The 72,089-nt window shown below is 34.8% G+C and overlaps 1 protein-coding gene across 11 annotated transcripts; it reads right to left on the reverse strand.

Annotated features, from left to right (window-relative positions):
• Positions 1 to 28,224: 28,224 nt before the first annotated feature.
• Positions 28,225 to 44,235, reverse strand: LOC101250171 (pterin-4-alpha-carbinolamine dehydratase 2, mitochondrial). 11 transcript variants are annotated; one of them, XM_026029142.2, is made up of 8 exons: positions 44,042 to 44,235; positions 43,827 to 43,880; positions 43,703 to 43,749; positions 42,931 to 43,034; positions 30,971 to 31,056; positions 30,782 to 30,905; positions 29,231 to 29,299; positions 28,225 to 28,573 (listed from the first exon to the last, which is right to left on the reverse strand). In XM_026029142.2, exons 2-8 carry the CDS (start codon positions 43,851 to 43,853, stop codon positions 28,467 to 28,469), a joined length of 564 nt encoding a protein of 187 aa, XP_025884927.1. In that variant the 5' UTR covers positions 43,854 to 43,880; positions 44,042 to 44,235; the 3' UTR covers positions 28,225 to 28,466. The 11 variants fall into 11 exon arrangements, with proteins under 11 accessions (XP_025884927.1, XP_025884932.1, XP_069149328.1 ...); XM_026029147.2 differs by having other exon boundaries at positions 43,832 to 43,880; positions 44,042 to 44,216; XM_069293227.1 differs by adding an exon at positions 29,038 to 29,084 and having other exon boundaries at positions 42,931 to 42,984; positions 43,703 to 43,880; positions 44,042 to 44,211.
• Between the last annotated feature and the right edge of the window lie 27,854 nt (positions 44,236 to 72,089).

Here is a 72,089-nt window from a genome sequence, read left to right on the forward strand (position 1 = left end):
AGCATGATCATAATCAAAGACTTATTATCATAGAGTCATGTTAACACTTTACATTCAATAGATTATATAAACATAACATACAAAACACTTATCAATGATCTCATCGCCAACCTACAGGTGCAATGGTCATGTGAAGCCCCATAACCCCCACAAAACCAAGTAGATAAGATGGGAGGCCATAAGTAAGGCTTTGCTTCATAATACTTGTAACATAAGTAGTCATCACCTCATAAAGCAATAGAGACCAATAACATATTCATTAACATAACCAACTTCATATAAGTGTAACAACATGTATCATAACAATCATGCCTAATCATATTACATAAGAACAATCTCCTAGGACTTACCTCAGAGTCAACTTGTGCTATGTCTAGGTAGAGTCTCATACCCCAACCTAGACTAAGTAGACTCTTCAAGTCACCCTAGTCAACATTTGTTTACTTGTCTTTCATTTTTACTTGAGGGAACATTTGCCTTAACTAACATTAGACCATGTGAGCTAAACATGGAATTCGATATCAGGAAACCCCATACCGAAAGAAGGCGGTGTACCGGCCAAAGTAGAACCAAACATGACATAGCTTTCTAGGTGGATACACTAGCTAGTATCCTATGGTGGCAACATAGTTCAAGAGTTAGGAGATATATTAGAGACTCATAGTTCTACATTACATGGCAAACTCTATCTCATAAGAGTTATTGTGACCTACCTTCCAACTAGGGAAGGGAAACCTCCCATATCTAATCCATCAATGCTAAGCTAAAGTCCCTTTTTTATCAACCTTTAAGTCATCATTTATTCATAATTCATAGGAGATTAACTCCTCGTATAAACATGATCATGATATCTTTAGGATTAGATGAGAATTTTCTTTCATCGTAACCCTTTGTTTGTGAGATTTAAATATCATAAATCATCTTGTGTAAAGCATACAAGAGAATATCATAAACTTGAATTATCATATTCTTATCATGATCTAACAAATTGGCATATTCATAGACCAAAATATATGCATAGCATCATCATACATACTTCATTAGCATTGTAACATCCTTTATATGCTAACATAACCATCATAGAGTAATCACGACTTTATAAGACTTACCTCTTACTTCCAAGGTCCTTATTCAAGAACTTATACTCAATAGACAACAACCATCCAAAAAAACAGTGAAATCCTCAATAGCATAATCAATACTAACTCTTAAACTCATGAACAAGACTAATTTGTAAAGTAGAATAAAGGAAAAGGTCATTTAGGAGTTCATTCAAGTCATAGTCCAAATCCCAACAATTTCATGTTATCAAGTAGTAGATATAATCCAATCAAAACCATAAATTTAATAAGAAACATGCTCCACACAGAAATCTAACGTTACAAGTCAAACATTCAACAATATACACTTCATCAACCATAAAAAACCATAATTTTAAATCGATAACTCATTCTGTAGAGTAAAAACCCTAGAAGTTGAATTCTTGTAAATCATCTTTGAAAGGATATCTTGGGGAAAGGAACCCCAAGAGTCAAAAAATCATACCTTATTGAGGAACAATCCACAAATTTTGGAAGAAAATCTTGAAGTCTTCATCTTCTTCCTTAAGCTCTTCTTGTTCTTCAATGGAGTTTGGAAAAGAGAGCGTTCTTGAGAAAGATGAGAGAAATTCATTTGATTTTGTTTAAGTGTGTAAAAAGTTATCTAAAACTGACCTAAATTTAGTATACAGTCGTCCCAAAAAATACCAAAAAGACCCTTCACTTAAATGGGTTGTGAAGTTAAATTACCAAAAATACAACTTTAAAAAATCTGGAAAGTGGATGAGCATCGTGGGGCCAATTCCATTCTTTTTCTGAAATTTTGGGTCGAGGCAGTGTGCCTTGTGACAGCCTCGCGTGGCGAGTCTGCCTCCCAAATATTGAGGCAGTAAACCTCGTGTGGGCTGCGGTCGTGCAGCAGCCCCTCCGTTCTTGCTCACGCAGGCTGCTTTAACAGCCTACTTGCCCATGTTTGGGTCCTACCCAAGGACCCTTCAGGTGGTTCTTGTGGTGTCGTTATTGGAAATTTGGACCCTTTGTACTACATATTACCTGTTTGAAGTATTTTTACAAGTTTTGGATTTCATTTGACACTTCGAAACCTTCACCAAACATAGGCACGTCAACTAGTTCAAATTAGCTATTTTCGGACGTCAAGGTCTTTCCTTGTCGTTTTGGCTCTAACCTTTTTTAAATGAGTTAATTACATTAATATAGGTCTGGAAAACATTTCAACTATTATTCAATAGATTAAGCTCTAGTCTAAGTCATGGAATTTCCAGAGTGTTACATCCTTGGATAGGAGGTTATTCAAGAATGAAGGATTACATACCTTTATATTGATAAGCCCATGAAATTTGAAGAAGGAATCACTTGAAATCCCTCTCCTATCTTGAATTTGAACTAGACCTCCAATTGTGTTCTTAAGAGAGTATATTTGGGAGGGAAGGGTTTGATTTTTAAAGAATGAAGTCCAATTCAAGGTTTTAGTGTTTTAAGAAACTTAAAATACCTAAATACACTAAAATAACAATCCACTATTTAATTAGAATGTGTGGTGAATTTACCAATGCACCCCTCAAGTGGCCTAAACTTAGATGAATTGCAGGTCCTATCGACGAGCACCATTAACGGACCATCAATGGATGACGGACCATCCTGGTCATATGTCAATGGTGACTGAGACCCCTCAAGTTGGGGCTAAGCTCCTGTCATGACCGGGGAGAACCCCCTAGAAGTAACACGGCGTACTTGACCTCTAAGAGGTCTTGTACAAGCCATTAGACATCTTTCGTTGCATAGACATACAAATTTGGCGGAAAATTTAAAACTTATCATAGCACATCATATGCTAGAAAATCACTTCATAATTATGTAAAATCTCATAAGTACATTGTTAAACTCTAAGTCTCGTTTGCCAACTTAAGACACAACTCAATAGAATAGGATAGGGACATGGACCTTAACAACATAAAATAATATCTAATCTATTACATAATTAGAGTAAGAATTTGACATAGGGAAATCCTTGAATCATAAGGATTGCTTTTTCCTTACACTTGGGAGATCTATCCAGGCTCTTCTCCTAGCAGACATCTCTTCACTTAGGAGACATCCTCTATCCATCACCACCTACACTTTGTGTAAAAAGATGAAGAAGAATGGAATTAGTAGAAAAATGCACTAAGTATGGCAACCATGCAAAAATATGCATTTAAAGAGGACATGTAGTTAGAAATCATGCATCATGTCTTTTAGTAAACTTCATGAACATTGATACAGTAAGTACAATATAGTTCACTTACATCATATAGACATGTATACTATTCATAACAACACATAAATCCATGTATCACATTTTGAGGCACATTCAACACATACAACACATTACTTCTGTTTTACCTCAACTTCTTTCATTAAGCAACCCTCAAGTGTAGTTAGTACACTGTATCACCTTAAGGTCACCCAAGATGGTCTTTAATAAATATGCTTCATCAATACTACCACATATATTCATAAGGTCATAGGAATATCATAAGACATAAGCTTCACATAAGAACTACCACCTAAGACAACCCCCAAGTCACACTAGTGCAATGTGTAGGTAGCATCCCATAATACTAATTACACTAAGTGTTCCTAAGAAGCCACCCTAGACTACGAATATCATATTCAACAAATCACATCACCTTCATTTATCAATAGACATGAGACCACATACTATGTGAAGCTTGGCTTGCTAGAGGTTTCCATCTCATGAGACAACATCTATGTTGAGAACCCGTACTTGCTAAACGTAAAGGTTCTCTTGTGGGAAGCCGTACTTGCTAGACGTGAAGCCCCCACTCTCATTTTTCATGTTCACTAGGTTCTAATATCATACTCCCTTTTTTTAAACATCTTTAAGCCTTTATTTGCATTAATTCAAAAAGTAGGCTTCAGGGACTTGCTCCCTCATACATCATATGGCGCAAAGGTTCCGAAGATGAGAATTTACTTTCATAAAAGAACCAATATTATTTGAGAATGTATTTTTACATAATTCTACCATTCATACATTCATGTGTGTGCACATTCATATGTGATAAATACCTTTACATAAACACATCTAGGCACACATGTTCATAACTTCATTAATAATATACTTACATGCATAGAAATAGGTAACGATACAAGGATAACTCTTATTCCTTAGTAATCATGAATATACCTTACTCATAGATATGCATGAAGTGTCTGTGTACATTCGTCAACATGATTACATAATGGCTATCACATAACATTGAGGAGCCACTCTCTAATAATCAAAACTCATGTACAACATTCCTCTAAGTATCAATTCATACACATCTAGAGTATTAAGGACTATATACTACACACGCTCACATTATATCATAGGGGGCAAGAACAAATTCAAAATTAGAATAGAAAAGTCCTAGCATACTTTGATCACACATTCATATAGGGATTTAATAGGTATAGGTCATGCTACAAATGTATTCATCATCATTAGCCATATAGACAACACCTAACCCTAACATGATCATCCACATATATAGAACACTATCCACGCACCTAGATTATGCAACTAGTTTGGAAGACTATACATATAACTTCCCATAACATCAATTCACTTAAAACATGATACTCGAATCAAGGGTTACACTCATCAACTTCATAAACATGAAATCATCATATCAATTCATCTTGCATCTAATGACTTCAAGGTCATGATCATAACATATAAAGATATAGATGAATCTGAACACCGCCACCATAAGTGGACCATACCAATAAACACAATTCAATATATATTCTAAGCTATTTAGAGAAAATAGGTCAACTTACCAAATATCCAAGCTAATTATCATCATTGATCAATTCTTCCACAATTCATAATCAGTTGACATAAAGGACTATAGAACTAAGCAATTCATTACAATCTAAACAATAAAGATACTCTAATCATCATCTAATTGAAATCACAAGACCTATATAATATCATGATTTGAGAGGCTAGGATATCATGGGTTCTTTATGGAATTGGATTAAAAATCATGTTAAAACCATTAGTTAATCACATATTCAATATTAGAATGCTTTTGTAATCACTTTAACAGTGAAGGAGTTTTTACTTTAGAATCATGTTTGAAAAAACTTTGAAAGAACTCCTTAAATGGAAGATTAAATAAGGATAAAAATCATGTTAAAAAACCATTTATTAATCATATATTCACTATTAAAATGCTTTTGAAATCACTTTAACAATGAACACATGGCTAGATAGAAAGATAGGATTTTTTACTTTAGAATCATGTCTGGAAAACCTTTGAGAGAACTCCTTAGATGAAAGATTAACTAAGGATGAAGGATTACCATACCTTAATAGAAGAAAAACCCACACATTTGGAGAAGAAACCACTCCAAAATTCATCTTCTAGCTTGAGCTTGAGTTTTCCTCCAATGGAGGTTTGAGAGAATTTGGAAGAGAAGGTTTTGGGATTTTTGATTTCTTAATAGGTGATTGGGTTTTGAATTGAGAAAAGGGTTAAATAGGACCTAAAAATTTCATAACCGACTCGCAAAGTTACCAAAACACCCCATACTTATTGGACCTTTTAGACATGTCAAACTTGACTTTAAAATGACGCAACCAAATCTGAAAACTACCTGCGCGTCGTGGAGGCAGCTCCTAATTTTACCTCATGAGATTTTGAGGAAGTGAGCCTTGTGTAAGGAGAATGACGCACATTCAGTCTATGTTCCAAAAGTGCGACGCATGAGTGGCTCCATATATTGGTTCTCCACGTTGTCATTTGGAAGCTTCCTTGTCCAACGTTTGGATCCCTTCTCAGGGGCTCTTAGGGTGGTCTTCGGGGAGTCTTACCTGGAGGTTTTGACCCTTAACATGTCTATTAAGATACTAGGGTCACCTCTACTGTTTTTAGACTCCAAATACCACATAAAAACAATGCAACATATAAGGACACACTAGCACGCCTAAAGACTAATTTTCGAACGTCTTGATCGCTCTTGGATGTTTGAGTCTCAAACTGTTTAAAACGACTATAACACCTCTTGGACACTTTATTAACATATTAATAACCATTTTAGGAACATGTGAGGCTCTATACATCTTAATTTATTTTGAGGGTCTTGACAGCTCCCACAACTAAGTTATATGCCACTCTTCCTCCATACGAGGCCTTAATAAGGGTCGTTGGTCAAGGTTGTCTTTACATTTTTTTGCCAACACTTGGGTACTATTCAAGGACCATTTAGGTTTTTCCTTGGGGATTCATACCTAGAAATTTTTACCCTAAACATGGACATCTAGATGCTAGGTTCACCTCCCATCATTTGACTCCAAACGACACACCAAAACATAAACAACACACAAGAACACATTAGCACACCAAAAGACTAGTTTCCGAACGTCTCGATCGTCCCTTAACGTTTTACCTCAAAAAACTCAAACCAACTATTGAAAGTTAGTTCTCATTATTTCATCAAGAATTAACTCACAACTGATGTGAGACTCTAGTTTATCTTATATCATTTTGAGGGTGTTACATTAGACCACACAAGGCATGAGTAAGTAGAAATTCTCAAAATTATTTAAAATAAGTTATTCTTGACTAACTATACCATCAAAAAGTCAAAAAAATAATATACATCAATGACAACAGACTACTTTCTATTGCATTTTTCCCTTTTTCAAAATTTTAAAAATCATTTACCAATCAAAATTTTTGTGTTCCCCCATTATAAAAAGTGTATTATGGACTCAAAATAAAACTAAAACTTGGCTTTTTTCTATAAAAAATCACTTCTAAACCTATCATAGAAAAATGTCAATTCAAATGCAAAAAGTAAAAAATGATTTTATCCTTGTGAAAGAATCTTGGTATAAAGAAAAATTGACAGATATATAACCAGTTACTATTATCAATGGTAGCATTGAATATGTAACATCTCGTGTAGTAGAACCCCGAAATGTGAAAAATTTTATAAGTTGCAGGTGCGACCCACTGTTTCCACCCACGGATCATATGGTTACCCATGGTCCGTGTTGCTGGTCCTGTGGGAGGCCACCTGCAACCCTATCCAGAAAGTCCTGGAAAATTTCATCAAGGCATGACCCACAGCCGGACATGCGATTTGTGGGCCAGGTCACAGTCCGTGGTTTTGGTCCATGGATCGATGCCCAAAACTCAAATCCCATTCATGACTGACCGTTGACCAGGGCGGAGCGTCGATCGATTGAAGTTCCATTGGTCTCGTCCATCGATGACTCTGATAGCAATTGATTCTAGGGTTTTTTGGTATTTTCCTTATATATTGGACCCCTAAACTACACCATTTTAACCTTAAACTACATGGGTTTTGTTAGTTTTAGCATAGAAACGTAACTAGAACTTACCTAAGTCAAATCATTCATCAAAACTTAGAAACACTTAGAGCGTAAGAGGAGAAAGAAGTCAAGAACCCTAGTTCAAGAACGCAACAAGACTCAATCAGTTCCATCCCTAAAATTGAAATATTTCTCCATGGAATCCATCACCAAGTATGTGGGATTTCACTACTGGGCTCCTTTCACCCATTAGGCCCCTAGATTTCAATAAGAATTTTGATTCCCTTACTATTATCTAGACTTAAGGTTTCTACAACCTCAGTAGATTATTATGAATTAGTTACTTTAATGATCCAAATTAGATTACCATGTTATTTCTTAGTTTCTCGTATCATATTCAAAATCCTATGTATAAATTTATTAGTTCATGTATTATGCATGCCAGGTCAGATTATTCTTTTATTTAAGATATACACATGTTTCAATTTATGAATGTCACGTTATCAGTCATAATTTTTTTCTTCTCAGAATTTACATGTTAGTATTTGACCTATCAAGTATTACAAGACTTCATCTTATAAATGTGGTCATTGCATTCAGTTAGTCGTGTTCATCATTTTCAAAATCCTTATCATGTTCAGATTATATCATTTCTTTATTGATTTTTAAGTTATGTTATTATTTAACTTTATACTACCCTACATGTTCAATACCTTTCAAGTACTGACGCATACTCTGTGCTAAATCTTCTCATGATGTAGATCCTGGTTCTCAGCTTTCAAATTCCACAAAGATCAGTTCCTTATCTTTAGATTAGTAGCATCATTGGTGATTCCTTATTCTTCGACGACTAGTGACATGTTATCTTTTATGCATTTAGTCTTTAGTTTCAGTTTTGTTAGATTCAGTTGGGGCATGTCCCATCATTTCTCATCAGTTAGAATCTTCTTTCATATATAGTTTAGATTCAGCTTAGCATTTGATTTCGTTATTAAACTGTCAAATTATCTATATTAAATTTAGATTGGGTATGCCCGATCACTATTTTCCTTCCATGATATTTAAGCTTCCGCATCAGTATTGTTATCATAGTATGCTTATGTTATGCTTGCAGGGTTTACCTGGGAACACTCGTGATCCTAGGTCTCGTATCCACTCCCAAGGGGTATCCTTGAGGCGTAACATTATTTATCTCTTGTGGTTTATTTAAAAGAATAACCAGCGAGGGATCTAAGCATATTTTGTTAGTGGGGTGTAAAATAGTTGATGTATAAGACCAACCTGGTATCAAAGAAACACACAATCATCATAAGATTTCAAGCCCTACAAAGGTTCAAATTAAGTATCAAATATAACTGATGAGGGCCAACTTATATATAATTCATAACATTACCCTAATCAAGTTCGACAAAGGCATAAAAAGAAAAGCAAAATCCAAAACATTCAACCACCCTCAACTAAGAAACAAGAATTGTACCCCTAGAAAAGAAAGATAAATGGGTAAACAAACAAACATTATGTGCCGGCTACTCAGATTCATCTCCCATGATCATCATGCAAGTTATCCTTATCATCCCTCTCAAGAGAGATGTTGCCAATGAATCCTTTATCACCTCCTAGAGTTCCTCATCCTTTGCATCAAAAACTTGGTCTACATTAATGTCCAAGTTGCCTAGTAAATCATCCACCGGAACTAGCATATCTCTTTGAGCAACCAATAATTCATCAAGGAAGTTAATTTCCATTAATATCATGAAGGCTTACCCTTTAATTGAATGAATGTCATATCATAGAGAAGCCACTACACCCTCTTATACATTAGTACTTCCACACACATTTTTCACACTATTGACAACTTATTTCATCACATTTTTTATTGCTTTGTTAATGAGAGATGAGAGGTCTTTTTCAACCCTAGTTATTTGATTCTTGAGGGGATATGTCATATTTGTGAGCTTCTGAGAGACATTTGTTCTAAGGGTAGTGGTAGGCGGAGAAGGCCTATAGAGTCATTCCTCTATGTAAGAGGCATGTCCTGTTTGTGCGAAAATAAGTACATGTTGATTCAGCTTTAACGGGCAGGGGAAATATCAAACACACCCATAGTTCTCATTCTCTTTTTAATCCTGGGAGCCTTGACATCCTAGTTTATCTCAATATCAATTACCTCGATAGTAGGAAAAATTTGAGTACATCCAAAATATATATATATTCTCTTGAGCACACAATTATTTCCGAAGAAAGATTAAAATCAATTCAAAAAAGTTTGTTGATCTATTGAACAAGTTGTACATCAACATACTATTGGCTAATGCTCTCTTGCAAATGTACGAGTATTGAAAATTTATGAAAGAGTTGTTAAAGAAGAAAAGAGTGAGTGATCTAGGTACAATTGAAGTTTTCAATTATGGTAGTCATGTGATGTCCATCAATTTGGTCTCAAAAATAAAAGATTCGAGAGTGTTACTATTATGTGCACCATTGGGGTTTCACAAGTTCGTCAATATAAACTTGATGTCCTTTGTGATTTTCAAGAAATTGGGTCTCAAAAATCCTAAGCTCACTCTAATGAAGTTCCAGATGCGGGATCACTCTACTAAGAAGTCGGTGGGTATATTATTTGACATGTTAGTCAAAGTTGATCAATTCATTATTTTGGACAATTTTTAAAATATTGGATTGCAACATGGATATTAAGGTGCCTATAATTTTAGGCCATCCATTTCTCGCACGGGTAGCACACTAGTGGATTTTGATCTAGGAGAGCTCAAACTTTATGTTCAAGAAGATGAGGTTACATTTAGTCTATGCACTCTTATGAAGCCACTTGATGAATGTAGAGTGCTGTTTGTGATTGAATTCGTCGACAAGTTTGTTGAAGGTCAATGGGAAAAAGAAGTGTGAATGAATATCTATTGAGGTTGAGGTATATGTATCATGCAACGACATTAAATCAAGTACTTCATAAAGGCAATCCCAAAAGTGTATTTTTTTTTGTTACCTTACTCTTTCTTTTTGGTTAGTGTAAGGGTTGCGAAAGGATGTCCATGGAAAATCATGAAATTATCGTTATAACCATCAACGCTAGATTGGTGAAAAACCAGTTGAGAATTGTACAATGTCGGTCAAATTCTGATATGAAATAGTTACACGATAAGAAAAAAAATAGAAACTTATGCCATATTGGGGGATCATTCCAAATTGTACACTATCAATCATATAATCAGTGTAACAAAGTGCACTGGAAAGAAATTTCAGCATATGCATTGAACCTACATCTCAGAGGTGGGTGGAGTGAACCAATTATCAATGAATTTCAAATTTCTTTAAGAGCTTTAAATTTTGAATTATGGAAGAACAAATTGGATTTTGATCTCTCTTTCCCAAAACCTCAAAGGTCTTAAACCCTTCTTCTTCCTCTTCATTCATTCACCACACTCTCCACTTCTCCATATCACTCTCCCCACTTATCCATACAACACTCCAACTTCCAACTCCATTTCCTTCTAAAGTACCAACCATCCCCCAATTTTCTTTCTCTCTCAAACCCCTTTTTATTTCTCTAAATCCAAAATTTTTAAGGTCCTATCTCTCTTTTAGTTTAAAAATTTTAAGAACTACATTGAAGCTCTCAATTTTAGTCACTAATCTCTTAAATCTTCTGTCTGTTGTTATATTTTTCAAGTTGTAAGCTTTCATAATATTGAAATGAATAGAACTCATTTCACCATAACCCATGTGTTATTGCACTCAAGTTTTGTTGTTAAGAAAAGGGTTCGGTGTTTTAAATGAGTGGATAGAAATGGGTGGTTTGAACTTGAATGGTAGAAATGCATATGATATTTTGTTTAGATACCAAAATTTTAGTTGGGGTGATGTATGAGTAATCCATTTGAGTTTATTTAGTGCATGATTATCCTAATGATGGGTTGGGTGTCGTCATTCCTTAGGGTAAACTTGTCATTATGTAAATTATTTAATTTTTGGTTGTGAAAATTTCTTGAGAAACATCTATGATTATTATAGAAAAGCTTTAGAATGAATGATTACTTGTCGTGGGGTTGAAATTGTGAATGAGAGGTGTGAATATGTTGAATGTCTTTTCTGTATTGCTTAATGGTTCCCAATAATAGATGGGGTGACATCCTTGCTAAGGGAAATCATCGAGATTAGTTTAAATTGAATTGTGAATTATTTTGGGAAGTTTAAGGACCTGTTGGACTTATCCGTTGAATTTTTAGAGAGAAAAGAACAATTTTTTTGGTTTAGATGGCCTCTATGATACATTGGGTTTAGGCAAATGGTTTCTGCATTTCGTGGGTGAAACATCAGTTTAGTTAGGAATCTAAATATTTCACTAAATTGGACCAATGTTTCACCTTCGAGCCACAAGTCTTCATTGGTAAAATACTGAGCAGCTAACTGTGAATAACTGAATACCTTTTGCCAATTCTCCATGAGAAATATTCCCAAAAGTTGTCATAGAGTTTTATAACCATATCAGGCATGAAAAAAGACGATAGGCATTCATGGTCCAGTGGATAAATACCCCCAACTCATATTATGTTCTTATGCACAATATGAAGGTTGCCATCACACCAACAATTATCAACTCCCTACTCTAGGTTGAGCTAATTTAAAATGGTATGTGTTCGATGTGTTCGTAGATAAAGTTGCCTCCAACAGGAATCACCTCTAATGGTTTGCAAATACTATAGCAAGGGACCAGCAAACTTAGGAGGCTATAGGTGAATAGATCTTTCATCATGACTTGAAGTTTGAACCCAAATTGGAGCTCAGCTTTTACCATGATTGTAGACTCCTAAGTGGAAGTACAGCGCGATGGGGTTCCAACAAAATATTAAAAAATAACTAATTCCAAATCGGTCGTCATATGGATAATATTTGGTCTAGTCTGCATTCAATATTCTCTCAAACTATCAAATTTATGTACCTTGGATTCTCTTGAACTTGAAGACTCTTATCAATGAAACACCAAACACATCTTGAGTGGATAGACTATCCGTAATTTCAATTAGTTGTATTATACAATCTCTAGTTCTAATCTAATGAATAGTTTTGTCAAATCCACACTAATTAGTCTCACTCAACTTCATTTTGCTTTCTAAAGACAATAGTCTTAGATATCCTAATCAATGTCTGCAACCATTGATTTTTTAACACATCATATTAGTAAAGGTGGAAAATTGTAGGTTTCTTGGAACTGGTGCCAGTACCAACAGAACCACAGATGGTCCATGGACTGACAAATGGACCGTAGGGTGAGACCATGGTTGGAAAGTACAAAGTTTTCTTAAAATATCAAAGTCCCAGTAATTTTTCACGGTTCACTAGTATGGTTCATCATCCAATGCACGAGTCATAAGTAGGTCTCGTAGGTGAGCCCCAAACTTAGAGAAATTTTAGGATCAAAAGTTAGGACCTACGACTATGGTGTACGATCAATAGATGGACCCATTGAGCATACACGGGGTCCTGTCATTGGGGGTAAAAAATAGTGGTCTCTAAACCGACAAACAATTGACCACGATAGTTCATGGTGAGACCTACGTACCGTAGGTCAACTCATTGGTGAGGGTCGACAGTTATGTTAAAGGGGCTTTTGGATTTTTTTCCTAATTAGTCTAACCCAGTACTACATCGTTTTACCTTCTATTATAGACCCTATATAAATGATTTTACCCCCAAATTTCCCCAATTGAACTAATTCTTATATATTATCAAAGTTGATCAAAGTTCTTCCCCAAATATTTCTCTCTCTAAAAGCTTGACGAAAAAGGCTAGCGATTCAAGGTCAAGTCTCCAAATTCACGATCAATTGTAAGATCTTGGTATCAAGGATGATAGTATTCACTTATGGATTCCTTTCCTTCATAGGGTCCTTATATTATCTAATTTTACAAGGTAGAATCTCAAAATTGAATTAGTGTTTTTACTTAATCTCATGGGTTTTTGCAATCATGATCTGATCTATAGTTTTATGCCTTTTATGCATAAATTGATATAATTGAATGTTTTGAGTTAAATTAATATGAAATCATGCATGATCTATCTTTTATAGAATTGTTATGAAGAATATTTGAATAATGAAAGTGGACTTTATGAAGATATGCATGCATATTCTTTCTGAAATGAATGAAAACAATTTAAGATTTTCTATGAGAGTGAAGCATCAATATTATTTTTATTGTGAAAGGATTTCTCAAATAAATAATTCATAAGGTTTAAAAGTTTTCTCACCTAAAATGAATAAAGATTTAAGGATCTATTGATGAAACTTATCTTGGATTGGCTGCTTGAAGTTCACTTCGATGGATAATGAGGCAAGTTGTGATTACCCATGACCTCCAATGATAATACAAGCATTGAATACCCATATTTCATATATATTAAGATTATTAATTCCAATGGCTATTCGTGGAATTTATGCCTAGCACCGAATGGACAAGTGGCGATTACTCATATCCCACAAATTATGTGAAACTATAGGTTGTCTAAGTATACTTTAGCTAGTGGATCCACGTAAACTAAAAGTGTGTGGTTATTAATTTGGAAAGTAGGAAAACCTCTTTTAGGTATGTACTACACAATTGATTCCATGTTATATCTCACATAGTCTCTATATCGGTTAATGAACTAAGGTTACTCCTAGAAGTATCTCACATGTGTTTTAAAGATGTCATATTTCATTGACCATATTTTATTATTTATGTTTCTAACCCTTTTATCTCATGATTTATCTTGGTCATTTGATGGAAAGTATAGGACCTTTTAGCATGATTTTATATCTTTTATGTATTGATATCATACTTGGTACATTCCATATACTAAGGCATACTCTTTCATACATAGTTTCACTAATGTAGGGTTTGACGCTCTCGTTTCACATCTCTGTGGTTAGGGGTCAATTTAGTATATTGAAGATTGGTTATTCCTCGTGTTATGGGGACTGAGCCCTTTATTGCTTATTTTCTTTACCTTGTGTTGAATGTGATGCATAGCTTACGTCCCAATAACTTTTGATGTACTAGATGTCTTTGAGACTATGTTAAACTTCCTCTACTTTCTGTCAACTTTTATGATATGAGTTGCCTTTTAAAATCTCTTGATATTTCATTATCTCGTATGATGTAAGCTAAGTGTCTTGCGTAAGGTTTCTCGGGGTCCTATACATCATCGTACACTAGGGTATACTTTGGGCCGTGAAAGATTTTTAGACTAAAACATCAAGACAACATTAGACCGTGCTTAACAAAAAAATTTAGATCTATTTAAAAAACACCCATTGTGTTTTACACCCAAATCAAGCATTCATATCCCTAGCTACAAATTTTGTTATTCGAAGAAATAAGAGTTATACCCAATAGGAATACCCCATTTCAAGAAAAATTGATAGGAAAAGAAAAGATCTAAATGTAGCAAGGTACACAAAATTGAATTTTCTTCTTTAGTTAGCAAGAAAACAGTTAGCTATTTTTCTGTCGCCACAAATTCCCCCAAAAGAAGACTCTGTGCAATATTCCCTACTGGAAGAAGATATTAATAGTACATAGTTACACAGATCTCTATTATATCCTTGAAATATTCCAAAAAGGAGCACTTCAACCTTCGGATATGATTTGGTCCTTGAATTTCGATCGAAGAACTTGCGCTTGACCTAAGAGACTCTAGTACAAGATTTTTCAATACTATTCGCCACATCTTTAGTGGAACCTGTGTTTGTATTGGCAAAACACCTACTAGGGATTTTTTTAGACTAGTTGTTCATGTGCCTAAGGCCTTTCCTTTCATTCAAGCCTGCATTTTGTAGGCGAGATGGCATTCAACTTTTATTAGTCGTTGGTTCCAAAGAATGATCGTCTTCAACAATTTCATGTTCAAAACTTTTCAAATTTTATTTTTGAAGGAAAGCCTACACATAAGAGAACAAATATCCTCAATTATCATATAAACATATAAAATAATCGATGAATGTGAGTTCAATATGTTGGTAAAATACAACACATTAAACCCTTTTTCAAATTTCTTTTCTTCAAGAAAAGCACTTACTAAGCGTAGAATTTCAAAGCCACACCCAAGATAGGATTTTTACAACTACACGTTATGACACAGAAACAACCAAACAAAATAATCAAAATAATATAGATATGCACACATACAAACACAACTCAAAATTGATTCCACCATCAATACAAGGCTAAGGTTTTATTCCTTCCAAAATCCTTCTAACTAAAATAACCTTTTCAAGCACACAATCAAGGACCAGAGGTGGATCCAGGATTTAAAGTCTATGGACGCTTGATTTGAATTATTCGTCTATCGATCAATTTGACCAATCAATCAATAAAATAGGAATAAACAACGATTATAATATTTTCTTAAAAAGTGTTTGTAAGTTGTTTACAAAAAGATTAATGATAGTTGAGGGCCTCACATTGAGGGTTAAACTTAAGCTTACGCAGAAGGTGGGGTCTCATAGGGTCTGAATCTAAAAGGTTCAGATTCTTCCTGTTAAGTACATTTGTTTGTAAGATCTGAACTTTAATTATTCTGATTCAACGCATTAAGTGCATGTGTTTTATTTCCTTATAAATCTCTTATTGGATATGATTACTTCTAAGTAAATCATATATGTAATAGAGTCTTAACGCCATTCATCCTAATTTAAAATAATTAAACACTTCATTTTATAAAACCTTCAACCTATCCCCCTTCTATTTCAATCAAATTTTAATGCTTCTCCCTGTTCTTTTTATCTCGTCTATTATATATTCATATCACAAAAAAAGTATCTCAAAATAAAGAGTGGAATAAAGAAAACAAACATATTCTACACACATTGGGACTTTTTCCGTGATAAAAAGGGACAAAAACAACTCATCCATAAGAGTGGTTGAGGATATATTATGTATATGTAACCACCCTTTTGGTTGACTCTATTGAGAGATGAGGGTAGAGGGAGCACTATGTAATAACATTCAAATGATTCTCTAAAACAATTGAAGGAGTAAGCGGTTGTTAGCAATCAAAATATAGAACAAGAGAGTTGGGGCCGAATCCCGCAATGAGTTATATAATGCAAACAATGCAATTAGAAAATAAAGAATTCCAAATGATTTATTGTAGCAATTAGGAAGAATGGGTCGATGGTTCCACCAAATTTACAAAAAGAGTTGTGATACGAGTAAAAGATGATCAAGGAGTGTGGGAGTTGGTTAAAATATAAAATAGGAGTACAAGTGCTCGTACAATAATACTAGAAAACCTAGATATGTTGGGTAATCGTCAATGACAATAATCTTCTTTCAATCTCAATGCATCATATCATAGAATATCCTACCGGTCGCATCTATGTTAAACAAAATCAACCCAATAACTTTCTAAAATCTCTCTTTCGAGCAGAATTGGCAATTAGAATTGGACCATAATTTCTCTTTCGATCAAACTACAATAAACCTAATTTGGAAGCATCAAGTTATTTACCCACTTCAATTTATCTCTTTCAAGTATCAATCGAAGATCTAAGATAGGATTAAATTTGTAACATTATCCCATAAATTAAATCGCTTCTAAATAAATCAAATCCATGAATTAATGGACAAAAATAGAGCAAGACACTAAACCTACTAAATTAAATCAACACCCCAACAACATAATTACATCCCTAGATTCAGGGTTTTAGACAAACATCATACAAGACAAATTATTATACGAATGATGATTTCATTCATTAATGGGTTGATGATAATTAATAATATTCAACACCCACTTAGAATTCAATTCTCAATTGTCAATTACAAGATTGTTCAAAACCTCAAAGCTAAAAGAAAAGTAGAAAGAGTCTACTTCTCATTATGAAAGATTAGAATCCAATAAAACATTGAATTCTAATACAATGAAAAAGATTAAATATTAGATAGAAAAAACTATTCTCTCTTGTTTAGACAATTTATAGCTTCCACAAAAAGTAGTCTAAAATTCTATATGCGACATGTTCAGTGACGTTAGCGAACTCGCCTTTATAATTCAACGGATCATCATTTACTCTTTATCTTAACCTTCCGTGTCTTCAATTGTTTGAACCTCAGCTGAAAAACTTGGTCGAGTAAGCCTTTCACATTCGGTGATTTACCAATAACTACCTTGTTCGCCTATTGAACCTTAATTTTAACTTAGAAATATGTCACTTTCTGTGATGGAACTTCTAGGTCACCCAAGTATTTTGGTGGATCATTGTTTGAACTTTTATTTTATGCCCTTCCTTGAATATCTTCATAAGTGAAACTGTCATAGGCAAGGTCCAACCAATTGTGTGATCCACCCTTTGAGTTATGTGATCCGCAACATGCACTTGAACTCTTTTCAACGATTTTGGCATCTTTTTCATATCTTCATCATTGGCTTGTACATAGCTAAAATACATCAAAATATGATATAAAAAGGTATGGAGGACACCAATTGTTGATGTAAAAGGTGTCAAATGAGTGGAAACCTACCACATAATTATACACTTGCAGAAAAATAAACTTACAAGCATCTACATATATACCTTTCTCAAGAGGAGATAGAGAGTTGAATTTAAGTTCATGAGTAGAAACTAAAAGCTATTTGATTTTGCTAATTAGCTGAAATATAAATTATCTATATTTTGATCTTTAAAGTAAAACAAATTTTCTTAGCTGAGGATATTTAAATTGATAATTCAAATATTATTCTCTATCAAAAGATAGTATGTTTTTTTTTTATATGAACATCTTAATATTAAGATTCAAACATCTTATGAAAATAAATGAGGCCTAAGAGACCTCCCTAATTCCATAACATATCTTTTGAGGTTGCCACTCAAATCATGGTCTGGTTTCCATATTATTTATCCTATTGAAGACATCATTTACTCATTCCACTCCTAACTTTTATTCTTGAATGAGGGATGTGCACAATACAAGCTAGCACAATTTTTTTTATTTCATTCATTCATCCAATTTTTTCACCTAGGTGATTTTAAATAGAAACTTATGGCTCTCTAAACACTTCTTATCTCATTCTTCTTTTGTTCTCTTAGTGCACAAACCTTCAACTTTAGGCATTTTTCTACATAACAATTTCAGTCTTTTCTTCTCCTCCAAACTTAGGCTTTTAGCCTACCTTTTCATCTTTAGCAATTAGGGATATGAGGGAGTCAAAACAGACGATTAAAGAATATGAAGGTTTGCAACATTGTGTCTGCGAAAATAGTTTTTGGCTCAATGGGGATAACTAAGATCAATGTCTAGGGAAGGAATATTATGGGTAGAGTGACTCATCAACATGGTCCTTGGTTCATCTTCAAGAAAAGTCAATCCTAGAATTTTGCCTTGAAAAACATTTTGGGGCAAATTCTACACAATATTCATACACAACAATAAATCAAAAATCTTTCCACACAAGGCATTCCAACCCAACAAGATTCAAAATTGGTCTCGAAATCAATTGAAGTGGATAAGTTTTGACAAATCAATATGGGATTCATACCAACTTTCAAATCATAAAGTCAAAAAAAAAGAATGTAAGACTCATGATAAGAGAATGTTGAATGTAAGTCTCATGATTTGAGAATGCTTCAAATTTACTTTTTCCCTTCATTTTAAATCATTTTTCGACTAGCATTTCATAAACAAAAAATTGTGGTGGCCACTTTTACAAGAGGTGTGACACAAGAATCAAAATAAAACTAATAAACTTGGCATTTTCCCTTAAGAAAGTCTCCTCTCAATCTTTCATAGTTAAACACCAACTTGGTTCAACATAAAAAGACTAAAAGAAAAAAATTAAAGAAAAAATTTTTCCTTGGAAAGAACTATGGAATAAAGAAAATTCTTCGAGTTTATTAAAATTAACTATTATTCACAAAGATAACTTTGAATCATGTGCCCATACATTCATTGAGAGAACAAGGCGCATTGCAGGCACTAAGTGCAATAAGCAAGAAATGGTAGTAGGACAATAGAGAAATGTAAGACTAACCCAGCTAAACTTGTAATAGGACAACAGAGAAATGTAAGACCAACCCAGCTAAGAACAATAACAACTTTATATAAATTCCACTGAGAGCATTATTAAACATTTTTAAAATTAAGGCCCACCAAGAAACTCAAATTTTCAAACATGCCCGATAAGGGACAATGGAAGAATCACAAAAACAACTAACAAAAGCCCATCATAAATATTAGCATTGACCTCAATACTACTACAACTCATAAAAGGAAAAGGGGGGGGGGGGGGGGGGGCAATCGCACTTTCTCACATTCCTCCTAGAGAATTTAAATTTGCTCCACCTTGATGTGAATGAGCGGTAAAGTGGGACACAAGAAACATCCCTTGGAGTGCTGCATCATCCTAGAAATCTCTATCTTTATTATGCTTGTTCACCGCATTGCCACAAATTCTTGCGATCAGCTCATCAATAAAATTTGGTGTAATTCCTAAAGCATGCCTTATGCCTTCCATAGTGGGTTCAGCCTCATAGTCCATAGGGCGCCTTGCCTTTTCGTTTGTATACCTCAACATACATGGTTGTGAATGCGCTTTCTAACACCTCAGCTCGCACACACAAGTTTTCCACCTTATCTATCAGTTCCTTCATGGAATCTTTTGTTGTATAATCAATAAAATTAGGCAAGACAACAACTAATCGACTAAGTTGGTTAGTTTGGTAGGTGGTATCCACCAACTCTTTGTAGACACTCTTTATAAACTGAACTAGGAGGCGGTTGTGAATGTGATTGATCTTCCTCATTCGAAGCATTTCCCAATTCCATGAGACCAGGTTCAGGTTTTGAAGTCTCATCTTCCCTCACACTAAACTCTTTCATTCTAGTTTTCTTCACTTTTGGGGCCTCAACATCCCTCTTTTTGTTAACAATAAGTCCACTCCTCAAAAGAATAAACTTGTCAGGTTCAAAGTATTGAATTCCAGCTTGACCTCACACTTGACATATAAGCATCGGAAAGGACATTAGGCGATTTTGTTGGTGAGCTTTTCTCCAAATCTGCACTGCCAATATTACTCCATAATTGATGTGAATACTTGTCATTAATCAATAAATCAGAATAGCTACCATATGGGGAACCCTTTGATCATTCTTCGATTGGATGGTTCGTGCATATATCAAATAATGCCAAACATTGCCTTCAAATTACAGATCTTGCTGGGAGAATTTCCTTCCCTAAGGACTCTGAGATTGCTGCCCTCCACATAACACTCGCCACCATTGACACTGGATTCTTTTTGGCAACATTCTGAGTGTACATGTCATCTGGTCTCATTAGCTTACTCCAAAATGCAAATCAATATATATGGTTGTAATGTCCACCTCTAGTCTACTTAGAAAACATGGAAAATGCTTCACACCTCCTTTATGATTTTGGGCATCCTATTTGGCCTGGTAGGATGCATTAAACTCCAATACAACCTCTGGATAATAGTCCTCGGGTTCTTCTACCAATGAGTGCCACAAACTATTAATGATTTATTGTAGTACCATTGGGATTTCTTCTGCTAACCCTTCCATACCCAGTTGTTTCTCCGTTGTGAAGGATATGATTTCCTTGAATGATTCAAATACGCAATTCCCTTGTACATAATATTTGATAAGAACTTGGCCTAGAGATTATTGTGTATACCGTATTTATGGTGGTGGAGGAATGCGTAAAGGGATTGAGGAAAACATGTTTTTGGTAGGCATATTATCAAGGAAACTATGAGCCACACAATAATATTTACTCCCTTCATCTCAATTTATGTGGAATTTTTTAGATTTTGAGAGTCAAACAAGTCTATCTATGACCGTAAATTTTTCATACGTCTTTTAAATATTTTGAACTATCAATTATTGTGACTCATAGTACGTAGTTTATAAGTATATAAATTTCATTTCAAAAGAACTGAAGATTCGTTGAGTAAATTCTCAATCACACTTAAACTATTTGACTCTTGAAAAATAAAAAGTAACACATAAATTGGGACACGAGGGGTACCAATTTTTAATATTTTCATTTATGAAATTAAAACAAAACTAAAGAACATTAATGAAAAATAGGTGTTCAAGAAGAATTAAGCATTTCAGCACATAGTAGAACTAGCATTTGACCAGCGGTTTGCAGATGCAACATTGTACACCACCAATTAAAATGCCGACTACGCCTAGTAGCCTGACAAATTTTACAGGCCAACTTTTGTTGTGTCACTGTTTCACCAGTGGAATAGCAACTGAAACGCTAGTCGAAGTCAGTGGAATTTCAAAATTCTTGACTAAATCATCGTTGCACCTACTGATGAGTGGATATTTTACGAACTCATTAGACCCAAATTAATGAATTATTTCCCCGACTTAATGCTAATTGATGGGTTTGAGGCCCAAGTTCTCTTGGATGCACCTACTGATGAGTTGATATTTTACGAACTCATTAGACCTAAATTAATGAATTATTGCCATGATTTAATGCTAATTGATGTGTTTAAGGCCCTAGTTATCTTGAATGCAAGCATTCTTTGGAAAAAGCAAGTGTGTTGGATTTGAAGCCAAGAATCAATGAAGCTCTCACGGGAACTAATAGGAGTCTTAGTGGCTAACGTTAGTGTAACAAACCGTAGCTTAGTAGACCATCTAGGTTTTAGTTGAAGGCTACAAAAGTCAAGGCTAAAAGGCATGTGCCAAGGAAAAGAGGCAAGGCCCAAGTAAAGGACAAGGCTGCCCTAACCTTGCCAAACACTACCCCAAATTCACGGCCATCACCGCAACTAGTGGTCTTGACCATGGTTCATGGGAGGCCTCGTGAAGGTGCCTTAGCCTTGTTGTATGCAAGTCCATGGGGCTATGCCACAGGACCACGGGCCACCTCACAGTCAGTGGTAAAGACCACGGCCCGTGGGGAGGCTCGTGGTCATGCCTTAGAATTGTGGAGGCAAAGAGATTGAGGGCAAGATACTGGTCCACGGACCACGGACATTTGTCTTGGCCACGGCTCGTGATCCCTATCATGGTGCTTGGAACCATGGCTACCTAGTCGAGGTTAAATTAGGAAATTCTTTTTTAGTTAGTTTTAAGTGGGGGTCGTTTTATATGGACTTTATACACCTATATAAACTATTTTAAGTCATTAATCACCACAACCAAGTCATTAATTCAAAAACACCGAAATGTCCCAAAGTTCATCTTCCCAAAAATCCTCTCTCTTAGAAGAAGAAGAGGAGGAGGAGGAAGAAGAGGAGGAGGAGGAGGAGAAGAAGAAGGGTCAATCTAGGTCAACTTTCTCCATTGATACAATATTTGTGAGGGCTTTATAATCAAAGTATTATAGCTTATTTATATATGGATTCTTCCATCCATAGACAACCCTAGATTTCCCCAATTATGAAGATAAAATCCAATTCTAGCTAGGGTCTCTTCCTATGTTGTGGATAGTGTTGAGTATGATTCTAGTTTAGTAGATCGTACTTGTTTATGATTGTTTTAGTATTGAATCATGATATCATGATGAATTTTATATGTTTTATATGGTTAACCCTAGTCATATTAATGGGACTGATATTATGTGAGATTATGCCATGAAAAGTGAAATTGAGTATTCATATTTGATCTTCTAGAATTAATGTTATGAGTAGTAATTGTTCAAGAATTGGAACATATAGACATGAATTGAATTAGGTTATAGTATATGTGATGGATCATGACTAGTAAATCTTGAAGGTGAACCTTTATGATGATTTATGACAAAAATCACTAGATAATGAAGAATGTGAGTATATTGCCTTGAAATCTAGGTATGAATGAAGATGGTAAGAAGTAAAGCTTTGAGAGTAAATTTAATGTGATGAATTATGTATGTTAAGGCTTTGAGAGTAAAGTTTATATGAGAATAGAAGTCTAATAGGTAGAATTATGGTGAAAGGCCTATACTCACCTAACCTACCTTATAAATGCTTGAATGTATAAAGTGATAGAATCACTTGAACATGGATTTATTGTCAAGGGCATTCTTACATGAGACATGAATATTAATTTAGGCTTAATAATGAATCTAGGGTTGTATGATTGGCCCCAAATAGATATTGACAATAAGAGGGGGAGTAACACAACGTAGGATTCGGTCTCCAAGTTGAGAGGAGAACCACACCTAGTTTATATAAGGACTACCCAAGTAAAAAATGGAACTCTCACATAATAGAATCTGGGTTTTCCCAAATTTAGGTCTCATGAGATGTAAGTCTTCACCTAGTGGAGTTAGGGTTGAAATCTTTGTATCCAATGAGCTAAGACTTACTTAAAGAAGTACGTCATAGTGTTCAAAAGCATAAATGGACTTAGACATGCTTAAGGAATTATATCATAGGTTCCATATTAATAATAAACTTAGACAAGTTTGAGAAACACCTCTTACGGTTCAAACTATTAAGGAACTACGAGTATGCTCAAGGAGTATTTCATAGTATTCTAAGGCTTAAGGAGGGGGACTAGTCTCCAAACCAAGAAGTATGAATATGAGGACCTAGAAGTGGTACTTAGCATGGATAGGATTATGGGGTCTTATTCATGCATTGCACAAGTATAACTTAAGGTTGCATAATGAAGTGCTCTCTTATATAAAGTATGTCAGACTGGATTGTGCTATAGTTGCCTTCCTTGTTATGATTGACTAGAGTTGAGAGATTCTTTGGTTATGAGAATTAAGCTATGGATGAGGTCCTAAGGTGGTATTAGTATGAGTGGGATTATATGGTCTTACTCATACAATGCACAAGTGTGACTTAAAGCTACTTATGAGAGTCTAAGACTTCTAGTTATATGGATTGTGTTTATGATGAACAAAAGGGATACTTAGCTTGGATGGGATTATGGGATTTTATTCATGTCTTGCACAATTATTCTTTGAGTTTACTTGAAATGTTTCTCCTTTGATATGAAGGACTAAGGGTGAAATAATGCTTATATGATGCTTATGTTGGAGACTTTACTTATGATTATGATATTGTCTCTTACGCGTATAGTTGATGTTTCATAAAGTATTGAACCATGTATTATGTTGACTAACCCTTATGATTTTTTGTTGTTATGATGTTATTCTAGCTATTGTATTTAGTACTTCTATAAAACATACTTTGCCTGCATTCTCATCAAATGAAGGGTTCGGTAATTTGAGTTCCATTCTTGAGGATAACTTTGTAAGGAACAAGGATTTGAAGATTTGGGTGAGTCCTCATAGCTTCGAGGACAAAGACGCTATTTCCTTTATGTCTTTTATGTTCATGTTTTGAGACTATTGTATGGGTTGTGTCCCAAAGGTTTTATTAAAATTGAGTTTAGATGGTTTGAGACAAAGTGTAGTGATACTTCCACTAGCTTTTACAAAAGACTTTGATTGTATGGATAAAGTTTTTAAAATTTCCGTACTTTTATGTTATCTTATGTTACGATATGATAAGATCATGTATGATACCCCTTCGGTATCAAGTATGCCATGTTACTTCTAGAGGTGTACCCATTGGGTCGTGACAATTAGCTTGAATGGATCTAAGTTGCATCAGTTCCAGCGTTATACTTGGCATGGTACAATAATTGATCGGTGATTTTCCAATCCCAACGTCAATTCTTCTGTGAGAGATGAAGGTCAAAGTGAAGAGGCGACTAGCACACTAAAATATTTTATTGGTGTTTCACCAGTCTAGCGCAAGTCTGAATACAGAAGCCGAAGGAAAAAACTTCATTATGAAAAATAGTGCCTCCTTTAAAATGTTCCAAGGATAGATTAGGGTTTTGTGCAATTATGTACCATTATCTTCTTTGAAATTATGGATATGAAGGGAGACCAATTGTTGTAAGAAATATTGATAGAGTAATAACGAAGAACTTATATAGGTTGTACTATAAGAGACCTCAAATTTGTATCACTTTAAGTTGTTAGATTTTATTACTCACATTAGCTTGAAATTGAGATTTCCTACATGGGTATTGTCTCTATTTCTTCTTTTATGAGCAATTAAATCCTTAGTTAGGGGGGGGTGCTAAATGTGGGTGTAAAATCTCAAATGGATATTGATAAATGATTTCTAAAATTGATTGTATGGCATGGATCTATTATTATCGTGAAGTTCTAATCTAAAAGTCACTGGCTGCAAATATTGATTGTGTTATCTAACAATTTTTTTACTTGAGAAAGCAAAATGGAGTTGGGTAAGACTCAATAGAGAGGACTTGTTGAAATTAATTGTGGATTTAAGCTAGGAAGGCGATAACTCGAGTAATTGATCATTTAACGATATGAGTTAGGGATATATATCTACTCGAACAATATTTTATGTATATTTGAAAAGGTCTTAGAGTTCAAGAGAATTCATAGTTTGAAAGAATATTGAATATAGCCTAGACCAAGCACTATGCATAAATCAATCGATTTGGTTGCGTTTATTATTTTTCCTATTTGAGTGGAAACCCCAAGCGTTATTCACACACGCCTAGTATTTTTCAAACTTGGTAATGCATTGTTGAGAGTTCAATTTTCTAGTGTGTTTCAAGTTGAGAAATCAATTGAAAGTGATCACATCTTCCAATCCATGTGGTTTGACCCCCATCCCCCACCCACCCATCCACCTTCAAAGTTGGACATTGATTTGCATACCACCGCCTATGCCCTGAAATATGGGACATAGTTGAGGTTTTATCATCTATTTTGGCTCATCTAGCGCATAGCACCCTTAACCTCCAGCCTCAAAACACCTATAGTATCAAAATTCCACTAACTCTATAAGTTCTCTAAATCAACCAATACGATGAACCTAGTCCCTTTTTTGCTAAAGACTTAAGATTTTATGAAAGTATGCTTTTCATCTTCTTCTAATGTGTGCCTTTTCAACTAGCACCTACAATCCTCATCTTTGACGCACTTTAGTTGATTTAGGTCACAAGCCATTCTTCTCTCTAGTCTTCGTGAGTCTGTACAACTTCTTACCCCTACATTTGTCCCTAGCTAAGCATATGAATGTTTGAAAGCTATCATTTTTGTTGTCTTATCCACTAACTTTGCATCCTTTTTCATTTTCTTATACCTTACGGTGTTTGTCCTCCTCTCCTCCTCATCTTTTCTCTCCACCAACATAGCATAAGAAACCTTTTTTTCTTTCTTTTCCTTGAACTTCTCCGTTTTACCACCAATTCCCTCGATGGCCACCAAAGTTGACACTCAAAACCCTAACATCTCTCTAGCTACTTCCCTAATTCAATTTGCCGTTTTTCACACATGTTATTTGCATCTCGACTACTTCCCAAAGCTCCTTTCATCATTGACCTCTCCCCCAACTCCCATGCTTTGGTTGGAGTCAAGTCCCCCAATTGACCCATAGTTGATCATACGAAGTCTTCTTCTTCTTCCCCTCCCTCTTAATCTCCAAGTTAATTGTGAGGAGTTTGTGTTGGATAGTAAGATTCTCACTTGGGATAACCTTAAATTCTAACAAATGCCTCTATCACCCTTTCAAAGGAGTAAGTAATATGAGTTTAGACACTGCACTATGGAAGCAACTCAATGATCCTATCTTCTTCAAAAGCATGAGTTAGTTATTACCAACTAGAAAGCTTTAGCAAAATCTAGAAGTGACACTCCTCCTTTGTTTCTCAGCCCAAAGCCGAAACCTCCATGCACACAGTCAAAACTGCTATAAGCCAACCCGGTGTTACCATTGAAATCTCTGCTAAAGACTAGCTTCTTAGATTGCAGAATAACATTCACCACCTCGTCCAAATCCTCTCTAAAGCACTTCTTGACCTCCTCATCAAAAGCCCACTTGTGGCGTGTAAGCACTAATAATGTTCCAAGTACGACCTCCAATGACTAACTAACCATCAAAAATCTCCACCACGTGCTTCCTAAACTTCCCATCTACTAAAATGCATACTCCATTCCTACTTCTCAAGCCTCCTGAGTACCACAACTCGTGCATATCCTGAGCCTTGGTACCTATCCACTTGGTCTCCTAGATGCACACTATGTTAATCTTTTTCTTCTTAAGAATCGCTCTATGGACATACCTGTCAAAGTCACAATGTTCCAAAAATCTACTCTTACTAGAGGACCCCTTAAGACATTTCCCACTCTAACCTCTCACTCCCTGCCACCAAAGTATACGCCAAACTACATAGGGAACAATCAAACTATGAGTCAACACAAATGTGTAAATACAACTAGCAAACAATCAATGACCAATACTCATGAAGGCATCAAGTGGAAGACATACTATTAATGAAGGAAATGCCACAAATTCAATCGAAGTAGTCTACAAAGACTATCTTAAATCAAAGCAATTGCACAATAGTGCCTCCTTCACTCCACTTGCAATGCATTGTTGGTCCACTAATAACTCTTTCCACATACCTATTTCTTTCTTATTTGTGTAAGTAAGAGAGGTATCTTAAATCAAAGCAATTGCACAATAGTGCCTCCTTCACTCCACTTGCAATGCATTGTTGTTCCACTAATAACTCTTTCCACATACCTACTTCTTTCTTATTTGTGTAAGTAAGAGAGGTGTCTGAACCAGTACGTCTGCACCTTAACTAAAAACCCAAATATAAATACCTCCCTCAAGCGTAATGGGAAACTTTGCTCATCAAACCTACAATTGTGGAAAATTCTATTTATCAAGCTTAAATATAGGAAACAAGGGAAATGAGATCGCCTAGCTTCTCTATTAGAATTTGAACTACCACTGGTCCACAACTGTAGGTTTGCATGACTTGAGAAACTGTAGGTTAATTTTTGTTCAACGGTCATGAAAGATGCAGAGAAAAGGTAGTTGAGATAAATTCATTAATTCCCCAACAAAGACCAGAATCAGCATATGAACCATGTCGCCAAACAATTGGAATACATTTTAAATGTGTCTCATAGTATTAACAAAATGCCCCTTGAAAAGACGATGTCCTCTAGATTTCATTTCTTAAATAACAACAGTACTCAAATGCCCATGATATCTAGTATATAAGAAACTAACATCATAATACAACTCTAAACTTGGAAGGTTAACCACTGCTTTGTGCTGGTTTGCTAAGTTTCTTGCTGAGAAGGTCCTGCACATCAAGCCCATTAACTTTGGCAGCTAGTATGAAATCATTTTCTGTGAGTCCACCTGCGGAAGAAAACAATTAAAACATTTTAACTTTGATTTAAGCTTTTTCATGAAAGGCAGCTTCTCTACATTTTCAAACAGAAAATTCTCCAAAACAATCCGCTCCCTCTATTTCAATTTATTTGGCCTACTTTCCTGTTTAGTCCGTTCAAACACGACTCTTTCCCTCTTTGACAAATCTTTAGTTTTAATATTCCCACATGGCATGTTTAAGATAACAAGATTAATGGGCATTTTAATATTTTTGACATATTTCTATTTTAAACAAGATTCAGAAGTCTTTTATTTTCTTAAACTATGTGTCAAAGTCAAAATAGGACAAACACATTAAAACGAAAGGGGTATTATTCAATGGACATTCAATCATCTAAATACAGACATACACTTCTCGCAGAATCACGTAAAGCCTGTAACTCATATAGAGTATGCCAGACTAAAGCTAGTTCAAAGCTACATCATCCTACCTCTCTGCATGTGAGTTCTGAAGAGTTGAGCAAACAAAACCAAAGGCCTTCATGAATGCATGAGCAGTGTATACTTGGTTCAGTAATATTCTTATCCTAAAAAACATAGCTAACAAGCTAGGGACTGAACAACAACATGAGCTTGTATATATTAAGGAGGAAAATAAATGGAGTTCAAAATTACAATTCTTACCCACAGAATGAGTCCATATATCAATTTTCACATTATTCCACCCAACAAGATGAAGATCTGGATGATGACCTGCAGAAAAATAACAAGAGTTCTTACTGAAAAAATAACTAATCCAACTATGTAATGCGAATAACGTGTGTAAGAACCTTTCCCGAAAATATATATAGAAAAAAATTGGGTCAGACAAAGCTAACTAGAAGGTGAAATGAAGCTGCAATCAAACTGGGATGACAGGCCAGAATTATTGCATTAGACTTCTTTTGAAACTGCTACATGCAAGAGACTTTGAACTCCCAAAAGTAAATACAGCCTCATTTCACAACTTGGGAATAAAGAAAAAAAGGGAACAGTTTCCTCTTGCTAACCTTTGTCTATCCCTTTAACGCTATTCCAGAATCTTCTTTTAGCTGCTACATCATAATCAGCACTTTGATTTTCCGTAACACTTACATGTTCTAGAGGAAGTTTAACATTGAAACCAATAGATTACATGCAATAGGTGCTTATGCAGCAATCAACTATCTTTGAAACGAGATCATTGATGCAGAATAAGTTATAATTTTATAAAAACTGCAAATTTAAGCTATAGAGTTCTTCCTAGAGATTTCCTCGCAGTGCTGTGGTACATAGAATTAATTTTGGATATGAAAGATTACTAGGCTGCTGATTTTTCACATATGGGAAGGATACTGCAGGGTAATTGCTCTGTCAAGTCATTAGGTCTATTGAAAGTAGTATGACCAGATACTGCAAGGGTGTTTGGTGCACTTGAGAGTACTTCATGCTCCATCTTTCAAAAGTGCTATTAATATGCCCAAAATACACTGAAGATGACAAAAATCAAAGAGCTGGTGCTATGTCAACATGGAAAAGATGCCCCATTTCTTCAGTTGAAATGTTATGTGCTGGCAAATTTAGGCTCATGAAGCGTTTAATGCTTGATGATAACTGGGTTATTATTAGAGGCTTCAGTAGCAGACAGACATCAGCTGGGGAGAAGCAGAATTTGTAAAGTGTATTCCTTTATGATAAAGCCAGAAATCTATGTATTAACCCATGCTTGGCGTGCTCAGCAGACAAACAATGCTGCATATTGTTTACCCTCCCGGATTTATGTGTGGAAGTACCTCACATCTACGATCAAATTTATGAAAATTGATTCACCACTTTGTATATTGGACAAAGAAATCCTGTCTGATTCACTAATTTGAGGAAGATACTAAAATTTCATACTTGAGAAGATATTGAGAGATTTATGGAACTGACAATGTGTGTCAGAAGATAAAAGCCAGGTCTTTCCTTTATCACCCCTCATTTTATTACGAGGCAGTAACTGTACTAATAAATGCTAAGATAGAATATGAAGAATTAGAATTCCAGATTTTATAGACAAGGTAAGTGGCCGTCTAAAGTAAAAGAAAAACATGTAGAAACAATAAATTATGCACAGAAGAAAAACTTGAAACAAACTTAACAAAGAAAATCCAAGGATCATGACACATAAAACAATATGATACACTCATAAGAAGGGTAAAACACAGGTACATATACCTTCAGCTTCTGCAACACTCGCCACCTCTTGAAAGAACTCCAATCCTTTGGTGAAAGTCTTGACCTTCCAGGACTTATGCAGCTTCAGTGTGCCACCATCATTCACCAAATCCCACCCCGACACCTGCACAAAGAAGTGTTAGCAGATGTAAAAGGACTGTCTACTTGAAACATGTTAAAACTGCAAACCTGTGGCATCAACTGATAGGCAGCTTCTTCAGTCATAGGCCTCAAATCCTTTGTGTTGCATGGTACACACTTCTTAGTTGACAAAACTGAAATGAATATTCAACTAATCAAAAATAGTCTCTGTTGGTTTTTTAATAAAGAAATTAAAAATTAATAGAGAAAGAATAATGAAAAAAAAACTTCAATGAGGTCAAAGAGAACTATTATTTTTCTTTCTTGAACTCTACATTTATAGGAACAAAAGAAGTAAAAAGATAATAATGAACTAGCCTAGAATATCTATGGGAAAAATATGTCTTAACAAACTAATTAGTAATTACTAATAAATAGGAAAAACTTAAAAAATTATTAACTAGGATTTATTCAAAAACTAAGCAGTAAAATAAAGTTACTACAATCCAAAAGCATAATTCTAACGGTCCTCCTTGCTTGCAGTTCCTCCTTGCTTGAGGAACTGACTTTGTTGGAATTGACCTCATGAACAAATTTGCCAATTCATCTTTTGTCTTGCAAGGCTTGTGTGCATCTTTTGTTGGATTAAATGAGAAGTTTTTCTCTCATTTTAACTTGTTAATCTCTTGCTTAGTAGAATCAAATTCGACAATATTTGTCCCCAAATAATAAATTAAACCCTTTTTCCATTAGATGACCGATACTCAATAAACTTTCACAAATATCAGGCACATAAAGAACATATTTATTTTGGTACCTGAATTTGTTTTAATTGCAATGGTCCCTTTTTATTTTGTACAAATACAGTCACCATTATCAATCCTAATTTTTTTATTTTTCATTGAAATGAACTCTTTAAAAAGATTTCTTTCGTATATAACAGTCAATCATCCAAAAATCATTTTTTAATTGAAAAGTAGGTTGTAAAAAATAAGTGATCTTTTTCTTTTCAGTGGTGACGTGGGCAACTACTTCATCTTTTTGAAATTTGCTTTTGCAAATCACAATTTCATGACCATGTTGTTTGCATATCTTGGATTGTGCATCTAGTCTCTTCCAACATTTATATGGAGGATGTTCATTTTTGCCATGGTGCTAACAAGGTGGGTAATTCTTCAAGAATTCAATTTTGCTTTGAGATTTGAGGTTAACTTAATTCTCCTTCAACCATGTCATCTTGCCTCATGAGTCTCCTTTGTTCCTGTACGTGCAAAAAAATTAATATTTTTTTGTCAAGATAATTTCGGACAGCAATCTTACCTTGTTAACAATACCAAGCAATCTATCAGTCTTACCTTGTTAACAATACCAAGCAATCTATCAGAGTATTCCCAGAGTATTCCTTGAGTGTTTGTGACTCTTTCGTTCTCTCATTAAATATAGTACCTTCATTCCTCGTATTCTTTCATCTCCAGCATGTTCTTTCTTTATATAATCCCAAATTTCTTTTGGTGATGTGAGAGCGATGATTCTCATGAAATAGTTGTTGTAACAACAGCAAACAAAGTTGCTCCTACCTTGGACCAATGTTATCAAAGGCACGCTTTAAGCGCGCTTAAGCCTTGAAGTGAGGCTCAAAACGTGTTGATCGCTTCTCCTCGCTTTATGTGCGCTTCAGTGTCATCTTTTCTAGTGAGTCTTGATCTGGCCCATGGTGAGTAATTTCATAATGCTCTTCCGGGGCTTCCCAAAGATCAAGAGCCTCAAAGTAGGTTTCCATTCTCACATCCCATAGTTGATAACTCTCACCATCAAAAGTAGGAGTCATTCGTGAAAAAGGCTTGATGAAAAAGGCACATGATACTAATTGGGTTGGTCATCCGAGTGTGATAAGGATGCTAGCGCTACTTTGCCATATCTATTTCTGGCCATGGATATCGGTTCTGCATCAAGAACTTGTTGAATTTGCATGGTGTTATCTGAAACATATTGCCTATTTTGCCCTTCAAATTGATCATTCTCTTCCAATTGACTAGGATTTTCTTCGACATTTCTATGATCTGCATGTTTTCGGATGTTGGAATTTCTGCGTTTGCATCATCTTTCCCTGTTGGTTACCTTTCAACTTCCCCCACTTCGATTCTTAGTTTGTGAACACCTCTAGAAATTTTGAGGCAGGAGTCTTCAGCTCCATCAGGTCTCTGCAATGTTTCCCCTATAGTTCATATGATTTCTATTATCTAGAGGTACCTATATGCCCCTCTTGAGATATTTGTGACTTGGATAAAAGGTTTAGATTATGTTTTGGCCTTTGGCCTTCACTAATTTTTTTTAGGACTGGGTTATTGTAATTTCCATTAAAGAATTGGCCCAAAAACTCTCATCTTGTGTTCCCTAGGTTTGCCATGTGTTCCCACATGGGCATGTGGGCCCACCTCTGTACTTTGACCAGAATCCTTAAAAGCACTCACCTCTTTGCCTTTTGGCTCTTCAGCAAAGAACCATTGTTTAAAAGAATTAGGGCAACCGAAGTTGCTCTTGTCGCCGACCACCACCCTCATCGAAGCTTCCGACCAAATTTCCTTAACATATAAAGCCCCACCACTTTTAACCTTCACATTCTTTGGGGTATCACGCCCATCTCCTCGGACCTTTATCCTCGCCCACTTGAGGTGGTTACTCAATTGTGTTTCTTCTTTTGTTTTGACCCAACCCCCGCAGACGTCGCCAATTGCCTTGAAAGTTTTTTGAGACCTTAAGTGCAAAGGAAGTCCCATTATTCTAGTGAAGGTTACCTCGGTGCTATGTTTTTCCTCGACAGCCCCGAGTAGTGGGCTCCACCATTGTAGATTGACCGGCGAATTCTTCCAAGTTCAGTCACCGACCACCACCTGCTCTGCTATAGTTCTAAAAGCAAACTCAAAGAGGAATAAGTCATTCCCCATCTCATAAATATTCGGACCAAAAGACTGCTTCGAGCAGTTGTTGGTCCAATTTGTGACTTCTGTGAGAGTAATGGTAGCATTAACTCCATTCACAAGTTTACCCACCAAACTTCTTAGAACCTCACTATGATAGCTATCGGCATCATTTATGTAGATTTCTGTTCCCCCTCTTTGAAGTGCAACTGCAATCATCAGCCCCATCTACATCAGTCCCTACTCTATTCACCCATTTATTTACTGCTTTTAAATGCCTCTGCATAAGGTATATGTTTGTTGGCCAATCTAAAGTTCTCAACATTATTTAACGGTTTAAATCTTCCGACCAATCTTCCAACTTTATTAGGTATATCATTCCAGCCAGAGTCAAGAGTTAACTCTGAAATAATAAGGACAAACCTCCGTATGCCCCTCACATTAATTAGACTCACATATCTTCCAAAATTATTAAAGTTTTGAGCACAAAAGATCTCAGAAAAGGCATCTTTCTTCTTCTATCTTTCAACTCTATTTCCCATTGTCACGAAGGCTTCTCGCCGAGTTTTGACAATCCATTCCATAGCCCTTGTGTTGAAAGTTGTTCTGGTAATGGCGTTCCTTCCTCTTTCAGTCTATTCGAACCATTCCCCTGCCGTCCCGCTGGCCTTTGTCACATCAAAAGACTTGAAACCTACCGCAAAAAAGATGGTATCTTCCATGTTGTTTGAGAAAAGAGATGAATAGTGCGAAAGGAAAGGACATGGGAGAAAGAAAGAGAAAAGAGAAAGGGAAAAGGGAAAAGGGTAAGTGAAAGTGAAGGAAAGAAGGAGAAAGGTTCCGCTGACGAGAAGGATCACCGGAGAAGTGCCTGGGAACAATGCCCAATGTGGGATCTTGCTTTAGAGTTTAGATACCCCAACATGTAGAAGGCTGAATGTAGATGGGGCTCTCTAGGTGCATGGAGTTCAACAATTAGTCAATTCATGCATGCACCTAGAGAGCCCCACCTACAGGCAGCCTTCCACATGTTGGGGTATCTAAAACAAGATCCCACATAGACCATTTTCATGTCCAATTCAGATGACTACACAATAAAATCTTTTTGTGATTCAGACTGGGCCTCATGCCTTGACACTGGAAAATTTGTCACTGGTTATGTTGTTTTTACTTGGTGACAGTCCTGGAGTTGGAAATCTGATAAGCAGGAAACCATTTCCTCATCTTCAGCTGAGACAGAATACAGGTCTCTTAGGAAGGTGGTTGGTGAGCTGGTGTGGTTGGTAAGGTTGTTTGATGAACTAACAGTTCCCACCACTGGTCCATTTCATGTGTTTTGTGATAGTCAATCTGCATTACGCATTGCAAGAAATCTTGGCTTCCATGAGCGTACTGTCAGTTTGTTAGAACCAAACTTCAGGAGGGACTCATTATTATACACCATGTTGGTACTAAAACCCTTACTGGGATTGAGGATTCTACTGTTTCCACTAGTTGGCAGTGATTGTATCACCTCCAACTTGGGGGTATTGAAACTACATCTACTCACATCTCCAACTTAGGTATGAGTTAGTTAGATATTTCATTAACTGTTGCCAGCTGTATAACAGCAGTAACTGAGGTGTTCATTTGAGTTAATTAGAATAGATTTCTCCTCCTTGTATAACTAGGTAGCTTGTATTCATTTCGTAACTACTTCCGATAATCTGAAAATCTGAGGCAGTTTTCCTTTCTATGTTTATTATCAATGGCATCGAGTGTTTAGCATTAGTGGTGATCATGAAGCTGCAATCCAAGCTCAAGTAACTGGATTTAATAGAAACTGATCTGAAATTTTCGACAGCCAATCAACCTCAAACAGTCAAACTGATGGCCAAACAAAGCGAATCAATCACTTGGTAGAAGAATAATTGAGTCATTAATATGACAGCTAGACAATGGAATTGCGCAGACTTGTTGGATAAAAAATAGTTTTGTTATAATCTGCATAAGTCATCAGTAACAGAGATGAGTCCCTTTGAAGTGGTTTTAGGCAGGCAAACCTACAACGCTGCTAGATGTCGCTATCAAAAGAAGCAAGGAAAATGTCCAGTCGCTTATCGTGCTGCAAGAGACAAACATGAGATGCTTGCAGAAGTGCAAGACATCTTGCGCATGGCCCAGAGTTGGATGAAGAAGTATGCTGATCTGCATAAGCGCAAATTAGAGCTGGGCAACAATGCGCTGCTAAAACTCTCCTCAAATCCAAAACAGATTGTGAGTAAACTCAGGCATAGGGGACTGATCCCCATGTATGATGGACCATTTGAAGTTGTTTAGAAGATAAGCGACGTTACTTACAAGCTGAAACTGGCGGAAAGGTTGAATATTCATCCGACCCATATGAGCTTTTTGAATCCATACTTTGAAGATGCTGAAAATTCAAGAAGGATAAAGGTAAAGCGGGCTCCTACAGTGGTGAACACAGAGTTTGAAGCTGAGATTGAAAAGATACTTGATCACTGGGTTCTTGAAAAAAGAAAGAAGAATATGAGGACAGAATTCTTGCTACATTGTAAGGGCCAGAAGCGGACGCTTCTGGTCTTGAAGTGTGATGCTAACAGAAGCGGCGAAGCAAGAAAAGCAATGCTTTTTTTTTCTTAAGTTTTAAATGATCAATTTTAAAAGAAGTTCTAAGACTTAGCATGTCCTCAGCAACATTCATAACAGTAGGGTTTGCTTCAGGTACTTTCTCTTTTCTTTCTCTTTTCTTTCTCTTTTCTTCTTTTTTCTTCTTTCTTTCTGGTGTAGTGGTGCTGCTATCATGGGGTTCTTTTCTTCTACTCTTTCTATTCTCTTCTATCCTCTGTTCTCATCATCTATGTTTTGCTCTTATTTTTTGAATTATTGGTTGCTGATTTTCTTTTCTTAACATTGATTAAACTATATGTTGATAAGTAGTTTTCCGTAGAAGTTATTAAACTACATGTTTCTGAATCTTATTTTCCTCAACAGCAACTAAAATATATGTTGCTGAATTTTATTTCCATAACACTGAATAAAATATTGCTGAATTGTTTTTCTTAACAGTGATGAATATCTTGTAGAAGTAGAACTTTAGGAGAAATTAAAGTAATAATAGCTTTGATATCGTTTGTCTTATGGTCTATGGAGGTTTGTGATATCTATTTTTTTTGTTTTTAATTTGGATTTCTGCTTATATATGTTCTCTCATTTATTTTGGTCTTTTTTCTTTCAAGTTGCACTTCATTTAAATGAAGAGAGCGCTTCACTTAGAGCATGAAGTGGGGCCTTGTCGCTTTTTTCCGCATCGCGCTTCCAAAAACACTGACCCATAATTTTATATCTTCCACCTTTTTCATCATCTGCAATAACCTATTAAGAAGAGCAAAAGATTTGAAGGAACAATTTGTAATGGTTAACAAGTTAGTGGGAGTGAAAGATGAAAAGGGCTAAGATTGGACATGCAAGGAGTCCTAATCAACCAACGATATTTTCTATTGGAGTTGAGGGGAACTGATTTGGTATTGGGGATGAAATGGTTAGTCACATTAGGTGAGATGAGGGTCAATAGGAAACTTCTTAGTTCTTAACATGAGATCCACAGATGCGGGAAGATCGGTGTTGCTTCGACGGATCCATGTATGGTTCGGACAGTTGTGTCACTCAAAGCCATGACCAATTTCTTGATTGAGTTGAATCAGGTAACAATAACTGAAGATGAAGCCATCTATAAAATCAAGAAGAATGAAAAGTTATTACTTGATTACCCAGAAGTAACCAAGTAGGTGAGCCTTGGACCTACCACGGTACCACCACGTCGTTCTTGAAATCATGTTATTAACCTTCAATGTGGAGCACAACCATCGAATATTCGTCCATATTGATATCCTCATTCTCAAAAAGTAGAGATCGATAGTTTGGTCAAAGAGATGATGTTGTTGGAATCATTACGGCTAGAACTAGTCCATACTCTAGTCCAGTATTACTAGTTTTTTTTAGTAGGACGGAAGTTGGAAAATTTGTGTGGATAATCGGGCTCTTAATGATGAGCTAGGGGAGCCACCATATTTTCCAAGTTGGATCTTTGGTCAGGTTATCATCAAATTAGCTTTCAAGGTGGAGATGACGCAAAAACAGCCTTTCACGCCCATGAGAGACATTATGAGTTTGTGGTCATACAATTTGGCTTGACCAATGTACCCTCGACTTTTCATCACTGGATTTTCACGAATCATTTGCAAAAGCTTTGATGATATTTTGAGTTACAATAGGGACTATCTTCACATCTTGGGCATTTGAAGGTTGTTTTGGATAATTTTCGACCAGTTTCAACTAATAATCAACAAGAAAAAATGCACATTTGGTCAGCTTGAACTTGAATATATAGGCCATATCATCTACTTTGAAGGAGTGCAAACTGACTCCTCCAGTATTGAGCGTGTGAAATCTTAACCAGTTCCTAGAGATATCAAGTCTTTGCTACGATTTTTGGGACTTAGCAGATTTTACAGAAAATTTGTCAAAGATTATGATAAGATTGCTGCCCATTTTTCATGGGGAGAATGAACCCAACAAGCAATTGAGGTATTGACGTTGGTTATGCCTTAAATACCAGTTTAGCAATGCGGAACTTTTCTCCCATTGATGCTTCGGGATTTGGTGTTGGTGCAATTTTAATGCAAAATGGTAAACATATTGCCTATTTCAATCGAATCATTTCTTCTACAGCAAGACAATGTTCAGTATATGAATGGGAGCTAATGGCTATATTGTTGGTTGTCAAGAGATGGAATCACTACTTTATGGGCCATCATTTCATCATTTAAACTGGCCAAAAAAAAACCTTAAATTTTTGCTAGAACAAAAGTTATGGATGAGAATCCGTCAAAATGAGTTTTCAAACTCATGGGCTATAAGTTTGAGATCGAAGTACAGACCATGTGCTCACAATAGAGTGGTTGATGCATTGTCTAGAAGCGGAAAATTTGCGAAGTTATATGTGTTCTCAATTTGGAAACAAGTACAATGAGACGTCAAAATGGCTTCTATTTTGCAAAAGTCAATTTCAGGACAACTAGAGCTTGAAGAATGGATGTCTACTAATCAACAGACGCTTGGTTCTACCAAAAGGATTATCTCAAATACCTAGGCTATTGAAAGAGTTTCATTCTTTTCTTATATAAGGTCATTCAAGGTATCTTTGCACATATAAGAGGCTATCCAAGAATATGTATTAGAAGGTATGAATAGGGATGATCAAGACCTCATTGCTAGGTTGAAATTTGACAAAAGAACAAGGCTCAAACTTTGAGTCCTGCAAGGTTACTCCAACCTTTGCCTATACCTCATCATGTATAGGAGGATGTAAGTCTAGACTTCATTATTGTTACTAGTCTTCATAAATCTCATAAGTTTGATACTATACTGGTTGTGCTGGATCATCTTAGTAAGTATGCACATTTTATTCCACTTTCACACCCTTTTAATGTTAATGATGTGGCCACTTTTTCATAAAGGAATGATTTCCTAAAATTTGTTGTGTTTGATTGTGTCTGTGTTCATAAGCCAATTTTGCAGGGAACTATTCAAATTAGTTGGTGCTACCTTGCGCTATAGCTCTTCCTATCATCCAAAAATCGACGGGCAAACAAAAAGGGTTACTAGGAGTTTGGAGACATATGTCTGTTGTATGGCAAGAGAAAATCCTAAGAAATGGTCCCACTCGTTATCTTGAACTGAGTATTGGTTTAATACATCCTTTAACAGATCTATAGATATGACACCCCTTAGAGCATAATACAAAAGGGATCCATTATCAGTTTTCACATGGATGACACTACTTCAGTGGTGGAAGAAGTAAATGAGCAGGTGCGCTCTAGAAATTTGATCTTGACTGAACTCAAATGAACATTTGTGACAAGCACAACAAAGAATGAAGAATCAAGTTGATCTACATCCCAAGTAGTGTTTTGGACAGCGACAAGGGTCTGTCTCGCCTCGTGCGAGACGAGCGACGAGGCGCTCCCTTTTTGAATTGAGGCGTTAATTAATACCAAAAACTTAAAATATTTAATTGCATATATATATATATATATGTGTGTGTGTGTGTGTGTGTGTGTGTGTATATATATATGTATCGAAAACCACAACAGCAATAATGTATTAACAAATATTTCAATTCAATAACTCCCAATAAATACTAGATACTAAAACTTTAGAACTTGAATGACTCAATAATTCATAAGATAATTAACAAGCAATAATAGAACTTAAAAAACAGGGATTGGGCACTGCCGAGTGTCGACAGACACAAAAAAAAAGAACAGGAAAGAAGAAGAAACAGTGCTAAAAACGTACCTGCTAAGGTCGCAAAGCATAGGACTGAAGAAGAAAGATGAAGAAAGAGAAGTTGAGCTAGAGAGAGAAAAAATGAGAAAAGAGTCGTGTTTGTCCAAAACACCAAATAAACCCTAATATTGCCTTTTAATTATTAAATCGGACCTTTTTTATGAAAAAAAAAAGGTGACACCTCTGTCGCCTTGCCGCATCGCCACTCCCCTATTTCGCCTTTTGTCGACCTTTTGAGATCGCATCGCCTCACTAGTAATAGTCGACAAGGACTTGCTTCGTCTCGACTCTCGCCAAAGGCGATAAGGCGCTTACCTTTCACAACCCTATCATAGAAAACTGATTTTTGAGAGAGGCGAAATGGTATGCGTATATCTCAAACTTTTTCCCTATAAACTACATTCTTTGGCTAAGAAGATCAATGAAAAACTCAATCCCCACTTTTTTGTCCCTTTCAAGATTCTAGAAAAGCTTGATCCTGTAGCTTCTCGGTTGGAGTTACCGATTGGAGCATGCATTCATCCAGTGTTTCATGTTGCATAGTGGAGGAAATGCTTGCTCCCAACTACTCCTGCTCAAAACCTACCTCCATTTCTTACCCAAGATTTGGAGCTTCAGGTTGTGCCTGAAGAAGTGAGGAAGACTAGAAAGCTAATCAATGCTAAAGTTAATCAAGTGGAAGGCCCTGCTAGAATTTAAGAATACTATGGAGGACTATACAATCATCGATCTACAATTTCCCGACTTTCACCTTGAGGACAAGGTAACTCTTAAAGGAAAGGGTAATGATGAGCCTCATGTTATAAAAACTTATAAAAGGAGGCAAAAAATAAACAATTGAAAAACTTATTAACAGTTATGAGACAGTTTCACATCTATTGGGTTGTTTTTTTTTTGGAGGGAAGGGGCAGGGCAGTTTGAGGGAGATATTCAGAAAAGAACGAGAAACATCTGGGAGAGTTCTAGCCTCTCGAATGCCTACCGATGTTGAAACTTGTGAAATCTTATGGGTCGCTTAGTAGAGTGTATTAGAAAAACAATGCATGCATTAGCTTTGTGTATTACTAGTACCCAACTTGGTCCTAATTTTTTACCTACGTATAACTAATGATTTCATTTGCTATGCACTCTATTGTGTATTACTAATACATGGAAATCCATGGTATTAGTAATGCAAAGGGTTTTGATGCATGCATTGGCATGACGAAAGATACAATTGCCCGTCAAAACCTTGTCCACATCCTTTTCACCATATTTGTTGAGGCTATTTTGGTAAAAAATACTTTTTTCTGGAAATAATGCAATGCATGTTATTTTAAATACACCAAACCAAACAATGCATAAAAACTAATGCAAGCATAACGAATACAAGCATTACTAATACACTTTATTCAGCATTTTGTAATACACTTTACCAAGTGACCCTTTAATGTTATGTATAGTATAAATAAATTTCATACATGTCCAAGGATGTAATTTATGGTGTTAGCAAGGTCCAAGTGGTTGCTTTCAAATTTCTTCTTGTAATACCAGTGTATTTAGTGTGAAACATCAATATTTGCTCCTTTATTTAATGTTTCTCCAGAAAAGTCCATAAAATAACATTCACTGCTGCTACCATTTTGATTGTGCAGTTTCATTAAGCTGAGAAAACTACTCTAATCCCACCCTAATCCCCAATTCCCCCCACCCCCAACAAAAAAAAGGGAAAACTTAAACAAGCAAATTATACCCACATGATTTATGGAATATTAGACCAATAATAGGGATGGCAATGTGCAAGGCCCCAAAATTCTTTGATATTCATTTGGACTAACTACAACCCTAATGAATGGATTAAGGTGATAGCTAATGCCACAAGATGAAGATGGCATAATAGGAATCATGAAAATGTCTTGAAGATGGAGAGGAGCTAGCTAAGTTCATGTTGTTGTCTGACTCTAAGGACATAATTTAGAGTCTTCTGCCAAGTTCATGCTAAGTTCATGTCTCAGCATGGAAAGTGCTCTACATGACAAACTTTATAACCCTGTGTTAAGTTCATCCATGAAAATGACCCCCATACCTATATATATATAAGTGCAAAAGTGGAAATTTTTACCCTTAACAAGAACAAGAAGGCTATGACTTGAGTTTGGGGAGTTTTTATCAAGTGTAATAATTCATCACAGAAAGTAAGATCCTACCGTGTAATACATTAAATCATTACTCCTAGTCGCAAGTAATAACAAGAATTCATCTTGAAATCATTAGATTTTCATCAAGTATTACGTTGATGTATGTGCAGGTCAGGTTTTGTGGACAAGCAGGCTATGGGCTAGATCATTCCCTCACTCTCTAGTAGTTGTTAGGTGAACTCTGCTTTTGGTTCGTGGAATCTCATTAGTTTTGGTCAAACATTCAATTATTCTTTTATTTATTTTGAGGAATTCCCGGGAATCCTTGCCCTAAATTATCCGTCCGTTATTCTGTAGTCTTCATAGACATATACATGGTAAAGTTGAGTAGTTGAGTTTTCAATTTCACTTTGTGTTTCTAATTTCACAGCTTTTGAGAAGTATAAAAATATCATTTAAATGAAATTTCAGACAATAAGTACAGTGACTTTTGAATAAATGTTGGTTTACATGACATACTAGATCTAGACCAGAACAAGATGGTAAATAAGGTTCGTGAGATACCACTTACCGATCATGATTCGACTTGAAATCGGGGTGTGACAAACAAACAGAAAAAGTTGCCTTGAACAATTTCACTATCAAAGATAAGAATAGTTGCTGATGAGATCCAATGACACACCTGCTGCTGAAGACAAAGTCTTAATCCCGTAATGAGTGTTAGTTTTTGCTGACACTGCAAGATTACTGCACATTACCCCAGTTCCAGCTACATGTGTATTTGAGCTGTATAGGCATATAAATATGCACATGGAATAATTCACACTAAAATTAGGTGTAATGGTGTGGATTGGGAAAGAAGGAGCGTGTATAGAACTTTAACGAGGGAAAGAGAAGTACAGGAAAATGCAAACATATCCTGAATTTGAGAAGGTAATATAAATCATATTGGAACCATAGTGAAGCAAGAGAAATAGATGACCGTGACAGGATAGGGAAGGCATTTTTATAACACAAATTATGGACCTGAGCAAATCATTCCTCCGGCAAATTGGGTTGTTTGTTCACAAACTTGACATTTCTAATCATATTGTTTCCTACAAAAACCTATAAATTACAACCTTTTATTTACTAAATGAAGTGCACTTTTCTCCTTCAATAGGATAAAGTTTACACTCAAACGATGAGATAGTGATAAACATAGAATACTAATAAAAAATGTGGACATGATTGGCTAAAGCAATGCAGTTTTTGTCAATTTTAATTTTGACAAATTATGAAACATAGGGAAATCAGGAGTGAATAAATAAAGAGGAGAGGCCGTGATTGTAGAGATCTATAATACAAATTGATTACCCATACACAATTTATAAAGCTCGGGATAAATAGAGTAACAACCCCATATACATAACGAGATTGAGAGTGAAGAAACCTAAATGAATTAGAGTGAGTACCTTCCATTGTTTCTGTACAAGGTTTGGGAGAGTGATGTAAACGATATCTGAAGAAATTGAAAAGAATGTCAATACATAAGTACAACACCGGAGAGGAGGAAAAAAAAGTGTCCAAGAGATTTGCCAGACGAGCTTGAAGCGTTCGAATCATCGATGATTCCTGCCACCTGTTTGATAACTTGAAAAAATTGAACAAAATGGAGAGACGAAGTACAAAAGGTCAAATTCACTTAAAAAATTTATCAAATTAAATTAGGTCCAAATTAATATAATAAAAAAAAATCTTTTTGAAAATACAAATACACCCCATCTCATCCCACTTTTTAAAAAAAGAATTACCTCTTCCAATCACCTTCTTAAAAAAAAAGACCAGCTCCTCTTCTTGGAAAAAGAAAAGGCTAAATTTTCGTTGCCACCGTCACTCAATCGGAAAACTCAACGTCGTAGCCAGCAGTCACTTTCCTACCCAGGCATCTCTATCCAATCCTCTATTTTACGACACCTTAAATGTCACATTATGATCACGTATTGTTATCTTATATTTAAATTATTGCATTATATATTATATTTTTAAATTAAAATTTTCATAGATTTTAATTTTGTGTATTCTTTATAACGAAAAATAATAATACAATAAAATATTATTATTGACGAAAATTAGAAAAAAAAAATAAAATACTATTATTTTAAATTAAAGTAGTATATACTAGATAATATCTTTTAAAAATATTATATTACATTTAAAAAAAATTAATGCATACTAGATATTTAATTAATAAAATTATATGTAAAATAATATGTTCATTAGAAAGTAATAAAAATAATAATAAAATAATGAAAAAGTTAAATAGAGAGTGGAGAACTACTATTCAACTCTCTAAATTTGAATAATAGACAGTGATTTGGAGATGGGTTGGAGTGCTCGTTCTCTATTTACTCTACAAATAAGAGAATGGAGAGTAAAATAGATGTGGGTTGGAGATGATCTAAGTAAATCGCAATTTTTTTTTGGAAAATTACAGAATTTGTAAACGAAGAATAGTGTCAAAAAATCAAATTTTGAATTTCTTTTTTTGGGTTAATTAACAAAAACTCGTTCTATAGTCGAGAAAATTGAATAATTAATTTATGTTTTTCCTTGTTTATGAAAGAAAATCATGAAATCCAAAAAATTCTAAATTTTGGGAAATCCTAAGAATATGTGATATATGTTTTTTTTGTGAAAACTCTTTTTTTATCTTTTTTTTTTACGAGCATTTCGTTGGTTCAAGTAGTGTCAAACATAATTTTTGTTGAAAATTCTTAGTAAGCATATTGTTGAAAAACATTAGTGTCATCTGTTGTAGAGCATTTTGTTGGTTCAAGTAGTGTTAAACATAGTTTTTGTTGAAAATTCTTAGTAGGCATATTGTTGAAAAATATTAGTGTAATTTGTTACAACATATGACTTTATGTTGGTAGAAATGCAGTCAGTTCAGTTTTCCAACATATAACTTATTTATTGAAAAAAGTTTCATTTATTGGTAGAAATCAAACATTGTGGCATTTGTTGCAACAGGTCATTTATGTCTTAAAGCAACAGAATGGTCATTTGTTGTAACAAGTTATTCATATATTGCTACAAATTGGTCATATGTTAGCAACAAGTCACTCATGTACTACAAAAGAAAGTTCATTTTTGTCAACAGAGGGATCATATGTTGCAACAAATGATCTATCTTCTGAAAAAGTATTTTTTTGTATTTTAAGCTTTTAAATGAGCAGATACTCAATCTTTTGTTGCTCCGTCTTCTAACAGCAAGTGTTCTTGTTATCTATGAAGGATACCAACATAAACAGATTATTTTCTTAATTTTTTAAGAAATTGACAAACACTATTAAGGAATTGACATATAATAATTATTTACTTTCGTCAAAAATGATTGCATGGTCTTTGAAATTTACGAGGTTGAAAAATGTAATCTACAGATAACTATCTAATATATATTAAACAAAAAGACAAATATCAAGTTCTACTGCTCCATTATCTTCTCGATCTTTGATAGATTTTAGCTCAACCTCCAAAAGGCAATGAGAAAGTCACTTCTGATGTGCGGCAATAATTTATTTGAAGGTTATAATATTTTCGACGAGGGTCCAACTTAACTAGTGGTACCATTCTCCAAATGGATACATGAGGGGCATTAGAAGCAACATCTACAAAGTAAGTAAGTGTACTATTATTAATATTCTTGATGTCCACTAATTAATTATGTTTATACAATTACATAAAAGACCAGGATGAGCACTTCTATGGAACCTAACAAGACTTTTTTGAATGATAATATTATTTCAAGAATACAGTGAATTTGAGCTGTTGAATTAGTATGTAGGAGTTTGGAGCCTTGATGTGGGTTAAATTGTCATATTTCTAAATTAATGACAAGGCTTTATATTTATTAGTATTTTGTCTACTGATAAATTTTTTTTCATGAAGTATTTTGTCTATAATATTCCAATATAAGTGTAACATATTGCAACATATGTCAATTATATCGAAAATTACTACACAAAAGGGTGCATCTATTTGAATAGAAGTGCATCGACTCTCTATCTTCTTCACGCGTGGATCTATTTGGAAGTAACAAAAATGTGATTTTACATGCCTTATATAATCAAACACACTTACAACTTATTAAAGTCATACCTAGTCTAAAAACATAAAGTAAAAAAAAAAGAATAACAATCAAACTAAAGATGTAGAGTAGAAAAACTATGACAAGTTTGTTTGCACACGACTACATTTTTCATCCTTCACATTTTTAATAATGCTTAAAAATAGAAAAAATACCACAAAAATCGAGACAATTAGCTTCTAGTTACAACATTTACTCTTAGTCTTCTCTTTCCACCCATTTGTTAGTTTCATTATGTCTTTCTTGTCAATGCTTCTTCCATCTCCTTAATTCTCTTCGTCAATCTTGAAACAACAAAATTAAATCGTATATCAACATTTTCATGATCCTTCAATCTAAAAAGTTGCACTCATTCTCCTAAAATACATCATAAACAACTTAAATTAAAATAAATCGAAACAACAGATCTCGAGAAACCATTTATGTAGAGAACATACATGATAACATGAACAAGATCAAAATCTTCGAATTGGGTTGTCCTCCGATCACGAAGTTTGCATCGCAAGTAAGTCTACATGTTTGCATCAAATTTTCACAAGTGGCATCACATCATTCTGTTTATTACAAATATGATTCAAAATTATATTTGATATTATAAGAATATTTCTGTCAAAATCTTATGGCAAAAGATACTTTGATTTCACAAATTTAAAAGAAATTAAGAAGAAATTAAACTAGAGCGACTTTAAATTAAGAAGAAATTAACTCGATTTGTTACCTTCTTTAGCTTATTTTAGTAGACAGTATTGAGTTCTTTAAAAAAATCTCTCCTAACGACTCTATTGAAAATTTAGGGAAGATGATATATGCAATGATCTAATTGATTAATAGAGAGAGAAGATAACACGTGACAGATTTTAATTCGTTTAGTTAACCAAATTGATAGATTCAAGTGTCTCAATTGTGTGTTCACAAACATTGTAAGAATTACAATTTTATGGAACATATGTCAACTCTATTAGGTAATTTTCAATAAAATCGACATATATTGCAACATATGTTAATTTGATAGATTGTTGTATTGGTTGATTTGATTAAAATTATTACATTTAAGCTTATTGTAGTAATAAACAATATTATAACGCAATATAGAATAACTAATTATTATCTTATCACAATTATATTGAATTACATAGTGATTGAATGATCAACTAATGGTATTAACTTGAATGGAAAGATGAATTGGAAAATTTGACAAAAATTTACATTTGACTTTAATATAGTGATAAACAATGTTATAACACTATATATAATGATTAAGTATTGTCTTATATCATAATCATATTCAATTACATTGAAAATTGACATGTAAGGTTATACTTTTGTTGCAGCAAATATCAATTATATTGGAAATTTTAATCGAATTGACGTATGTTGCAATAGATTGCAATTGTGTTGGAAAAGTTGTCAATTTTGTGTTGTATTCCAACAAAATTGGCATCAATTGCAATATATGTCAATTGATGATGGATGATTGACTAATTTGATGAAAATTGTTGCATTTAGCCTTATCTATCTAATATATACAGGAGAGGAAAAAGTGACAAGAGTAAGCACAATAAAAAATCTCTAATTTTTAAATTTTATAAAATTAATTAAATTGAATTAATTTAAATTTTTTACTAAAGGGAAAAAATTCAATGTTTTAAAAGATTAGAATTTTGTTTTTTTAAAAATTTACTGTTTCTCTAAATTCAAATTATGTTAACCACACAAAAATTTAAAAAATGAATAGTAAAAGCGAACTAATTAACAAACCTCATGCACCCTATAAGTAGGGAACTAATTTAGCATCTTCAAAAATTGTTGTCATATTTAAAAAATATAATAAGCCAACTGGAAGCATAAAAGAAATACATATGGTCATTATAGTTTTTATAGTTTTATTCCAATTCATAATTTGGCAACTATTTATTACCCAATTCTTACCGTTTCTCGAAATAATTAGAGGGCATTGACAACTCCTAATAATGACACAATCAACTTCTCTTAAAATCATATGAAGATTAGAAGGTACAAATACTTATTTATTTTTCTTTTTTCTTGCTTATATCAATTTTCTTATTTGTACTAGAGTCGGACTTCACATATACACTAAATTATGGTTTTTATGCTGCAATGTATTTATTGCTACAATATTATTGTGTCTAACTTAGAAACTTTGGTGCTACCTCCAGCAGTAGTTTTGGTACACAGAGAGCACATATAATAGGGTTTGCTCTCTTGTCTTTTGCACAATAAGATTGTCACAAGCTAAAGGAGATCCAATACAGCGACTGCTCTTCAATACATGTAATGACCCCACCGGTTGTTATTTGTGAGGTACTTGTAATAGAAATTAGGCAAGAAAACTTCTAGAATAGTGAGTTGAAAATTTTAGGTTAGGATCGACTTGGACAAAATCTGAGTGAGATGAGTCTTAGACAATCCATTGAAAGGATTGGGGAAAACGTATAAGTATAATTTATTTTGTTTGTTGCTAAGAGGTTAGGAGTCTCTAGGACATTTCAGAGGTGATTTCAGGTGAAGAGAACTCCCGATATCAAATTTGGTGTGAAAAAGTTGGTTTTGGAACGTCAAGGTTTGAAGGTGTGTTGAGAAATGACACATTTGGAGGATTTTTGAGGTTCTAACCCGTGCAATATACTAGGCCAAATTAACTCTCGCTACAGCGGGAATTGGACTGCTATGGCAAGGTAAGTTGCTAAAAATGCGAAAAACTTTCTAACACTGTCCATTATCATCAAGTGCAAAGGCGACCTAAGGTACTTTTCATATGTTTTCCGTCGTAATAGTTGTTAGAGGTAAGTAATTGCTCCCCAAACTTTGTAATTTGATTCTTAGGCCTTAACACATGTGTGGTGACCTTAAGGGAGGGTTTGGATCGACTTGATGGTGGAAAACCCTGATTTGGGTGGATTAATAGCTTGAAAATAGGATATAATCCGGACGTGTTTAGGACATTTAGGTCAAAGTTTTATTGATTGTTATTGACCAAAAACGTGCTAGGCATCATAATAATGAGAAGAATCAGCTTGTAGAACTTCCTAGGCTTGATTTGAGGTAGGTAATAATTGTTTGTTTCTCGTTTATGTCATATGTGCTTGCTAACTGCTTCGTTAGTATCACATGTATAATGCATGGTTAGGGAGATAAAATGAGGGAAAACTGAAATTATAGCTTGTTTTCAATCTCATGCAATAATTGTGCTTACTAGCGTTTACAAGTGTGATTGTAATTATTTTGATTGTGATAATGATAGAGATGTGTGATTGTTGATTGGATCGGGTATCACACTTGGTACATACTAACATTTGGCTTGAGTATCACACCTAGTACATGATCTCTCTTAGTTGGCTCAGGTACCATGATTGGTACGATATATGTTTCAGTTAGCTTGGGTACCACGCCTGCTATAGGTTCTATATCTATTGTTTTGGTACACACCTAATACATGTGTTTGTTTTTTCGTTGGTTCCTCTCACACCCTGAGACCATACCCTAGAATATAGGGCCAATCTCGGATTGCAACGCGGCGTACTTGACCTCTCGGAGGTCTTTTACAAGCCCTTCCATATCGTTCATCGCGTATAAAACATATGAAAAGTAGTGCGGAGTTAAAACTTTTCACAAAATACTCTATAAGTCTTTAAAATATATTTCATATAAAAACATAGGAAATACTAAGTCTCATTTCATCAAACCTTAGATACGGGAATACTTTGGGACACGACTCATACACAATAGAACTATAGAACTACTTAGTCTATTACAATACTTCGATAAAGAAATAAAAGACATCTATGCCCTCGAGTCAAATGAGGACATACTTCAACTTCACTTGAATGATGCTACGATTCAAGTCTTGCTTCCCAAATGCTCCTGACTTACCAACCCACTAAATAGATAGATAAAAGCATGGAATTAGTACAACCACCTGTACTAAGTATGGCATAATGCATAAAAATCATGAAAATGGACATTTATTGGGAATATGCATCTTTTTCATTTAAACATCATAATATAATCATAACAATAACATTTAATACGTTAGAACACATAAGATAACATTTAATCAATTTAGAACATTTTTAGAAAATCTTATAGTAAACTAAGTCATTGACTATTTTCCATTGTTACAGTGAAGTTCCTCAATTCACAGTAACACCTTCCTAGCATGCAGATCCTTTCACTAAAAGCTATCCTAAGACTCACTTAAGTAAGACAAAGAGAGACTGCCCATACAACCTCTCTAGGTACACCTAAATGATCTTTAAGACTATTTATAATGAGATCAACACACACTTAGAAGACATCATACATATGAACATGAGATCCTTCTACCAAAGGTGATTCTAAGTCTCACTTGAGTGAGTTGTGAAGCGACCGCCCATACAATCCCTTACACACACACTTAAGAGATCCCATAGACTACCTAAGATAGAATTACTCTCACCTAAGACAAAAACATATAGATGATATGACATTCTCATTCCAAAGTCTATCAAAAGACTTACTTGAGTAAATCAATAAGATAACGTCCATGATTGACCTCTTTAAGATTACCTTAGTAATCCTTAAGACTACCTAAGGCTTAAATCATGTCTACATAATCAACCATCTTCCCTAACTAGAGTCATTCTTAAGACTTATCTGGGTAAGATACGAAGTGACCATTCCTATGCCCCCTTGACACCTTAACTAGACAACCCTTAACTACTCTACATAAATACTTATTCATTTAATTTGCTTTCTTAACTTAAGTCATTAATTTCCTTAGTTCATTAAGACTCATTCATTACATAAAGACATTTTAGTAATGGTCTTGGACAAGACCTAGGGACTTTAACTAACTCCTTCAAAGCCTATTGTGCAAATTTTAGATAGCGTCCCATACCACCACCGAAACTTCATAGAACTTCCCTAATGCTAGTACCTATTCCACATGATGAGAATAGGCAATAACCGACATAGACCATGATAGCTAGACATCGATCCAGAGTTCTAACCTACTCCGATCAGGGTGTTCTACTTGGCAATGATAGAACTTGGGCACATCCCATGTAGGCACATGGTTAAGGAATATTAAAGGATTTTATGTACTCTAGTATCATTCTCAAGTAGAGATACATCGTACTCTAGTCTCTGTCTCAAGTAAAGCTACTTCCCATAACATAATCACTCGGTGCTAGACTTTGTTCTCATAGAGTCATTTACATTAAAAGATCATATGAAGAGGTTCCATATCTAGTTTATAACCTAATCACATTCACCCTACCAAAGAGGTCCACTAGGGCTACCTTACAATGGCGACAAATATAGTTCATCATGACTTTCCTAAGGATGACATGATGTCGTTCCAGCCAATCAACCCTAAGTCCACCATTCCCTTACATGAAGGATACCATTACGTCTCTCTACTTCAAAGTTCATAACCTTACGACTAGGTTTAAGAGTCCACGTACATGACCTTCTTAACATCATCTAACATATCACATATCACTCATTCATACATGACAAGGGTGAACTAAGCTTACCTAGTCAATACATCTAATATTCACATATCATTCATACATGTATCAAGTAAGGGACAAAAGTCAAACAAGACATCCATCCCCGAGCATTTTAAATTTCCCATTTAGCAAAAAATCCCACTATTGGTTCATTCTGTATCTAATTAGATAGATTAGATAAATGATCTAGCAATGATGGCATTTCTATTTTGTTTACCGAATCACATGAAATTTTACCCAACTCCATATCTGGAATGTATGAAATACGTATGAACAACATTCTTTACCTTATTCCATATAGCATATCATTCTTTTAATCACTTAGGAATGACCTTTATCATCTTTATGTCATCATATACATTATATAACATCATAAATATAACCATCATAGACTCATATAGTCAAGTAGACATAATCATGCATCAACTCTAAGACTACACATATAAACACACAGTCATAGTCTAACATGATCCCCTAATATACATAGAAGGAACACATACTTTCACATTACTTTACATGTAGATAGATATACTCATACTTCACATAAATCCACTACACAAATACTCATAATACTTCGATTAGTTTGCCGAAAAGGCCATGATCATCATAATACATAAAGTAAAGCCAACAAGGCCACATCAATTGCAAGTAAAGCACATAACACCGCAACCATAAGTGGACCATACCAATCACAACATAATTGAAGTCTAACTAATATAAAATAAAGAGAATTAGGGCAGCGTACCACCACTCCATCATCAACACTTCAATCCAATGCTAAAACATCCAATTCAATACCATAAGGCCCTTACCTATGGCCATAACCAATAATTCAATGCATAAACTATGTTTTCAATGAAACTAGGCAATTCAATATAGATTTATTAATCTAAGAAAACCTAGATATCAATTCAATACGATTATTATGTCATTCAATAGCCAATATAAAACTACATTAGAATTCATAATCATTAAGTCCAAATCACTTAACCCATAAAGTAGTCAAAGCTAGGGTTCATAAATTACATAGGTTCATAGGTTAATTGAGTTAAAATCATTTATTAACAACAATTCAATAAATATATAATGCTTCAAACCTTTACTGCAATAACCCATGGATAGATCATGAAATTGGACAATTCATCTTTGAAAACTTCAGAAGGTCGTTTCAAGGGAATTCATCGAACACGTAAAACTCGATGAAACATGCCAAGACAGACAAGATCGTTTCAAGACAAACCTTTCAAACGTCATGGACGTTTGACCTCCAAACTTCACGAAACTTGACACACTGCCTACATACACCATAATAACTCATATAATGACCTCATTAACTCATAAAACACACATATAGGCACATAACCACATATGAGGCACATAGGTGACTTAGTCGTCGAACGTCTTGGTCGTCCCTTGACGTTTCACTCCCAAATCACCTAAAACTCTAGACATTGCCTCAATACCACATTATTGACAATTTTATGACCTTATACCATCATGACAAACATGTTAGTCTCTATCTTCTTTTTAGTCATTTTCGAGGTATTACAGTTCCATGAGTGAACTAGGTTGGATTTGTTGCAATGTTGTTGATCATGTTTATTGTGAATGTTAAGTGAGGATGAGGGCTAAGAGTTTAGGTTATGCTTTTTACTGTGGGTGTAATTGTATGTTTTCTGGTTGTACTAACTTGTGGTTACCTAGTCATATTTTGTATAACTGGAGCGGGCCAATGATCTTACTAGTACATGTGAGTTTTGTGTATTCATACTAAACTTGATTTTTCATTATTGAGTATAATGCATATTTCAGTGGCTTTTCACGACCTCAGTTGTGACTCCAGCACTTCTTGAATCCAAGGGTGAGTTATTTCTTTCAAGCTTCTATGAATTTTTCTTTTCCCTCTTGTCCATATTTTGAACTTAGATTGTGTTTTTTGTTATGGGTTGTATCCCTATATTCTTGACTAAATCGATGTTCTGGTATAAGATTTTCAGCTTTTAGGGGGTTTTCCGCGAATGTTTTGAAAATGGTTGATATAAAGACTTCTTTTACTTATTAAAAATACTATTTTAAAATGATTAATTACTTGTGCATTAGTATATTATTTGTTACCACAAGGGTAGTGTCGGTGCCTCTCACAAAGGGTTGTGTCGTGGAAGTACAACTATGGTGGTATCTCATGCTATGTTTGAACATGATATATTCCATTCAAAGAACAATCAAACCATGAATTTCATCTAGCCAACCTACACACCAAGTTGGTGAACCTCAGAGCTTAAAGTATCTTCAATGATACAAACAAAAACAGTTAAACAAAGTTATATTTTCTTGTAAATAATTTTTCATTTATAGTAATAGATACATATAATAAGATGACATATATTTAAATGCAGTGAATTTATATCCTGGATTTTTCTATCTGTCGACTTACCAGCATAATAAAATATTAGATGTACAATTATTGGTAGTTCAATGTTAGAAACATGTTCATATGACTTCCCATTGTCCCTTGTCTCAAGTGTTTTAATTTTATATTATGTTTTTCAATCAAATGAACAATATATTTTGATCTCTCTTGTAGTTAGGAACCAAAGAAGAAATAGGTGTGTGTTTTTCTAGAAAACTATACTTTCATGTTAATATCTTGTGCACCATCCTCAACAACATGTAAAATCACCCCTTCTTTCTTGGGATCATGGACCAATTAATATATTCATTAATAGAGGACAAATTTATTCAAATACCAGGGGCGCAGCCGGCTACTGCAGATCCTCACGTAGTTCTGTCGGTGTTATCAATTGCTCCGCCTATGGAAATTTTGCCAATTATGTCTTCTAATAAGCATAAGATATTTGGGTGATTTATCGAGTTGGGTCCTTATGAGGTTCTATAACACTTCAAGAAAGGATGCTCATAACTTTTTATGAGTTTCCTGGAGAGGTTGCATGACCTAGGGTTGGAGAAGATGCCCAAGGTCGATGATATTTCTTTCCATATGGATGGGCCAACTAAGTAGTTGGGAGGTCTTACATTAAGTGCAGACAAGCCAAATCACCTCTGATGACATGGGCACGGTTCTATGATGCTTTGTTGATGAAGTATGTACCTCGAAGATTGTGGGAGAGGTTGCTTGATGAGTTTATAGATTTATTGCAGAGATCAATGTAAGTTCTAAGTATGAGATGTGACTCTACGAGCTAGCACGTCATACAACTATGCTTATGCCGACAAAGTACAAGCGAGTGTATAGATTATTTAGAGGGTTGAATTTACCCCTTTTGTTCGCTTACAAAGTCGATGGTAGCATCACGTTGTTCATTCATTCAAGTAATAGACCATGTACACATGATTCAAGAGACACGTCATGAGGCCTATGGAGGCAGCGACAAAAATCCCTACTATTAGGGTAGTTTTATGAGGTCTCAGTTTTGTGGAAGGGGTTTCAAAGCAGAGGTTACCAACAACAATTCAAGGCTAGTAAACTTGTTTAGGAAGCCCTATCAATTACAGTTGATGGTTTTTCGAGTGTTAGTAGTTGACATATAATTTTCAAGGTGTGAAGAAAGATAATGAATCGAAAGCCAGGTTATAGGTCAAACTTATTAAGGTTCACATTCTAGGTATTCAAGTTGTGTTGGTCAGTTGGGTTCAGTCGAGTCATCTAAACAACAAAAACAACAACAACAAAAACAACAACAACAACAACAACAACAACAACAACAATCAACAACAACAATCATCATCATCAACAACAACAATAACAACAACAACAACAACAACAACAACAACAACAATAACAACAACAACTACAAATCAAAAGCATCTTCTTCGAAATTTTTTGAAAAAGTAAAGAAGAATGAAGTTGAAGATTTCAATTACAATTCTAGTCCTTATTCCAAGAAGTATTTTCATGACTTGAAAAGAAAGGGCAAGATATTGTAAAAATCAGAGATACGTCGCTGGATGATTTAAAATTAGAGGTTGAAAACCTTAAGAAAGAGATTAAATCTCTGAAACATAATCAGTTGATTAATAATCATCGAATTTCTCAATTAGAAAATGAAAAGGATATTTTTATTTTTGATAAAGGTAAGGCTATTATAGATGAAGAGATTGATACATCTCTTAATCCTAAATTTCTTGGAATGATGCAAATTGTCACTGCTCATCGTTGGTATATTAGTTGCACCATTCTGATTAATAATGATTTTAAAGTTTCAAGCATTGCTATGATTGATAGTGGTGCTGATGTTAGCTGTATTCAAGAAGGATTAATTCCTTCAAGATTTTTTTTAAAAAACCACTCATATTGTTAAATCTGCTTCTAATCATGCTTTAGACATAAATATAAATTGTCTAATACTTGTATTTGCCAGAGTAAAGTTTGTATTCCTCATTTTTTTCTGGTTAAAAATCAATTATATCCACCAATTATACTTGGTACCCCTTTTATTAATGCTATTTATCCCTTTTCTAACTTAAATGCAAAAAGATTTACAGCAAAATATGATGGTAATACCATTAATTTTGAATTCATAACTGAACCTATTACTAGAGATATTAACTCTTTAATTCATTTGAAACAAAAACATCTTGATTCTTTACAAATGGAAATTTATAGTTTGAATATTTCAGAATCTTTACAATCAATGAAAGTACAGGAAAAAATTAAATTAATTTCTAGAAAAATGGCATCTGATATTTGTGCAAATCATCCAAATGCTTTTTTGGGACAGGAAAAAGTATATTGTGACTTTGCCTTATGAAGATTTTTTTTCTAAATCAAATATTCCTACAAAATCTCACCCCTGTCAAATGAATGCAGAGTAAGTTGATTTCTGTATAAAAGAAATTGATAGTTTATTACAAAAGGGACTTATAAAATCCTCTAAATCTCCATGGTCTTGTACAACCTTTTATGTTAATAACGCTGCAGAATAAGAAAGAGGTGTTCCCAGGTTGGTAATAAATTATAAACCTTTAAATAAAGTTTTAAAATGGATTAGGTACCCCATTCTAAATAAGAAAGATCTTCTTTATAGATTATATGATGCTAATATATTTTCCAAATTTGATTTAAAATCAGGTTATTGACAAATTCAGATTTTTAAGGAACATATTTATCGAACTGCTTTTAATGTTCCATTTGGTCAATACGAGTGGAATGTTATGCCCTTTGGTTTAGAAAATGCTCCTTCTGAATTTCAAAAAATTATGAATGATATCTTTAATCTTTATATGGATTTCATAATTGTTTATATCGATGATATTCTTGTTTATTCTAAAACATTAGAATCTCATATTAAGCATCTTGATATTTTCAAAATCATTGTTTTACAAAATGGTTTAGTTATATCTAAAACCAAAATGAGTCTTTTTCAAACTGATATAAGATTTTTGGGTCATCAAATTTGCCAAGAAAAAATTACTCCTATTCAGAGATCCATCGATTTTGCATCAAAATTTCCTGATGAAATTACTGATAAAAACATATTGCAAAGATTTTTGGGCAGCTTGAATTATTTCTCCATTTTATAAAAATTTATCTAAAGATCTTGCTCCTTTAACTGACAGGTTAAAGAAAGGTAAAATTTTACCCTGTACTAAAGATCTTACTCAATTAGTTAAATCTATCAAGCAAAGAGTTAAATATTTGCCTTGTCTCACTTTAGCAAATCCAAATTGGATTAAGATTGTTGAGACAAATGCTTCTAATATTGGTTATGGTTGAATTTTAAAGTAAGTTAATCCCCATGATAAAATTAAACATCTTATTAGATTTCATTTAGGCAAATGGTCTCACTCTCAGCGCAAATATGTGACTGTTGCTCATGAAATGTTATGCATTATTAAATGTGTTTTTAAATTTCAGGATGATTTATATAATCAAGGATTTGTTATTAGAACTGATGCTCAATCAGTCAAATATATGTTTGATAAAATTTTTAAACATGATATTTCAAAGTTAATGTTTGCTAGGTGGCAGGCACAATTAGCTCCAATAGACTTTGAAATTCAGTATAAAAAGGGAACTGATAATTCACTTCCCGATTTTTTATCAAGAGATTTCTTGTTTTCCTAAAAATTCCCTTTATGTATACATACCAATATTTTCTAGGTGATGAAGCTCTTATTACAATTTTAAGGGTTTTACCTTTTAATGTAGATTTAAAAGAAAAGATCCTCGATATAATTATCGATGATTTAGTTCTAGACTTTTTTTTATATATAATTCACCATTTTCTGAACTTTCCCTTGTTGATAATGATTGGGAATTAGATATATCAGGATGTTTTTATGATTAGAGTTATTCATTTTGCAGTATGGGAGGTACTGACCCTTCTCCATGGCAACATGTTCATAGACGTGGGGGAAAAATCAATGAGGAAGGGGAAGATCATCCTCTTCACAATCTACAAGGTCGTCATATGACTCTTCCTTTCCTGTTATACAGTTAGGAAGTAAAACTTTAATTAATTCAAAGATTCACGAAGCCTCTTCATCAGCTTCATCCTCTATAAATTTAAAGGATATTCCTAAAGACAGTTCATTATATGTACAAATTCAGGCATATTTGCAGAAAAAGAGCAAGGTGATACCTACGCCTCTTTAGCCAGAGAAGCTGATTTAGTCAGAGTCTTAGAAGAAGCATACACAAAAGAGATTATATTTCTTTTGAAAAACTCTGATATTCAGAGAAGTAATGAACCTTGGAAGATACTCCAAAGGTATTTAACAAAGGGATTATATTTCCCTGGAGAAGCATATAAGACTCAGACATAGTATGAGTCTATTCTAAGTCATACAGGAAGTGCTAAATTTCAGCACTTCACTTCAGAATATGACAAGAATGTTTATAACTTCTCTAAAATCACTATTAAGTAGATTATATCTGCAGAAGAATGAGGAATATCCACGACACAGGAAAGGTCTGTTTCTGTTAATAAAGTAAATATGAACTTTACTTACTAGGATTATATCCAAGCCTTTCATAAAATCTTTTACTATAATAATGAAAAGCTCAAGCACACTTGGTTTTTAAAAATATGTGCAAAAGTTTTTACTGAGAATATACCAAATTGGTTTATAAACTGGTGGACTCTTTATGGGCCAACTATAAAGATTTTACCCTATAATTTTCTAACTTTATATAAGCAATGGGTGGAAGTTTTTCCCTTTTTAATGAATTTATAATTACAAGATCATATTTCGAATATAGAAAAAATTGATCAAATATATTTTTCATTGAGTTTTCTATACCCTGGATTCATAAATGGGTACCAGAAGTGGGTTATACCCCAAATGCAAAATATTTCATGTTTATATAGAAAGTATTTTCATAATTTTTGGAAAAAATTAAATAGACAAGATCCCGCAAGTGGACAGATGTATGGCCAGGAATTAATTGATCAAATCACCAAGACCATTCAGGCATACCATGACTCTCCTAAAAAAGAAATATCTACGGGGAGTCCCATTAAGCATATTGCTCGAAGAATTTCCATTCAAGATGGAAATAAAGAAGAAATGATCAATGATTATCTCGAAGAAGTCAAGAAAAATTTATTACAAAATATTTCAGACTTCGATAAATCAGACACTTCGATGAAAAAAGTGGACATAGTGGTAATACTGCTGATGCACAGTCGATAGAACAAGATATTGAATTGACAGAAAGTCAAATGCAGAAAGTGGAAAATTTCCTCGCATCAATTAAAGATCAAGAAGGCGCTATAATAAAGAACGTGAAGGGAAAGGATAAGATTTGATTCATCCTTATCAAGAACAATATATTACTGTTTAAAACATTATTGTAGGACCCACATAAGGGACCCATTTTACCTTTTTTTTTCTATATAAGAAGCCTTATTCTCATGAGAGGTAGGACTTCTAAAGTAAAAATTTCAGAATCTTTCTCTAGTTTGCTCTCTCTCTGTCTCTCCCTTTTGTAAAACTTTCTTGGGTTTATTAATAAAAAAGCGTTTTGGATTAAAGATTTGTTTCGAAGGTATTTATTTAGTAATTTTGATTTTATTTTATTTCATTATTGCCGCCTCCATGGCTGGCTAAGATAATTTTAATATCTAAGCTAGCTTCATAATTTCTGTATGATGTTCTTGTTTAATATCAAGATCTAATCAAGTTATAATGATTTGTTATTATAGTTCTTAAATCTTGTATCACAAGTTTTGATTTGGTTTCGAGGTGGTGGTACAGTCTAATAATACATTGGTAATGGTAGCGAGCATGTGATATTGTAAGTCCCCGTTTATTGTTGAAGAAAGGGGCAGCCTGAAACCCATGATAGAACTGCTATACATTATCATGTATATTATTGTGACAGGTCTCATGCTTGAGTAAAAGTTTACCATCCAGCCGAAACTTAGGATAAAAAAATTAAAAACTATAATATGTTTCAAGTATAACTTGGTCTTGTGCAAAGCTAGATCTAGATGGCCGTGCGGACTACCGCCAGCCTTGTAGATCCTGAAATGGTATCAAACCTACTAAGGCCTCTTTTGTTTCTATAAAGATTAAGAGGTATAAATCTAAACACACATTTGAATACTAAGATTTGCATTAAGACTATGTATTTTTGATTAGAATACACATCTTAATACTAAGATGTGGTCTCTAAATCTAAAAACTAAATAATTAGTACTATTTTTTTCAATATCTGAATGTGCATGTGAAATTGAATATTATTAAAATTTAATTTCAACATAATATATTGCTTTTGAAAAATAAAGTATTTAAAGTTTTAATAATCATGATTTGGAGTACTATTTGTTTTCATTACAAAACCTTGATAAACAAAAATACACCAAAAATATTATTGCAACCAATGTTCTTGACAAACGTCAATATAAGAACATTATTAATATAAAAAATATTTGAATGAATTTATGAAAACTTACAAGTTCAAGAGGAAAAAATGATTTTGATTGAGAAAAGAGAGAACAAAAGTTTTTAGTTATGAGATAAAATGTCACGTCCAAAAGCAGAGAAAGGATGATTTATTATTTGATAACTTACTAAATGAGTTTGAATGTTGTTAAGAGTCTCCTACAAATCTGATTCGTTCAAATATCTTCATACTCATTAAGAGTTTTTTTTATAATGTAAAACAAATGAACTTAATGAGTCCAATCTGAATGATTGAGATTTAGACCATAAATCTAAACATACTTAATGCAGTGAATCTGAATGATTACGATTCATGCCTCTATTAAGTGCAAGCAAATGAGGCATAAGCCCATGTTAATTTTTCTAAAAATAAAAGATAATCAGTTTTTTAAAACAAAATAAATTTAAAATCTACAAAAAAACATGAAAATAAAAAATAAAGTAAGTGAAAAATGGTTTGTTCAAATATGTAACCACTTATTAATTTTTAATTCCTATAAGAAAAGGCAACCATCTACCCATATTCATTTATTCTTTCATACTATAAGTATATTATTTTTTTCAAAATTCTTTTTATTGATTTTGCTAGAATTTTATTTGACCCACGTTTTGTTGATTGGTGGAAGTCAAAGTTTATATACTTTGTATATATCAAATCCATAAGTTTTTAAATTTTGTTTTAGTATTGTATTCATTTGAAATTTAATTATTAAACTGATTCAGATTATGTAAATTCATAAATATATTAGTTCAAATAAATATTATGGATTAATATAATTGAATTAATTATTTAAATTCAATATATGAATTTAATTAAAGCCCGCTCCACAAAATGCATATGTCATGTTACTTAAATTTGATTGGCCGAACGAAATCCTATTCCAATCACAACTCTTCTATTTTTAAACTATAAATTGGGATCCTCATAATTCATAATAGAGAACCAAGAATTCGAACAAGAAGCTAGATGTAACACCCTAAACGAACTAAGGTGAACTAGAGCTTCGTGATTGTTTATTGAGTTAATTTTAAGTTAAAATGATTTTTATTGATATTCCTAAGCAGTATGTGAAGTTTGGTGACGTTTGGAGGTCAAACGTACAAGAACATCCATGACGTTCGGAAGATATGCCTTAGATAATGCTTGTGTGTCTTGATGTGTTTGAGTGAGTTTTACGTGTTCGTTTTGCTTGAAATTGGAGTGGAATGTTCCTATGACCTAGGAGAATATATTTAGAGGTTTAAAATTTGGGTAAGACCCCACGTAGTACCTACGAGGGGCCCTAGATAAGGGCCTTAGATAAGGACAAAAAACTGCCTTGGCAGTGTCCACCAACGAGGGCAAATGACGGCCAATGGTCCAACCAACAGCCCGTCGAATTGCCCCGTCAATTGGACCTGAAAGGTTGCCTAGAAAGGACCCAAATGGGGCTAAGTATCAACCCACGAAACCCCACCAACGGACCTTTGATGGACAGATGGTCCGTTGGTTACATGCTTCGATTGAAGCTGTCCAAAAAGTTGTCTTTTCCTGTAAGGAATTGGGGTGCTTGATAAATTCACCCCAAGTCTTTTAGGTATATTAAAATGTTTTAAACCCTAAGACCTAATTTTAGACTCAATCTCCTAAAACCCCAAACCCCTCCCTCTTAGAAGACTATCTCAAGTCTCCGTGGAAACTAGAAGTCAAGAAGGAACTAGGAGGGCTGTTGGTGGGCGTTTCTTCATAAAAAATCTATGGGGTTCCTTCAATGTGAGGTATTGTATCCATCCTTGAACTCTCTTCCATTTAAGAAGTCCTTTCTAATGAATTTTCAAAAAGGACTTTCAACCCTAACTTCTTTTTATCTTTAACTCTAAATATGGGTCTAGCATGAAAACGTTTTGAATAATTTAAAAATGATATTTCTAAGTTTATTTAATGATTTTAATTCTAAAACTTCAATAAAATCATGTTAAATGTTTTCAACAAATTGTGGCTTAGGAAATGGGTTAAATAAGCATGAGTTGGTGGTCTTTGAGCTTTGGTTTCTTATGGTTGATATTGTCGTTTAGATACTGCCCTAAGGGATATTTTATGATGAAATGTTGAGTAAATTTGTAAATAGGTGTGAAGGCTTTGGAAGAATGGTAAGTTGGTTTCATTTTTAACTCTCTTTATGAATTTCTCTTGAGTGTTATGTTCCACCTTCTTGGTGGCGGTGTTTACTCAATGAATTTTATTATACTTAGTATATATTGTAAGTGTGTCTTTGAAGGCCTAATATGTGAAATGAAGTGATATTGAAGATGGTCCTTGTTTTGTGTATTATGAAGCTTGAATGCATGTTTTGCCTAGGTTATGCCTAAATGAAGAAATCTATATATGTGAAGTATGTAAAGTGTGTGATGTGATAAATGAAGGTCTAAAGCATGTATAGAATGTAATGTAAGTGAAATGATGTATATGTTCAAGGTGTATTCACATGTACACACACTCATACTTGAATGAATGAATGAAGCTAAGTTAAGTCAAAAAGGGGAATTTTGGGGTAGCACTATTTGTGAGTTGAGAAGAAGTGTTTAGTAGCAACCTCACTATTCCCGAGAGCTTTCTAATGTAGGTTGGAGGATGGATACCCTTCTTGAGTTTATATATGGTGTCCAAAAGTTATCCTTGACCTTTAGTAATGAATGTTGAGAATATGTGGGGAGTTCTGCCTAGCACTGAGAGGATATGATGAAGAGGTGGTACGAGTTGAGATGTTGTATTCCAATGTACCTCTTGAGATGAGTACCCTCGTCAGTAGAGAATGAGTTGCTTAGTAGAAATTTCCTTATCCCTTAACAATGCGCCCACATAGGTGTAGCTATTGAGGAAGCCATGTAAAAGCTAAGAGAATGACCTTAATTTAGGCAAGTGAGGGGTTAATATCGGAATTCCATGTCTAGATCTCATGATCTATGTCGATTAAGCTAAGCCCCCACAAAAGAAACGAAAGTTCCAAGCCTTCTAAAAGAGTGTATTAGTTAGGGTAGGTAGTGGAATGGACGCTATTTATCTATTGCACTAGGTTGGCATTCCGAAAGGGGAGACTTGGTGAGACTTATATGAATTGAATGAACTAAGCTTGGTGAGACTTATATGAATTGAATGAACTAAGTCACATACTACTTAAGGTAGGTGGTGGAATGAGATGCTATCTATCCATTGCACTAAGTAGACCTTCCCAAAGGGGAATCTTGGTGCCAAGCCTTCTAAAAGAGTGTACTACTTAGGGTAGGTGGTTGTATGGAACGCCATCTACTCATTGCACTAAGTAGGCATTCCGAAAATGAAGTTTTGGTGTGTTGCTTGAGTGTTCTTCTAATGTCTTGTTATTGAGTGGTGTCTTGTTCTCCCGAGGTGAGTAAGCCGAAGAGGGGTAGTCTTAAGGATCACCTTGGTGTGTATTGAAGAATGTGTATGTGAATTTCCTTCATGTTAAGGTAAGTCTTAGGATAACCTTAGTTAGGAAAACTCCTATGGAAAATGAGTTCACATCCTTTTTGCTTGGCCTTGGAAGTTCACTATTTTGGAATAAGGATAGTTCATTGTAATGTTAAAAAGGGAGTTCACTGTAAGTTTTGGAGAGTTTACTGTAAAGTGTCCCTTTTTGTTAAAATTATGAAAATTATTATCTAAGTGTTAAATGATGTTTTGTTTCTAAATTCTTAAATGTTTTAGTTGTTTGGCATGAAAGCTTATTTTACTAAAATGTCCCTTTTTGCATATGCCATACTTAGTAAATTGTTTTGTACTAACCCCATACATTTCTATACTCTATAAGTAAAGGTTTGGAAGCAATATTTAAGTTTAGAAGGAAAGCTCGGGATTTGATTCTCTCAAGGCATAGTATGTCCTCATATATTCGAGGGCATAGTTCTTAGTTCTTTTAGTTTTGTACAACTTCCTCTTATGTATTTCTTTCAAATGTAAAGGGAAGTGTCCCTAAGATATTTATGTCGTGTCTTTAAGTTTGGCTTGTAACGATGAGATTTTCTAAGTATTTATAAAGTAATTCCTTTTTATAATATATGTCGTGAAATATTTTAATTCCACACTATTTTTCATGTCTTATGTAATGAATGATAGTTAGAGAGCTTGTACAAGACCTCAAAGGGTCAAGTACGCCCGCTCATGACCCAAGGGTTCCCCCTAACTTTTAGGGGGTGCTTTCGGGTCGTGACAAGCTTCGTATAAGAGCATAAGTTTATGGGAAATAGTTTAGGGTCTAAACGTCTCACAAGCCACATCTAGTAGTATTTTGGTCATTGGTATGAGTCGGGACACATCTATGGACAAGAGGCTATAGGACGATAGAGTTTAACATAACTCTTATATCGTGCCTTAGATCTTAACTCCATAAGATCTCTCTCTTCTTCTCCTTTGTCTGGTGGTTTTCTAGGTGTGATTGCTTTGAAATGGAGATGTTTCTAAGTTGAGGGAGAGAGAAGAATGATGTCACGACCGAAGTCTAGACCCCAGATGAGACCGGCGTCGTTGACCTCTCAGAGGTCGCGGACAAGTCTGCTTACGTCAATCTTACTTCGTCTAGGTTAATTTTAGCAGAAAATTTGAAAATTTTTGTTTCATAACATACATGCTAATCATTATATTAGATTCATAATTGTTAACCATCAACCATCTAACATTAAGATCATCAAATGAAAGAAATAATTTAATATAGCATTAAATGTATACTTGCCAAAATGGCACCAATACAATGTCTGAACAAAAGCGGAAAGAAACGCTAGTGGAACATACTTTACTATCTCAATCCTATAATTAAGCTAGAATATAATGGGCAAACATCTTTGAAAGCATGAGGGTCTACCAAGTCCAGATGAATGCTCCATGTCCGGATAGTTTCAGCGTCAACCAGTAGCTCTAGCGTCCACTTGTGCCTGCACCTAAAATTGTAGAGTTGTGTGGGATTAGTACACACTTGTACTATGTATGGGTATATGAAAGCACACACCAAGGACATACATGATTAAGAACAGCTCTTTCCTAACAACATGATTATGGAAGGTCAAGCCAGTGGACTTGCCAATTGGGATTAGGAAAGTCATGCCATGGGAGTAACATGCATCATCATACTTATCATATTGCACACTAATGCTATGGGAGTATTTTAATGCTTTTTCCTTAAGTTTAGTGTGTGTCCAAAAACCTTTTTGTATTTATTTTTATGTAAGTTTCTCCTTATTTGCAGTAAATCTGTCCAAAGATGAATGCGGAAGTTTTTGAGCAAGAAATGCAGAAAAGTTCCCACCTACGAAGCTTGTGACGGTCCATAGGTGGTATTGTAGAGAAGCTTCTGAAGGAAGATGGGGAATTCTTACCAAGTGTGGGATTGTGGAAGTCCATGACGGTCCGTCATAACCACGACGGTCCATGCTGCTGGTTCGTTGCAATGATCAGAGAGTAGTCCTAGTACCTAATTTCCAGGAAGTTTAAGTATTATGGAATGGAGACCCTCGACGGATCGTCATGCTTGGAACAGTCCATCATACCTGCCGTTGAGGGTAATGAAGAAAGCAGCAGAAGAATTTGTGAAGTATGGGACGATGGAGGCCATGACGGCCCGTCGTGACCATGACTTCCCGTCACGAGGTCCGTCGACCCAACCGCGTTTTGATAGATTTTCAGTATTTAGAATCCTTATTTATTAGGTTGTGTTTTTATTATAAAAAATTCAAAAAACCTCGTTTTTGGGGTTAGACTTTTTGATAATAGACTCTTTGTTGGTGAGACTCTTTGATATTAGACTTTTTGATTGTTACACTTTTTCTGGAATTGATTGTTGGTGATTTTGTTGATTAATCAAGTGAATTTCTAGATTTTGTTCTTTCTCATTAATGTAAGTGCACAAATTCTTATATTAAATATATGAATGTTGTGATTATGACTATGGGTAACTAAACTCCATAACTAGGGTTGTGGGAACCATGGGTGAAAATGAGGTAAAATCTAACTAAAATAACAATTCCAGATTAGTGTCTTACATGTATTGATAATTCTTTCGTTTAGAAGTCTTTTTAACGGATGACCAACATAAGAACTCGCCTTAATGCTACTTGCCGGACCAATGAGGTAGATAATAGGAAAAGAATTATCAACATAGATTTAGTGTACACTATCTAATAGGCTAGTGTTGATTGGTACGAGGTAATAACTTAGTCAAATATCGAATACAATGCTTAATATGAGGTAAAGGTAAGGGTTAGTATAGCAACACACGTAGCTGGACCAAGGTGCGGAGTGAAATTTTCTAGATTCCGGACCAAGGATTTAGGAATACATAACTTATCCCTTTGCATGCAAGATACTAGGAAAGAATTGTTATAGTTAGAATTATCAAGTTAGGAACCTGTGGGGAACAATTAAACCCTAGTTACTTTTATTAATTGATTAAACTCCAAGATTTGAATCTGTTAGTTGTTTACTTTAACTTAGTTAGTTATTTTCATTAATTTAGAAATAAACCCCCCCTTTTACAATCTTTTGTTTTCTAAGGAAATAATTGACTAAATAATAGTAATAGTAGATTAAAGTTAAGTCTGAACTATTTTCCCTTGTGGAAATGATCCCAACCTCATTAGTTGGGTTCTTTACTTTATACGACCGCTTTACTTCTTATTTGAGAAGTAAGTTTGAGCGTATCAAAGTTTGGCGCCGCTGCCGGGGAAAGTAACTTTTAGATTAACTTAAACTTATTACTAAAGTTTAGTCGATATTTTCTTAATTTTATCTTTTTATTTTTTTTATTCTTGCAGAACTATCTTCCTTGTATGCCAAATACACGGAGAGGAAGAGAACCCTTGTTTTCCTACGATCACGAATTAGAGCGTACACTATTCAATATGAATCAAAACTTGGGTATTAACGATGATGATCCAAACCAGAATATCCCGGCCCCAGTTGATGTTCATGGTCAGTTATTACCCGATGATACAGGTGAAAATCAACAAAGGGGACAAAATCCCGCACGTCCTCAAGAATACTACAGAGGCTATGATAATATTGCAGACTCTGATGGGAAACTTGTCTTGCCCCCTCCACCACAAGGCCACACCTCTGTGGTAACTAGTAGTCTGATGCAAATGCTCACTCCTAGAGGTTTGTTTTCAGGGCTAGCTTCTGAACCCACGTTCCCACATAGCTAAGGTAAGGGCAGTGTGTAAAAGTTGTGTAGGGAGGCCTGATTTTGATTTGGATGTAATAAGGCTAAGAGTATTTGGTTCACTGAGCTCCCTTATAACTCAATTTTTGATTGGAACCAACTAAGGGACTTTTTCTTAGCACGTTACTACCAGGTCTCCGAGAAACTAAACCACAAAGACATAGTGAACAACTTTGTGGCACTACCAGAAGAGTCAGTTAGTAGTTCTTGGGATAGATTCACTTCATTTTCGAGAAGTGTCCCCAATCACCGCATAGATGATGAGTCACTAAAGGAATACTTATATCGAGGATAGGCTGATAATAATAAAGCGGTAATGGATACTTTAGAGGGTGGTTCTTATAGGGAGTGTCCTTATGCCTAGATTGCCGAAAAGTTAGAGAAAATATCCCGGAATAATAAAGCTTGGAGTACTAGGAAGTCAGATACTGGGAGAAATACCTTCCCAGTGCAATACACTCACAACCCAGCCACATATGAGATTCGTGAAGAGATGGCTCAGATGAGTACTGAGCTTGGTTTGGTATTAAAACATGTCACTGGGGTGCATAAAAGATAAATGCATTTAACTACTTGTCTAAACCACCACTACTAAAAGATGAATGTTATTATGAGGAGGATTCCTATGCGGTAAATGAGCAGACGGAGGGTTTTCGACCGAGTGCTCAAGGCTCAAATTAGGAGAATTGGCGCCAAGGTCAAGGAAACCAAGGTCAGATCTATGGTAACTATAACCGTGAGGGTCATTATGTCCGAGATGGAAATTACAACTGCGACAACAAATTCAAAAGGGGTAACTATGGTAACAGAAATGATAGGAATGGGCCCTATGTTCCTCCTCAAAATCGTGAAGTTACTCCTAGGGATGGTCAAGGTAGTATTGGCACAAGTTGAGGATATGTTGCACAAAATGATGAGGAGGTTCGATGCTAGTGATGAGCACTCTAAAGAGTTAAAGAGTGATTTAGCGGGTATTGGGCAGAAAGTCGATGCACATGCAAAATCGATTAAACATCTTGAATTACAAATGACCCAATTATCTGCAACTGTGAAGACATGGCAACCGGGCACTCTTCCTAGTAACACTGTCCAAAATCCAAAAAAATGATGGACAGTGTATGGGTATCACTACTCGCAGTGGTAAGAAAACCATTTACCCACCTATGATGTCTAATGAGGAAAAGGTGATAAAAGATAATGATAAAGTGGTAGAGGTTAGTGGTGACGTAGAAGATAACACTGGAAAAGATGCTGGAGTTCCTACAAAGAAACTCCCATGCCTAGACTCCCCCTTTTCTCAAAGATTATTGAAAAAGACTAAGGATGGTAAATATCAGCATTTTATAACAATGTTGAAGCAACTTTCTAATCAATGTCCCTTTGGTAGAAGCTATAGAACAAATGCCTGGTTGTGCCAAGTTTATGAAAGATCTGGTTTCAAAGAACAGATCATTCACTTTTGAGGATGATGATAGAATGCAGCATTCTAGTGCTATTGCTAAAAGATCTCTAGTACAAAAGAAAGAAGATCCGGGTGCGTTCACTATTCCTTGTACAGTCGGGTCATTACATTTTGCAAAAGCATTATGTGATGTGGGGGCAAGTATAAATCTCATGCCCCTCTTGACTTACAAAAAGTTGGGTTTGGGTAATCCAAAGCCCACTGCGATGCGGCTACTAATGGCCGATCGAACAGTAAAAAGGCTATAGGGATACTCCACGATGTGCTAGTAAAAGTGGAGTCGTTCATATTTCCGGAAGATTTTGTTATTCTTGATTGTGAAGTCAATTTTTGAAGTGCCTATTATTGTTGGGAGGCCATTCCTTGCTACGGGCAGAGCCTTAGTTGATATGGAAAAAGGGAAGATGAAATTTCAGTTGAACAATGAAGAAGTGACCTTCAAAATTTGTAGGTCCATGAGGCAGAGTGGTGAGCTCCAATCTGTATCTGCTATATCCTACAAAGTTGGTGATTCATCTGAGACACAAATAGAAGAACGTCTACGTATAGAAGCATTAGCGGCTGTGATAATGAATTTTGATAACGATTGCATTGAAGAGTATGAGTCATTAGTCGCGGCTCTTGATCGAGGTGATGTTTGGTTTAAACCAAAGAAATATGAGTTAGACATAAAGAATCGCGAGTCTCCATCCGCGAAACCATCTATAGAGGAGGCTCCAAAGTTAGAATTAAAATCTCTCCCACCTCATCTCAGGTATGAATTCTTAGGAAATAGTGACACTTTGCTGGTAATTATTGCATCAGATCTGAATGAACAACAAGTCGAAAGTTTGGTGAAAATGCTAAAAAGGTTCAAAAGAGCTATTGGGTGGACTATTGCAGACATTATTGGGATCCCTTCTGGTATTTGTTCTCATAAAATCCAACTCATGCCCGATCATAAGCCAAGTATTGAGCACCAAAGACGGTTAAATCCACCTATGCAAGAGTTCGTGAAGAAGGAAATCATTAAATTGTTGGATGCCGGAGTAATCTATCCGATCGCTGATAGTAGTTGGGTATGCCCTGTTTAGTGTGTAACTAAGAAAGGGGGAACGGCTGTGGTCCCCAATGAGAAAAATGAAATTGTTCCAATGAGACTAGTTACTGGATGGAGGGTGTGTATGGATTACCGTAAATTAAATGCATGGACCAAAAAAGACCATTTTCCTATGCCCTTCATGGATCAGATGTTGGATAGACTTGCCGGAAAAGGGTGGTACTATTTTCTTGATGGATATTCGGGGTATAATCAGATTTCTGTTGCACCAGAAGATCAAGAGAAAATCACCTTTACTTGTCCATATGGGACCTTTGCGTTCAAGAGAATGTCGTTTGGGTTGTGTAATGCACCCGCCACATTTCAGAGATGTATGATGTCGATATTCTCCGACATGGTGGAAGATACTATTGAAATTATTATGGATGATTTTTTTGTGGTTGGTGAATCATTTTAGCGGTGTTTGAACCATTTATCTGAGGTCCTTATGATATGTGAAGACTGCATTTTAGTACTAAATTGGGAAAAATGTCACTTCATGGTGAAAGAAGGTATTGTTCTGGGTCATCGCATTTCAGAAAAGGGCATAGAGGTTGATCGAGCTAAAGTCAAGGTAATAGAGAGACTTCCCCCACCTATCTCTGTAAAAGCTGTGAGAAGCTTTCATGGGCATGCAAAAAGAAAAATTGGTGTCAACACCCATCATTATTTCTCCGGATTGGAACATTTCATTTGAGGTGATGTCCGATGCTAGTGGGGTTGCTCTTGGTGTAGTATTGGGACAAAGAAGGAACATAATCCTTCACCCCATTTACTATGCTAGTAAAGCCCTAAATGAAGCCTAGAAGAACTACACAGTGACTGAGCAAGAACTCCTTGCAGTATTCTTCTCTTTTGAAAAATTTCTCTCTTATTTGCTAGGTACTAGAGTTATAGTGCATACTGACCATTCAACTTTGAGATATTTGATGGTAAAGAAAGATGCAAAACTGAAGTTGATTAGTTGGGTATTACTCAACAAAAATTTGACTTTGAAGTGAAGGATAGAAAAGGAACCAAAAATCAAGTTACCGATCACTTGTCCCGTCTAGAGGATGAAGCTATAAGAGAGTTAGGGGATAAGACTGATATTGATGATACTTTCCCCGATGAGAATGTATTGGCAGCCTCACAAGACTTGATTCCATGGTTCACAGATTTCGCGAACTATCTCGCTACTGATATTATTCCATCATACTTGTCCTTTCATCAAAGAAAAAAGTTCATGTACGATGTGAAAAAGTTCTTTTGGGATGAACCATACTTATATAGGAGTTGTGCCGACGGGCTTATTCGGTTTTGTGTGCCAGAATGTGAAATGTTGAGTGTTTTAGAGGCATGCCATTCCTCACCCGTTGGTGGACATCATAGTGTTATCCGAACCGCTCATAAGATATTACAATGTGGTTACTGTTGGCCAAGTCTTCATCAAGATGCTCATGAGTTTGCTAAAGCATGTGATAGATGCCAAAGAGATGGCGACATTTCAAGAAAGCAAGAGCTCCCTCTAAACCCCATTCTTGTGATTGAGTTATTTGATG

This window comes from Solanum lycopersicum, chromosome 2 (genome assembly GCF_036512215.1).
Source record: "Solanum lycopersicum chromosome 2, SLM_r2.1".
NCBI lineage: Eukaryota > Viridiplantae > Streptophyta > Magnoliopsida > Solanales > Solanaceae > Solanum > Solanum lycopersicum.

Bases quoted from the DNA above. Each gene is read 5' to 3' on its own strand.
- LOC101250171 (XM_069293226.1), bottom strand. From the start codon at position 43,853: ATGATTCGAACGCTTCAAGCTCGTCTGGCAAATCTCTTGGACACTTTT. The intron at 42,985-43,702 runs GTACTCACTCTA...GTAATCTTGCAG, and splicing joins TTGTACAGAAACAATGGAAG to TGTCAGCAAAAACTAACACT. The intron at 28,574-29,230 runs GTAAGAATTGTA...TTTCTTCCGCAG, and splicing joins TATATGGACTCATTCTGTGG to GTGGACTCACAGAAAATGAT.